General features: G+C 54.3%; 3 protein-coding genes across 5 annotated transcripts; 1 reads left to right on the forward strand and 2 right to left on the reverse strand.

The window, feature by feature from the left end:
• Positions 1-902: 902 nt before the first annotated feature.
• On the reverse strand, positions 903-9,195 carry SLC16A6 (solute carrier family 16 member 6). The gene is made up of 6 exons (XM_032706430.1): positions 9,061-9,195; positions 6,775-7,016; positions 6,041-6,184; positions 5,169-5,297; positions 3,377-4,198; positions 903-2,761 (listed from the first exon to the last, which is right to left on the reverse strand). Exons 2-6 carry the CDS (start codon positions 7,007-7,009, stop codon positions 2,505-2,507), a joined length of 1,587 nt encoding a protein of 528 aa, XP_032562321.1. The 5' UTR covers positions 7,010-7,016; positions 9,061-9,195; the 3' UTR covers positions 903-2,504.
• A 4,756-nt stretch (positions 9,196-13,951) lies between these two features.
• ARSG (arylsulfatase G) lies at positions 13,952-34,296 on the forward strand. 2 transcript variants are annotated; one of them, XM_032706428.1, is made up of 12 exons: positions 13,952-14,171; positions 16,282-17,029; positions 17,330-17,517; positions 18,363-18,410; positions 18,490-18,601; positions 18,906-19,046; positions 21,275-21,468; positions 22,073-22,153; positions 25,271-25,379; positions 29,661-29,781; positions 32,972-33,062; positions 33,319-34,296. In XM_032706428.1, exons 2-12 carry the CDS (start codon positions 16,833-16,835, stop codon positions 33,645-33,647), a joined length of 1,611 nt encoding a protein of 536 aa, XP_032562319.1. In that variant the 5' UTR covers positions 13,952-14,171; positions 16,282-16,832; the 3' UTR covers positions 33,648-34,296. The 2 variants fall into 2 exon arrangements, with proteins under 2 accessions (XP_032562319.1, XP_032562320.1); XM_032706429.1 differs by having other exon boundaries at positions 18,909-19,046; positions 33,319-34,295.
• Positions 34,297-34,695: 399 nt separating this feature from the next.
• Positions 34,696-54,792, reverse strand: WIPI1 (WD repeat domain, phosphoinositide interacting 1). Of its 2 annotated transcripts, XR_004360268.1 has the most exons (14): positions 54,670-54,792; positions 52,844-52,926; positions 51,438-51,607; positions 47,976-48,072; positions 44,706-44,803; positions 43,602-43,694; positions 43,261-43,331; positions 42,489-42,596; positions 41,949-42,113; positions 41,678-41,785; positions 40,197-40,318; positions 39,424-39,524; positions 37,303-37,688; positions 34,696-35,244 (listed from the first exon to the last, which is right to left on the reverse strand). XR_004360268.1 is itself a non-coding variant. In XM_032706432.1 (13 exons), the coding sequence occupies exons 1-13, from the start codon at positions 54,729-54,731 to the stop codon at positions 35,197-35,199; spliced, it is 1,326 nt and encodes a 441-aa protein (XP_032562323.1). In that variant the 5' UTR covers positions 54,732-54,792; the 3' UTR covers positions 34,696-35,196. The 2 variants fall into 2 exon arrangements, 1 of the variants encoding a protein (XP_032562323.1); XM_032706432.1 differs by lacking the exon at positions 37,303-37,688.
• Between the last annotated feature and the right edge of the window lie 7,886 nt (positions 54,793-62,678).

Below are 62,678 nucleotides of genomic sequence, written 5' to 3' on the forward strand. Positions count from 1 at the left end.
TTCGCCGTGTTTATTATTTAAAAAGAAAAAAAAAAAAAAGGAAAGGGGAAAAAAAAAACCCAGGAAAAAAAAAAAGAAAAAGTTTATTGCAAGTCTCAGTGTTTAGAGTATTTCCAGAGTCCACTGGGTACGTTACAAACAAATCAGTAAATCCTGCTTGTGGGTCTGCTGCGCCCGCACACACACATACTCATCACTCGCTCCCCTGCTCGTGCTGCTACACAGACAGGAACAGAAATGGACTGTGAGGTCAGTGACATACATATTATTTGATCTGTATTGGAAAATGTTGTAAAAAACAAAAAAACAAAACAACCAAACCTAAGTTACAGTAGAACCTCGCAAATCTGCAGAACAGGGAGCTTCCACACACACGCAAAACCTGGAGGCCTTATTTCCACTTCCAAGCAGTTGGAATAGCAAAGTGCTGTAGTGAGGTCTCGTGTCACAAAGACTTCAATAACCTTACAATTACAGGCTACAGAACGTTTACCAAAACGCTTGAAGTATCATAAATTAAAACAATAAATTAAAAAAAAAAAAAAAAAAGCACATCTTTTAACGCGACGTGGTTATTTGTTCGTTAATCACTGATTTTTCACACAACTCTTAGTTCTCTGTAAGGGGGGGGTCTTCCAGTCCTGGGTGCAACGCAGCGAGGTTCTGCTGGCCGTGATAAAGTGCTGAGGCAGAGGAAGGACGCGAGACCGCGGGTCTCGGGCAGTGAGGATGAATTGCTCCAGCCACTTGCAAGAGTGCCTGTTTCTCTTCATTTTTTTTTTTTTTCTTTTTCCTCTTTTTTTTTCCTTTTTTTTTTTTTTTTTCCCGGACATCTAAGACAGAAAAAAACCAAGCACCTTCCCAAAAAGAGGTTGTTCTCTTTTTTTTTTTTTTTTGTTTTGTTTTGTTTTTTACTTTTTTACACAGATTGTCCCACATTTCTTATGGCTGGTAAAACACAGACAGGTCAGCGTAGCAGTTAATGGATGATGCCACTTCCACTTGAAATACACAGAAATGGTGGTTTGGCTTTCCTTCCAAACCGAAACAGACTTGTTTGATTTGTCCCCCTGAGTTGCCTAGAGGCGAGAAGATGCATATAGGTGGGGTAAGCAAGCTCGTGTCACTGTGAGCAGGAATCTCTCCTGTTAAGACTAAATGAACAGCTCCTCCGTTGTCTTTTGTCGTTCCCTTCGTGCCATCGAGGTGTATAGGCTCCACTTCACTTCTCACTGATGTCAGCAGCAAAAAAAAAAAAAAGAAAAGCCTCTTGCTGCCTTTTGGGGGAGCAGGGAGAGCTGGGGAAGGGGGTGCAGCTCAGCCCGGCTGCCCCGTGACCCCACAGATGTGGGGAGTGAGGGGCTGGGTGATGTGGGGGGTCCCACATTCCATGGGGGATGAGGCAGAGGTTTCCTGGTGCACCTGTGAGCGAGGGTTTTGGGTACATTAAGACACACTGGGCCAAATCCTCCCTGCGGGGTGGGCTGGTTCTGCAGTGGTGCCACGTCCATCAGCACCTGCTGAGCCTTTTTCCGTGGAAAGAGATGCTGGATCTGTAGTTTATTTTTTTTTTTTTCCTTTTTAAATAACTGGGTTACTTAAGACTTACCTATTAAAAACAGCTACACTTTATGCTGTAAGAGTAATTTCCCCAACAATTTCACAAGCAATACAAGATAGGCATTGAAGAGAATGATGTAAAGACAGCTTTCCGTTATGCAGAAGATCATTTTTCCTCTCCAGTTATTTAAGCTAACCTCCTTTAACAATCTCAGAATAAATTAATAAATACTAGTTAAATTAGAAACAGTACATCAGATCTGACTATCAATAGAAAACAGTTCTAGGGATCCCAATCAGGAGAAGAAAAATGATCTCGGGAAAATACGTGCAGTAAAAACTGGCCATAAAGACACACGGAGCCTTTGATTTCCCAGCATTTGTGACATTCAAGTTAAGATCATTAGCAATGGTTTCTAAGTGTCAGCCATCTAGCCTAGCCTCCTCCTCAAAGCTAAAACATGAGTCTGTATCCCTCCAGAAGAAGATTCAGTTGGCTACTGGTGGTGTATGAAATGCTTGTCTCCAGTTCGTATCATCGGTTTCTTGTCTGTGTGGAATTTGTGGTAGGGGATGGGTGACAGTCAGAGGCTGCTTCTGCTGTTGCTGTTGTCAGTATTTATGGGATCAGTTGAACCTTTACCTATGCTTGTTATCAGGAAAGCAAGAGTGTGCATCGCATCTTCATGCTAGACAGGAGTTATTTTTACGTGGCTATCCGTATTTTCTATGGAGCTTTCCATTGTTGGTTAAAAAAGTTCTGTCTAATATTTAACAAAAAAAACCAAAAAAAAAGTTGTTGGTAGCAACTGTTCACATTTAAAATTTCACATTCCCTTTAGAATGTAGTTTTAAAACGTGGAGCAGAGCTGACATTTTCCCCAGCCTTACGCCGAGTACATTAGATGGAGAAAGGAACAGGGTTTGTTTGTTTTGTTTTTTTTTTATACCACGCTGTCAGAGCCTTTTCCTGAATTTTCTGCTTTTCCAATATCCATGTCTATAAAGTCATCTGGTAATTCTGGTGGGGGCCCTGGTGGGCTCTCCTCCACCTGCTGCTGCTGCTGGTGGTGGTGGCGGCGGCGGCACAGCCCAGTCTTGCACGGCCTCACCAGGGCCAGAAACACGGCCCCCAGGACCATGCCAGCAGCACAGGAGTAGAAGGCTGAGCTATAGTTCTTTGTCGTATCCACTAAGACACCTACAAAAAACAATCACAGCAGTTAGACCCAGCCAACTCCCCCTCTCCCCTGCCCAGCCGTCCTTCCTGCAGATTTTTAATCCCGGTGCCTCTGCATCGCTTTATCTGCAGGCAGAACTCGATGATAAACAGATGCCACTTTAAAAAAGTAAACCCACTGTGTTCAGGGGTACGTGGTGTCATCTTCAGGCAAGTCAGAAGCCTCTGGGCACCGCAGGGACTCTAAGCCCAAGATGCATCAAGCATCTGTTTGTTCTGATAGAGACTTCCCCTCTCTGCAGTGTGTGGCACAGACACAGGCACAGCGAGAGGGATTCGCCTCTGCTGGTCGCTAGAGCCTGAAGTGATGCCAGGTTTGGGTTTCTAACAGGATCAGGGCAGCACTGCAGTATTTCCCTTCCCTCTGAGGTTCCTCAGTGGAGACTGCCTCATCCGTGGGACTCTGCAGAGCTGCATTGCAGCAGTCTTCTGGCTCCCAGAGTCCCTAATAGTAGTTGCAGGGCTCCCAGGATAGTGCTGTGATTAGCGCTGCCAGAACCCTTTCTAGGCAGAGATCAGCACCAACAGCTGTCAAACATTTCAAAAAACAAATTAAGATGAAAGTTTGAGAGTTACCTGCAATGGGTGGTCCAGCCAACCCAGCTAAGCTTTGAATGAAGACGTAGACTCCAGCTGCAGAAGACATCTTTTCAATGCCAACCACATCGTCTTCTGCCAGGAGGGGAATATGTGTGCCCGCCACCGTGCCGAGCATGAACCCAAAATAAATGCTACATGTCATCAAGCCCCAGAACTCGGAGGCAAAAGGGAAGGCAAACAGTGCTACAGACAGCAGGATGACACAGATGAGTTCGATGTAGATCTTGCGGATGGGTTTCTTGTTGAGGACCCAGCCAGCAAAAATCCTCCCGAAGACCTCGGCGATGGCCATGGCCGACAGGATGTACGCCGAGTGGTCCTTGCCGATGCCCAGGCTGAGACTCAGGGGGATGATGTAGAGGGAGGGAGCGAAGAAGCCCAGGGTTGCAAACAGGCCAAAGAATGCATAACAGATAAAGCTATAGTCTCTCATCACAGAGAAGTCCAGTAGTTTGGTTTTTGGTTCTGGAGGGGTGCTGTTATTTTCAACGGGAATCTGTCCGTGTTGCTTTGGTTCTTCACTTTTCGGCTCTGCTTTGGTTTTTCCAGGCACATTGCTGGGTGAGGTAGTTATATCGACTCCTGAGTCTATGGACTCTATTGAGGTGCATGTTTGCTCATTTTCAAGCATGTACTTTGTCTCGGTGGACTCTTCTGGAGGTTGTGCTTTCACTTCTTCTTGCTCTTTGATGATGATGGGTCGCAGCAGCGATCCGCAGACGGTGATGCCAAGCTGCAGCACCCCGACAGAAAGCAGGCTGTATCTCCAGCCAATCTGCTCCTTCAGAGCTGTGATTGCTGAGGGAAGAGGGCAAGAGGAAGAAGACAGTGTAACTAGGAAAGCCTGCAGTTACACCAAGGAGTTGAATTTACAGCAGGGGAAAGTCACTCGAGTTTTACCACTGGAGGGTTCCAGGCACCTTGGCTCTGAAAAGGCTGAGTAGGGGGTCCCTCTTGCTCAGGGGTCTGGCACCCACCTTCCTCCCCTCAGCTGCGGCAGACAAAAGCTAGAAGCTGTGTTTACCACCTGGCTAGCAGAAGCCACCCTCTAGGCAGCCCCTTCTGAATTTGGGGGTGAAGGGGGTGTTATTTGGAGTGAAGGAGCGCAAACTCAACACTCGAGTTTCCTCTCTCAGCTGACCCCACCCTGAAACCAGCCACCAGAGGAAGTCCCTGAGCCCTACTCAGAGGTGCATGTCACTGCTGAATTACCAGCCTTCACGTGCAACCAAAGCAGCTTTGCACTGGGGATTAGCTGAAAGCACACATGCACAGCAGGACCACCTGAGCAGCCAAGGACAGGCGGGGACAGCGACGTGCTGCCTGGGGACAGGTCCCCAAGAGGCTGGAGCAGCTCGGCAGCCCGTGCTAAGCACAAGCCCACTAACCTTTAGGGGCAGTTATGTGTGCACTGTGTGTGTTTTAAATAGCTGAAGTTTCTCTGTCTTATTTTTAGCCTGCCAGATCTATATAGGGAGCCCATCGGGCTGTGTATCAGCCAGGCATGTCCTGCGCTGGCAGATCCCGCTGGGGACGGCTCGGGCAGTGTTAGAGGCAGTGTTAGACCCGGCTCCAGGATTATTTGTCACCCTGCCTGCAGGGCACGAGTGCCATGGGCACGTGAGCAACAACCCGTGGGCTTTAGCAGGTCCCCGGGCACCAACTCCCTCGGTCCCCTCTGGCTCCCATTCGCTTGGGAAAAGGAGAGGGGAGCAGTGCTGAGCTTTAGGTGTGCACATGTGAACTCCCAGCACGTGGGCAACTGTACCTGGTGCGAAGGAGAAGACGGCGAAACATTCCCCTGTAGATGCCACTGCTGTGACCAGCGAGCGCCTTTTGTCAAAATACTGTGATAAAATGGTGACAGTCGGGAGGAAGGAGAGGCAGTATCCAAGGCCTGTGAATAAATGCCAAAAATTGCCATAACAACAAGTAAAGGAGGGGGAAACACCGATGCAAGAACACCTTAAGTCGGCTTTCCCGGTGGGTGATTACACAGTATCATTTCGGCCAACTCAGCAAGTCACCCTGGAAGAAAATCATTGAGGAAACCAGAATGTTATTTTTTTCGTAAATTGGAGGGGGGAGGAAAGAAAAAGAAAAGAGGAGAGTAAAAGCCCAAGAGACCCAGCCTCCCAAACCTGCCAGATAACGCCTTCTGCTACAAAGCAGGCAAGGGGGTCCACTTTCAGGACCTCATCTGCCTAAAGAGTTTGAGGCTGTAGCAACTGCTCCCCTAAGCAAGGCAAGCTCCTGGACACAGATGGGAGCAGGACACCCAGACCAGGCTGGAGAGGGGAGAAAAGTATCAGGAAAAGAAAAAAAAAGAAACAGAGGCAGAGGTTAAGAGGATCTGACCCCATGAGCAGTTTGGTCTCCCCAGCGACCCCAGTCCATGAGAAGCGTTCAGTGCGGCTGCACGAGCACAGGACCACGTCCCAGGGTGGTCCCCAGGGTGAGAGGGTAGAAAGCCAAGCCCAGAGCCCAGCTTAACCTCCCTCCCAGGAGGGCGAGGTCAGCTCCGGAGGGGCAGCAGCGTTAAGCACTCCCCCTGTCACAGGGGGCAAAACCCCCGTGGTTTGCGGGAAGCTGCGGGAGAGCACGGGGAGCGCTGGGCAGGTAGAGCAGAGGATGACTCACCGGAGATGACGCCGATGGTGACATACATGTCCACGACAGAGCGGGCGAAGGCGGCGATGACCATCCCGGTGCTGATGAGCAGCCCCCCGGCCATCACCACCAAGCGGTGACCGAAGCGGTTGCTGAGCACCGTCGACAGAGGAGCTGGGGAGGGAGAGAGCCCTGGTCAACACCCAACACAGCAGCTTCACCAGCCACGTCTCCTCCAGAGGCTCTTCTCATACTCCTGCCCGGGTCCCCCTGTTGTACCACCTCCCTGCACAGCACCGTGTCACCCCGGGGCCATCCTTGGGGCACTGCACAGCTCTTGTGGCACTTAGGACGTGCTAAAAAAATCATCACAAGAGACTTAAAGACGAGTGCGTGGGAGCCTGGGACAAACCTGCAGCCACATCCCCAGACACCAGAGGATTTCAGCAAGGCTCCAGCTGCTTCTAATCCTTTTCACTGCAGAGTTTGGTTTCAAAACTCCGGTTTTTGCCCTTTGCTGGCGAGACCTGAACAGCCGGGCCAAGGCCAGTGACGTGGACCATGTCCCTGCACCATGTCCCTGCACCATGCAAGGACATGAATCAAGGCTCAAAGGGTGAGACAGACATTTCTTAGCATTTTGTGCAGCCTCTGAGCTTTATGGCTGTTATTTAATTTATAGTGGAGGCACAAAAATCACAGGTGCCAGGTCCTTGTTTGCTGAGTCAGCAGCACGGCTGCCCCTTGCACCTGACTCCTCTTACCTGTGAAGGTCTGCACAAACACACATATGGATATTATCCATGATATCCTGCTGTTGGTTTCGTCAAAGCTTTCCATCAGGTCATTGAAGAAGACTCCAAATGATTTTATGATGCCGTATGTCAGGGCTTCCACAACAAAGAATGCAAAAGCAACTGTCCAGCCCCATCCTCCGTCAGGCACTTTAGTATAAACGTTTGCAGAGGTGCACGGCATTTTTACAGCTTTGACCGTCATTTTGGACCTGGAAAAGAGGGGACAGGGAGCCAGGCATGAGTTTAAGCTGAATTTTGCTGAAAGAGGCACAGTCTAGGAGCTGCAGCATTCCTGAAGGCACCACGAGCCAGTCCCTGTGCTGCTGAGGGATTAAATAGAGGAGCTGGGCTGATATTTCTGCCTCTGTCACCCCACGGGCTCCTCCCTGATGGTGCCCTGCGAGCCCAGGACCACAAACTCTCAGCTCAGCACTCGGGCAGGCTGTTCCCAGCAGCCAAGCCCGGGAGCTGTCATCTGTCTGTCGGTGTGAGGGGGTGGGTGGGTGCAGTTCGTGAAAGATCCACTGCAGAACCCAGCGTGGGCTGGTGGAGCTGCAGGAACCCCCCGAGGCACCCGTCCTCCCCCCTGCACCCCCTGCCTGCCCGGTGACACCTCGGTGACACCCATTTGCCGCAGGATCAGTCAGTGACAGAACCCACTGTCACATGTTGTGGTGTCCAGAATCCCGCAGCCGCTGGCTCCGGGATGACAGGAACGCCTGGGGAGCTTGTCTGCCCCCAAAGTGGCAGCTCAGGGCTGCCCACACCTCAAAACAGGGGATGGGGACAATCCCCTGCTGCCACCAGCTCCCCTGCAGCCCTTGGGGCCACTTACACCCCCCAGGGCACTGGGGGCTGGAGGGGATCACCCCATATGACAGGGGGGTCTCTTCAGCCCTTCTCCGTGTCACCAGGGGCTGTGGGTGTGCAGGGGCAGCTTTTGTCCCGCACGGAGCTCCTTGTGGAACTCCAGCACTGCCACAACTCTGCACGGGGACAGTGCCAGGGTCAGTGCCATGCCTGCATGGGGGGGGGGGGGAACAGCGCCAGGGTCACAGTCCTGGGGTCACTGCTACACCTGCCCAGGGAGGGGGACAGTGCCACGGTCACCGTGCCGGGGTCGCTGCCACACCCGTGCGGGGAGTGCCAGTGTCACCGTGTCACCTGCGTGGGGGGGACACGGCAGTGCCGGGGTCACGCCCCAGCGCTGGCTCCGAGCAGCCACCCCAGGGCAGGGACCGAGGGGTGTCCGCGGGGGTCCCGCCCGGGGGCTGCCCCGGGCACCGCGCGGACCCGGCGGCTCTTTGCGCGTTCTCCCCCCGCGCCGCCGGCCCCGGCAGCCACCAGGCATTTCCCTCCTCCATTTTCTGCTCAGATCTCCTCGGCACCGCGTTCTCGGCGCACGGAGCCCGAGCGGCTCCGGCCACGCCGCCCCAGCACCCCCCGCCCGGGCAACTTCTCTCGGCGGACCAGGCGAGTGCGAGACACCGGCGCCCACCGGGAGCTCGGCGGGGGTGGGAGCCCACGCGAGGGGTCCCTGAGCGGGGCAGGGGGGTCCCCGCAGCCCGCAGACACCCCGTGCGGTGCTGCATGGCGGGTGCGCGGCTCCCGTGGGATCCTTTCTCCCAGGGATGCAGCGAGGCGTGGGCTCCTGCATCCCTGCGGTGCTGCTCTGCTGCAGCCCCGCGCCGGGGCGAGGGGCACGGGCGGGACCCCCGGCGGCGGCCCGAAGTTTTGTGGGAAGTGCCCGGAGACCCCCGAGAAGGGGGACGGGGCTGCCGTGAATTTCTGTGTCACCGCACGAGGAATTGGGGGAGAGTAGGTTTAGGAGGAAGCACGCTTAGGAACAGAAAGGAGGGGGGGGGGAAGGAAAGGAAAGGAAGAAAAAACAACCCCGAAACCGCAAACCTGGGGCGTGTGTTTTGTACGTTTAAAGATTAAAATAAATGGCGATGGAGGGGGAAAAATAGCTGAAAATTAAGAAGCCGGAGCGCGCAGGGGCCCGGCGTGGCCCCCCCTTCCCTGCATCACTTTCCCAACATTTCAGCCCTGATTCCTGCATCGCCGGGGCCGCGGGCTAAAAATACAGGGATGCGGGCGAGGGGAGAGGGGAATAATGTTTAAAAGAGGCCGAAAATGAGAAAGGGGGGGGGGGGATTAAAAAAAAAAAAAAAAAAAGAGAGAGAGAGAGAAACAAAGCCCTCCCCCCACCCCGCTCCCGCGGGAGGGAGGGAAGGAGGGAGCCCCACTCACCCGGTGCTGCGGCGGGGTCAGGGGCTGCCCATGGCCCGGGGAGGGCGAGCGGGCGGGCGACCCTCGGCGAGGAGGCGGCCCCCGCTGCCCCGCCGGCCGCTGCTGCTCCCGCTGCCCGCGGCGGCGGCTGCTGCTGCTGCTCGGTGCTCGCTCCCAGCCCTTATATACCGGCTGGAGCCGGTCTCCGCCGGCGGCTCCGCAGCGCCCATGTGCGCGGCGCCGGGCCCGGCTCGCCCCAGCGGCGGCACCGCGTGTGCGGGGAGGGGCGGTGCAGGCGGCGGGAGCGGCTCCCCCCGCTCCTCCAGGGACCCAGAGAGAGGGAGAGAGGCACAGAGAGACAGAGAGAGATCCCCCAGCCAGCCCCGCACCTGCCGCAGGGACCCGCGCCCCGCGGGCAGCAGGTGCCCGAGCGGGTGCCCGGGATGCGCCGCTGGAGCATCCTCGCGGATGGGGATGCGGGTGGGGGAGAGCACATGTGGAAGTACCCCCGCCCTGAGGGTACCAGAGTGTCCTTGTCCCCTTTGGGTGCAGCGCAGGATGCGTTTGTAGGGGAAACACGTCCTTCAGTTGTGTTTTTAGGGGAAACGTCTCCCTTCGTTGCGTTTTTAGAGGGAACATGTCCCTTAGCTGTGTTTTTAGGGAAAACGTTTCCCTTCGTTGCATTTTTAGGTGAAAACGTCTCCCTGGGTTGAATTTTTTAGGGGAAACCACCTCCCTTAGTTGTACTTTTAGGGGAAATCAACTCCCTTGGTTGAATTTTTAGGGGAAACCAGTCGCCTTCAGTTGTATTTTTAGGGAAAAATGTGTTCTTTAGTTGCATTTTTGAGGGAGAACATCTCCCTTGGTTGAATTTTTTAGGGGAAACCATCTCCCTGGGTTGAATTTTTTAGGGGAAACCATCTCCCTTAGCTATACTTTTAGGAGAAAACATCACCCTTGATTGAATTTTTAGGGAAAAAGGACTCCCTGGGTTGAATGTTTAGAGAAAGGCATCTCCCTTGGTTGAATTTTTAGGGGAAAAAGGACTCCCTGGGTTGAGTTTTTAGGGAAAAAGGTCTACCTTGGTTGGATTTTTAGGGAAAAAACATCTCCCTGTGTTGAATTTTTAGGGGGAAACCATCTCCGTTAGTTGCATTTTTTCAAGGAGAAAACATGTCCTTTAATTGCATTTTTTTTAGAGGAAACCATCTCCTTTAGTTGCATTTTTAGGGAAAAACATGTTCTTTAGTTGCATTTTTTAAAGGAAAACATCTCCCTTAGTTGTACTTTTAGGGAAAGACATTTCCCTGGGTTGAATTTTTAGGGGAAACCGTCTCAGTTAGTTGCACTTTTAGGAGAAAACATGTCCTTTAATTGCATCTTTTAGAGGAAACCATCTCCTTTAGTTGTATTTTTAGGGAAAAACATGTTCTTTAGTTGCATTTTTAAGGGAAAACACCTCCTTTTGTTGTGTTTTTAGGAGAAAACATCTTCCTTGGCTGTACTTTTAGGGGAAAGCATCTCCCTCGCTTGAATTTTTAGGGGAAAGCATCTTCCTTAGTTGCATTTTTTTAGGGAAAGATATCTCCTCTGATTGACTTTTTTAGGGGAAAGTGTCTTCCTTAGTTGCATTTTCGGGGAGAAACATTTCCCTCAGTTGCATTTTTAAGGGGAACCATCTCCTTTCGTTGTATTTTTAGGGGAGAACATCTCCCTTATGTAGGGAGCTTAAAAAGTAGGGATTTGTGAGTCAAACTGGAAGCAGGAGAGACCGAGTCACCACCTCCATGGATGGGAAAGGGAGCAGAGGTTCAGTCCCTAATCACAGACTATCCTGAGTTGCAAGGGACTCACAAAGATCATGGAATCCAACCCCTGGCCCTGCACAGGACACCCCAACAATCCCACCCTGTCCCTGAGAGCGTTGTCCAAACCCTCCTGGAGCTCTGGCAGCCTTGGGGTCATGCCCACTGCCCTGGGGAGCCTGGTCAGTGCCCAACCACCCTCTGGGGGAAGAACCTTTCCCTGACATCCAGCCTAACATCTGGCACGGAGAGCACAGGGCAGGGTTTCTCCCTGTGCCCAGCAGTGCTTGGCAAAGAGGGATGGAACTAAAGCAATGAGTGCTTAAGTCCTCTAAATTTCCTTGAAATCAGTAAAAAGGAGGAAAAAACCTGACAGCTCCGGGGCTTGCTGTGCCACAGCCACTGCTGCTGCTGCATCCCAGTGCAGCAGATGGATGCTGCCAAGGGGTTTTGGAGCCTTGTACCATTCCTTGTGGCTTGTGGGCCGGTGACTTTTGCCTGCAGGGAATAGCAGAGGGCTCAGATTGGGACAGTGAGCAGACCCCTCCTCACCTGCCCTCCTGGGGTCTGCCCACTGTGCTGACCCCCCCACAAATTGCTGTGGGTTAATGTGGAACCCGGGGATCCTGGTTCACACCCCTGGAAACAGTATCCAGGTTAAAATGTTCCTTCGGTGCAAGGGCTGCTGTGTTTGGTTTGGCCAGAGTCCCTTCTCCTGCTTTTCCCTTCTTTTGTCACAATGGGATGGCTAGTGAGGTGGCACAGCGAAGGGCAGTGGGGGCAAAATTCTGCAAATCTCCCAAAATGAGGCAAACTAGCTACTGCTTTCGTTTGGGAACTTTGGGAAAGCTTCTGCTGGTTTCTCATGGCAATGCTGGTTCAAGAGCCACTGCCTCCAGCAAGTGCTGGAGGGATGTTCCAGCAACTTCACTCCTCACAGTCCCTAAACAGTCCTAAACAGGCTGAAATCCATCTGAAATCCAAATGCTTGGCCATGGGACTGTGTCCTGTGTGTCCTTGGGAACCTTGTATCTCCCTGTCCCACAGGAAAACCCCTTATTCCAAGGAAACCCGAGGTTCCTCTGAGGTGGTTGCACTTTATCCATATCTTGCCTTTCAGGGGCACGGATAAAGGGTGACCACCCCCCTGGCCTTGCAGAGCTGATATCCCCGTTATACAGGCTTTTCCTTGAAAATGGGTCACCCTCCCCATGCTGAAATTCTTCCTGGCATCGACAGTGCAAGTTGGTTATGGGACAACAAAAGAGGTTTGTGCCTCCAGGGGAGAAATAAGAATGCAAATATCTTTGGCATGAAAAACCCAAAGCGATTTACTCCTTGGTATTTCTTGTCAGTCCTTTGCATCTGTCTCTGCCTCACCTTCTCATTCCTTTCCTCTTGGCCTTCCAAGAGCAACAAGGCTTCGGGGAGTGATGGGGACTGGAGGGGCCCTGTGGGGGGAAGGGGGGTGGTGGCTGCAGACTCTCCAGCCCAGGGCTTCCCAGCCCTGCTGTAAAATCCTTTTCCCCCCCGAGCTGCTTGCCCACTTTGGAGGGATTTCCCTGCTGCTTGGCGTGGCTTGGCTGTGTCTTGCCAGGGTTCTTTGCCCCGGCACATCCCTTGTGGGTCCGTGCCATCCCTGGCAGCGCTGGCACCGGGACGTGCTTCTCCATCATCCCGGGGACTTTTGCAGCCCGGGTGCGTGGCTGGTGTTGGAGAGCTCTGTGATCCCCAGGGAAGCAGAGCGAGCCTCCTGTCGGTGGGCATAAATCAGGAGGGAGCTGGAAAGCAGGGCGGGCTGTGGAGGGAAGGGGAGCGCGGGCCCCTGAGCTGCGCCGCCGGATGGCTCCGGGACTTCCAGTTCATTTATTCTGCCGGGGTTTGCCCGGCCCTGCTCGGCATGTGAAATGTTTTCTCTGAAAGACCCAGCAGCGAGATGGGTGAAAAACATTCTCCTGTCCCAGGAGCTGGCAGAAATCCTGGTAAATCTGCAGAAGTATGTTTTTGTCGGTGCTGCTTTATTCTGTTAGGGGAACTAGTATAAACTATTCCAGCAGAAAACCTCTTCCTGGAATAAAGTCCTGACTCTGTTCAGAGCATTGTCAGGACAGTTGTACCAGGAATGAAGCTTAGCTGGTAAACATGTTAGGACTGAGAAGGCCCAGTGGGGCAGGCACAGAGCTCCTGTACCCTCTGCCCCATGGATAAACCCCTCACGAGGCACCTGCTGCCCTTCTCTGTGCTTGAATCAAACATAAAATCTGTGCAAGTTTAATTTGCAAAGAAAACATGGTGGGATTTTTTTTGTTTGTTTATTTTCTCCCCTTTGAAAGCCCGTCTGTCTCAATATCCATCCCCTCCAGGCTGTGCTTGGGCATGGTCAGCGGGGTCAGGGTCAGTGCCGGGAGCCACACCATGGGGACGTGTCCCCATCCTGAATCTCTTTGCAGCCATGGGGTCAGTGCACAACCTAAGCCATCACTTCTGCTCTCCTGCCTCAGTTTCCCTGACCCTGGCTGGCACAAGGGGCGATGCTGGGAGCCCCTGGAGTGGTCCTGGATAACAGCGGGTGCCCGCTCCGGTTTGAATTTCTCATGCCCTGATGTGTCCTTATCTCCCTGCTCCTTGCAGCCAGGATGGGGATGCCTGCTGGGACTTCCAGCAGGAGAACAGGGCCATCAGTGTGGGTTTGGGCAGGAGATCAGAGCTGTGACACCCCGGGTGGGGTGCGAGCCCCGGGTGCCAGCGGGGGACGGCACAGCTGGACGTGCTTCAAAGGGCGTCAGGTTTTTCTGGGCTCCGGCCACTGCTTTGCTCTCCAGGCAGGCGTGAAAATGTGAAAGAATGTGAAAAATGTGAAAATGATCTTGCTGGCCCCAAGATTTGTAAACTTTCTGGTTAATGTGTAATAAATACACGACAGATACTGCCAGTGCTGGGTGGGTGACCGCGGCCCCTCCGCTGTGGCACCACCAGCGGTGACATCCCGGAGAAGCATCTCCCCTCCTCTGCCCCTGGGGCCAACCCCGGGGTGTCCTGGTTGGAGAGGGTTTGGGCCTTTTCTAAACTGGTTCGTCTGGTTTGGACTTATCCCGAGTTTCTGTGAACCGCCTTGCCTGGCTTGCAAAATGCTCTTTACTTATTTGTTTAATCCTACCCTGGGACAAGGTGCATGCTGTGACGCCCAGGTGTGCCCTGTGCACTCAGAGCGATGCCCGGCACGGTGCTTATGCCATTTATCCCGAGGCCTTGGATCCTTGGAGTGATTCCTCCCAGGTGGCTCATCCAGCTGTAACCACCTGTGCAGTATTTCCTGCTTAGCATGAGGTGAGGTGCTTCCACAGCTGCGTTCACGCCATAGTCAGCCCCGGGGGAATCTCTTCTGAGTCATTATTTTTTTTGCAAAAATAGCTAAAAAGTTGGTCCTTCAGCTCTGGGTGGGTCTGGCTGTAGCAAGGCTGGAGGGGGACAGAGATGCTGCAGGTCCTGGTGTGGCAGTGAACGGGCACCAGGGCTTGTCCCAGGGAAGTTCCTGCATCCACCTGGGCACTGCTGGGGGACTGCACAGCACGGGGGCAGAGCTGGCACAGCCCGGGCTCAGCTGGGAATTCCAACCAAAAAGGGTCAGAGAGGAGACCCTGCCAAAGGGCTTGGAGGAGAGGGCAATGGATTTGATGCCAGGGGGTGGCCTCCTGCCCTGCCAGGGTTGGGATGTGGTCTGAATGTGGACGGTTCCACCTCTCCTTCAAACGGCCTCTGAGCGTCAGGGATTCAAGATGTTTTGTCTGATGCTAATGCATAAATTTCAGCCCTGGATGACTTTCCCTGTAATTTAGGGAGAAGAGGCTGTCCTTTGAAAATTGTTAGTCCTGGCATCCCTCCCCAAAGTAAAGGGAAGGGATGGAGGTTTTTGGGTGGACATGGGTTTGGCTCCCTTGGGGTTTGCTCAGCTTTTCCAGGGGCTGCAGGTGCACATTGTGGGATGCAGGGCCACCCCTCATGAATGGGATGGGGTCCAGGATGGTGCTGCATGGAGGATGCTTTGAGGGGTTTGGTGCAGAGATGGGGCTGGGCTCACCCTGGCCATGCCCAGGTGTCCAGATACTTAATCTTGATTCTAGGAGCAGGAGAGACAAACTGTGGGGTTGCAGGAGGATGCAGAACAGGAGCTGGGCTCATGGGCTTTGTTGGGGCGGGGCTGGGCAGCCTCTCCCATGGCTCAGCCCCACAACCCACCACATCCCACCTACATTAGCTGATGCACCAAGAGCCTCCAGGCTTCATAAATTAACACTGTGAGCTATGAATTATGAATGGAGTCACATCCCTGATCACTTCAGTGCTACACTGACAGCCCTGGAGCTGCTGATCCGAGAGACAGCCCAAAGCTTTTAAAGATGTGAACAGCAAAACCTGGGAATGATTTGCTTTGCGAGCCACAAACCTCTCAACCTACAGATGGGGCTCACCCTATTCCCTCTCCTGCCCCCTCGTCGCCTTCTCTTTTGTTTCTCAGTATTTCCTTCTCTACTCACCCTCATGGTTTGTCTTAATGGATGTTGTCCTGCTTGGCTGTGTTGATCATCCCATGGGAGCTGCATCCTTCACGGCATGTTCCTTTCCCAAGGTTGTTGGTACCAACTGGGGACAGCTGCTGCAGTGCTGGCCCCAGCTGGGTCCTGGTTGTCCCCAGCCCAGGCACAGGTCCCCACACCATCCCCATGGGCTGGTGCAGAGCTCCTGTCACAGGACTCAATGGGGTTTTGGCAGATCTCTGCGACTTCATCTCCCTTTGGCCATAACTTTGTGCTCAAGGGGTCGTGTTGCACAACTCCAGCTCTGCCATCGGTCTTTGGGGGGTTTGTCCTTGAACATCTCCACCACTGGAGGACAAATCCTGCCCTAAGCAGCCAGATGCGCTTAATCCTGTAAGCCTGGGTATTCCTGGGGTTTGTTGCCTCTGAGTTTGTCTGGATTCCTGTATCCCTGCCTCCGGGAGCAGCTCCCTCTGGCAGCTGGGCTGCCCTGCCTGCTCTGGTGCACTGGCAGCAGTGGGGCAGCAGGAGCAGAACTAAATTTGGAAAATGAGCTTCAGACACTTGTCAGTTGTCACAAATGAAGGCAGTGCCCTGCACGTCCCCCCACTGTGGTGCTGTGCACCCTGCAGTGCTCAGGAGACAGCCCTTGGCAGGGCGGGAGGGAGCAGCGCTGCTCCCGGGGACGGCAGGCGCACGGGAAACCATCCCAGCCCCAACCATGGATGTGGGAAAGGGGCCCTCATTATTCCCAGCCCTTTCCAGCTGAGCCATCGTGAGCCAGGCAGCAAAAAATACGACTTCAAAGGCAAAGCCTCGGCGTGTGGAGAAGGCGTCCTGCCCCGGGCCGGGGTGCAGGAGCACTGGGCAGGTCCTGACTGCGGCTGGTTTCTCTTACACAGGGGATGCTGTAGCCTTGCGAGGAGAAAGATGGACTGACACAGCCCCAGCAGTTGTTTCTCCACCTGAAGGCCAGGCTGAGGGGCTCAGTCTTCAGGGAAGGAGCCGTTTGTTGGACACAAACACCTCCCTGGGCCGTGGTGAGGGGAGAGGAGCCGCCACCACAGATCAAGCCGCTCCTGGAGGGGAAAATACCGCTTTGGTTTGGTGTCTAATTAGATATTTACCAGGAAGGAAGGAAAGATATAAATAGGGTGACAGTGACTTCAAAGGGTGTTTTTGACTTCTAAGAATAACACCTTTGCTGGCGCCGATTTCGGGAATATCAGCTGTGCTTGGGTGTGAAAGACGGAGGAGGTGTCGCAGCTCGGTCGGCAGCCAAGGGAGCAAACCCAGACCCCCGGCCCCACGGGACCAGCTGAGGAGGGGACATTGGCATCGCTGCAAGGGCCTGTGGAGAGCTCAGCTGGATCCACAGGGACACAGGGGAGGGAGTCTGGGGAAGAGGAAGCCGCCAGTGCCGCAGTGTGGGTGGGAGGGGACGTGTGGCACCATGGAGACCCCGTCTCCACGGGCAGTGCTGGTCCTCGCCGTGGTGCTGGTGGGACTCTGGGCTCCCCATGGGGTGTATGGGCAGCCCAACTTCATTGTCATCCTGGCAGATGATGTGGGCTGGGGGGACCTCGGGGCCAACTGGGCAGAGACCAAGGAGACCCCGCACTTGGATCAATTGGCTGCTGAAGGGACAAGGTAATGTCTGTCCCCCTTCCCTGCCCTCTCCTAGCATCCCTGGTTACTCTGTCCTGCAACAAAGGGGAATTCACTCCCACGGGACTGGCAGGGATTTAATGGATGTGGGTTTGGGTGCACGGGGAGGGCTGCCAGAGACCAGTGCAGGTCCATCCATCCCTGCGAGACCTGCGAGCTTCATCCCCCACTCCCAACCCTCATCCCTGGGGCAGAAGGGGAAGCATGCAGGGGAGCAGGGAGGGATGGGGCAGCGTTAGAGCACGCAGGGCCTTGTGACCAAAGGGTCCTTTAACCTTCCAGGTTCGTGGATTTCCACTCAGCTGCATCCACTTGCTCCCCGTCCCGTGCCTCGCTGCTCACAGGGCGCCTCGGGGCGCGCAACGGGGTCACCCACAACTTCGCCATCACGTCGGTCGGAGGCCTCCCCCTGAACGAGACCACCCTGGCTGAGGTCCTGCGGGAGGCTGCGTACAGCACAGGGGCTATAGGTAATGCCCAAAATGCCAAAGGGGCAGCTGGGGGTGTGTGGTGTGTGACAAAGGGTGCCAAAGACCCCGTGTCCATCCCTTGCAGGGGGGTGGCTGCAGGTACTTCAGTGGAGCGCTGGCAGTGAGAGTCTAAAGGATCACATGAGAGGGATTTCACACATCTCCCTTGGATTACGTAATCCCAAGATTAAAATCTTCCTTTTCAAACACATGATGCTGCCTGAAAATCCAGACTTCTCCATTTAAGCTCTAATTGCTTCACCTCACAAGGAATGTGCTGGGTTTTCCTGAGCAAACACGGCTGTGCTCGGCAGCTCTGCCATCCTGCATCCCACGCCACGGTCGGTGCCGCTGGCCCTGTGACTTTGGGCACCTTTCTGTCACCGTGGGTCCCCCCAGCCAGCGCAAGCCCTTTGCACCTGCAGCTCCTGCTGGTGCACACGTTGTGCTGGCAGAAAATCCCTCCTTTTCACCATTGCCCCACAGTTTTTGGAGTTCTCCCTCTTGGATCGGTGCATTCGGTGGGAGCAAGCGTGTGCCGGAGGTCAGAGGGTGAAGCTGGCTGTTTGGGGGGGGTTAGAAAGCCGTCTGCTCAGAACACAAACACATGAAAGAGCCTTTTAAGGCTGGAAACACTCGCTTTGCACAGGCATGAGATACCTTATGCATTTTTTCTGGGTTTCTGCAAAAATAGACGGCATTCTGGAAACGCGGCCAGCACAAACAAGGAGCCTTTCTTGTAGCAAGATTAAAGCCCCCAGCGCTGCGGGCACCTCGTGGGTGATGGCTGGTGGTGGCTGTGGCTGTGTAACCTCTGAAATGATGTTCTGTGGCTTCCAACGCAGGCAAGTGGCACCTGGGACACCACGGCCGCCATCACCCCAACTCCCGCGGTAAGGGCTGTGCCAGCGGGGGCGAGCTGAGGGCCCTGCGGTCACCCTGACCCCGCTGACACCCTCACTCGCCTCTCAGGCTTCGACTACTACTTTGGGATCCCCTACAGCCACGACATGGGCTGCACGGACACCCCTGGGTACAACCTGCCGCCCTGCCCGCCCTGCCCGCGGCACAGCTCGGCTGCCAGGTACGGGGCCGTGAGGGATTCGGGTGCTGCCACAGGGAGGTGGGGATTTGCATCAGTGTCCCCAGCCCCGAGAACTGCCCTTTGCTGTGGTCACCTCCCCTCATACTCCATGTACCCAGTTTCACCCCTGTGCACCCCACAGCAGGGTGCAGGTTGGGAAGGTGGGTCAGTCCCACAGACATTGGTATCACCCCCTTCCTTCTCCCCTCCTTGGCTTTCTGAAGGCCAGGAAAACCTCCAGGCTCCGTGCCTGCTCCCACACCGGTCCCCGCTCCGTTTACAAGTGTTTGGTGACTCTTCCCAGCAGGGTGGCGAGGAAGGACTGTTACACCGAGGTCGCTCTTCCTCTCTTCGAGAACGTCACCATCGTCCAGCAGCCCGTGGCCCTCGGCAGCCTGGCCACGCGCTACGCGGAGGAGGCGGCGCGGTTCATCCGGCGGGCGAGGTGAGGGGACACGGTGCTTTTAAAACCACCATTTATGAGGAAGGTCAGAGCGTTTGAGCTGGGCTGTGCCTCCTTCCTGGGGGGAATGTGCAGCAGGGTCCTGGCTAGCGGGAATCAAAGGGAGGGAAATGTTGTCATCCCTCTCTCCTCCATCCATCTGTCCTCCTTCCATCCGTCCTCCATCCCTCCATCTCTGCAGTGGCAGCGGGGCAGGGGAGGTGCCTCCCTGGGTATGAAGTGCTGGCAGGGGTGTGGGAGAGGTGCTGAAATGGGTGCCCATGGTAGCGCTGGCAGTGAGCCCAGAACAGCACCCAGAGGGGTTTGAACCTGCCCAGTGTGAGGGGTTCAATCCATTTTGAGAATAAAGCACTCCAAGATCCCTGGGCTTCAAGCTCTGCCTCCCCCAGGCTCACAGGACATGAGGTGCCCGGGTGTGCTTGTCCCTCAGGAGCAAAGTGGCTCCTCCAAATGACAGCCCGAGCCCTGGGGATGGGTTGTGTAACTTTAATCCCCATTATTGGCGGATTACGAGCTGTGACTTTGCAAAATGCCTCCCTGCAGTGCGAGGAGAGGAAGCGCTGCCGGGCAGCCAAGTCCCAGCCCATCCCATGTCTGCATCCAGGGATAGCACAGACCCACAGAAGTGCCACAGTAGTGGGGTCCTGGGGGTTAGGTTTGTGTGATGGGGATGAACAAAAGGCTGGGCAGGGAGCAGCCTGTGGGAAATGGCTCCTTATAAATCCGGGTGTGGTTTTGTTGCACAATATCTATAGTGATCAGGATGCTGAGGGTACTCAGGCTCTGGGCTGTGGGACAGCAGCAATCCCCCCTCCTGTCCAAGCCCTCTGGGCTGCCAGGATGCTGTTTGGCTGTGAAACCAAGTGTGTGAGCTCTGGTTTAATAGGAAAAACCTTTAAAGTCCCAGAAGTGTTCTGGGGTTATCTGCGTTCACGGAGAACAGGATTAAGCAGGTGCCTGCCTTTTCTCTCCTTCCCTTTGATGGCTTATTCCAGTTTTCCCCTGCCTGACTCATTCATTACAGGGCAACAAAAGAACACCGGATTTGCCATCTCGGTGTTTTTTTAACCAGTCGTGTCAAGGTTGAGCAATTTGTGACGGTGAGACGTGGCACTGCTCGAGCACAGTGAGCGTGGGAGCAAAAGTCAGGGACTCCTGTCCTCAGCTATCTCCATCTGGGACAATTCTGAGGTGTCCTTGTGATAAGCAAGCGGGATGTTCAGCTGAACACCGCAGCCATGAGTTCATCTGGATGCTGGAGTGGTGGGATGCAAGCCGGGGGAAGCAGCTTTCCCTGCTCCAGGGTCTCTGGCATCCCGTGGGAAAAGGTCTCACATGGCTTTTGCAAGGGGCTGGGCACAGCCCTTTGCAGGGCTCCAGTGCCATGGGGGAGGACGGGGCAGCTCCAGGTGGGATGGGTTTTACTCATTTTCCATCCCAGGTGACGGGTAAAGGAAGGAAATGCCGAAACACACGTCAGAGGGGCCCCGAAAGCTTTCTGGAGGCAGCGATGGGGCGGCCGGAGCCGGGCGCGTGCGCGGGCTGGGACACGTCCCCGGGATCCGGCCCCTCCCCGTCACTGGCCATCCCACCCTTCCCTTCAGAGGTCCCTGAGGAAGAGCAGGACTCGTTGGAGGAGATAAATATAGCTGTAAACAAGCAAACAGGACATGTCCTCTGATGATTTAGGAGTGAGCAGGCAGTGGGGCAGTGCACGGCGGGCGAACGTGCCGCGCTCCCTGTCCGGGGCTGCTCAGCAGTGCCAAGGCCATGCCTGGGGTTGGTGTGGGTGTCCCGCTGTGGCTCATCCTCTACCCATCACTGTCAGATCTCCAGGCACTTGCTGGAGAGGGGCACAAAGGGCCAAAATGGGCCCCTGAAAGAGGGGAGGGGAGTGGATGGGTGCCTGGGATGCACCAGCGCAGGGTGTTTGGCCACTGGAGATGGAGGAAGGGGTGAATCTGTCCCAAACAGGAGAACTGTTGACAATGAGGGGGGCGATGGGGAGAGGTTTAAGAAGGAGCAGAGGCCAAGCATCCCCCCGTACAAGGGTTTGCAGCCAGCTGAATGCACATAGAGTATTTTTCTCCCAGGAGCTGTGGAAGGGCCACTGGTCTGTGTCCCCAGGCTTGGCAGTGCCACCACCCCAATGACCTCCTGCCACTGCCTTGCCCTGAAGGCTGAACACTCTCCCTCTCTCTCCTGTGCAGTGAGAGTGGACGCCCCTTCTTCCTCTACCTGGCTCTGGCCCACATGCACGTCCCTCTGTGGGACCCCCAGCTGGGCCCCCCCTTGGGCAGGGGCATCTACGGAGCCTCCCTGAGCGAGATGGATGCCCTGGTGGGACGGATAAAGGAGGTGGCCGACAGCCACGGGAAGGGCAACACGCTGCTGTGGTTCACAGGTACAGCAGGAAAAGCGGCTGCAGGGCTGGGGTGACACTGGTGACTGCCTCACACCAGCCCCGGCGTGGAGGTGGGTCGGGGGACAGGACCTGTGTTTGTGCCCTGCCCTCGATGCTCCCACTGCTCCGCGGACGCGGAGCAGTCCCCTCGCAGGGATGGGGGTCCCAGAGTGCCGCGGCCACTCCGCGGGGTGCCCGCCCTGCCACCCCCCTTCGGCCGCGGGGCTGAACCGGCGGGGCCGTGCCTAATTAAGCCACAAATCCTCGCTCATTAAGAAGCCCAAATCCGCTCTCTCTGAGCAGCCTCCCTAATGAGGATGTCTTGCTCCTGACGACAGGAACCGCTCCGCCGCTCATTAGCGCCCAAAGCTGGTGGCAGCCGCTCCCCCCCCCCCCCCCCCCCAGGACTCATCCCTTGGAAACAAACTGTTAGAAATCAAAATCAATCATCCTGCTGCTCTTGCCCGTGTGTGGGGAGGCATCACATGGATGGGAAGGAGGGATGGAAGGGTGACTTGTCCTTGCCCACCGCCCCACTGTGGAGGTGTCCCCTCCCACCCTCTGGTCCTGGTGTCACTCATGGAGACATTTCTTTCTCCTGCAGGTGACAATGGCCCCTGGGCACAGAAGTGTGAGCTGGCAGGACGCCTGGGGCCGTTCGTGGGGGCCTGGCAGAGGCAGCGAGGTAACCTGGCAGAGTTGGGAGGGGGAGGTCTGCCCAGGGGTGCAGGGGTCTGCTCCACAAATCCCTTCATTGCCCATCGAGGGGGACATGAGAAGCATTCCACCCCCAGCCTTTCCCTGGCTGCTGCCCTGGGCTTGAACACACCCCAGAACAGTCAAGCTTTCCCCTAACACCCCTGCTGGGAGGGTGGGGGGCTGGGGTCCCTGTTACCCCAGAACTTGAGGTGACTGGTGCTGGTTTGGGGACTGAATGTTTCCATCAGCTCCAGCAGGGTCTTGTAACCCCCATCCCCATCCTGCCCAGCACCCTCCCAGCGCCCCGGGGACTTTGCTTTTCTTTCTCTCCGCCGTTTTCTTGGGGTGTGTGTTTTTTATTTTTATTTTTTCTTTTTTCCATCTTTCCTCCTTTTCCGGCCAAGCCATCTGCTCGGTGGGTTTATTTCGGCCAGAAAACATTCATGAGTCAGGCGTTTCCCACTTCTGCTTGTGTTACGCAGCGTAACGTGCCAGGCTCGGTTCCCCCCATTGCCCCGGGGTCAGCGGGGCGGGAGCGCCTCATCCCTCCTCCGCTTCCTGACACCCAGCCCATGCGACCGTGGCCACTTCCCTGGGCAAGCGCTGCCGGCGGGCTGGCTCGCCTGTTCCCATTCCCATTCCCAGAGCCCTTCCTCCTCCGGCTGGCCGGCCGGGCTGGCCCCGGGAATGAAATCCGTAACCTTAATTTTCTAGTAAACAAACCCTGCTGACGGCCCGGGTTGCTCTTGAGCAACCGCCGGTCACAAGCCGGAGCAGATGGTACAGGCAGTGCGGGCGTTCGGGAACAGGGCGAGGAAAACACGGCCCCTTTTCCAGCCCCTCGCCGCCCTGGGAAAACACCCGGATCCTGGCCGTGGCCGAGGCTGGGGAGGAGGTCGGGCTGGCAGGGCACTCTGAGCTGGCTGTAAACACCGGCTGGAAGGATAACTTCGGAAATCCCTGGGCTGGCTGTTGCAGGGATGTTTGGAAAGCCAGCCTGGCGTTACGGGGCTGCCGCTGGCAGGGCTGGCACCAAAAACACCCGCCCCTGGGTGCTGCTGGGGTGGGATGCTCGGCCGTCCCATCCCGAGGGAATCATCCCCCGGCACAGAAAAGCCCCTGAGGAGTGGGGAGGGCAAGGGAGGACAGGCTGCTCCGAGCTTTCCGTGTTTCACGTAGCTTGGTGTTTCCTTTTAGGCTCCAACCCAAATTCCAGGGGTGTTTTCCATTGATATCAGGTGGTAACTGGAGTTGGTCCTCACTGAGGGAAAGCAGCATATCCACATGTGCTGCCCCTTTCTCTGGCTGGGGAGCTTCCCACAGCCCTCAGCCCACCCCAAAAACTTGTTTCCCACCTTGTGGCCAAGAGCCCAGCGAGGGGGGATACTGGGATAGAGATACACATTTTGGGGACGTGATGTTGGGCATGTTTCGAGACAGGTTTGGGAGCCTCTAGACCTGGTGTCCCTGTGCTGAGGACCTGCTGTGTGTGGTGGGACCAAGGTTTTCATCCCGCCACGGGAATGCACAGTTCAGCTTTCCTGGAAAGCCTGGAAAGTCCCCACAGCAGCAGGGCTGCATCATCCCCACCCTGGAGAAAATTCCCTGGTTGGGTTTGGGTGTTTCAGCCCCATTTACTGCCCAAAAGTGTTAACGTGAGCTCATTCATGGGCTGCTCCAATGTCCTGGCCAGCCAGAGGCACTGGGGTGGCTGGAGGGGGTTCCCCCACTCTGCTGTCCTGCCAGAGACCCCTGACCGGGCATGGAAAAGCTGTGGAAATGCATCCAGGAGGACGAGTTATTTAATATGTGTGCAGAGATGGGGATTGATATTAATTGCTGTAATTGCTGTGGTTTTCTGGAGTGTCTGAGGGCAGGGGAGGCACCTCACTTCAACCATACATGATGTGTGTTAGAAGCACTGTTATGTTTCCAGTAGCCACAAGAGATCCCAGTGCTGGCTGTGTCCCACTGTGGAGGCCCCAAGGAGATGTTCTCTGGGGGGGGAAACACCAAAAGTTTAGGTGGGGAATGGGAGAGATTGAGGATGTGCCAGCAGAACGGGCAGCAGGGTCAGAAACTAGGACTAGCCCTTGTGGCACCAGCACTGCAGCATCTGTGCCCTGTGTGTCCCTGTGGGTACATCAGCATTGCTTGGGAGCATGGATCAGCCTGTGGGATCAGGGAGTGACTCCTGGAGAGGCTGGGCTGGGCTGGGGACCGGCACAGGGGCTCAGAGGAGTGCGGGGTGGCCGTGCCTCTCTTGGCTGTGCCCGGAGGAAATGGCTTTGGGCGAGCGCCGTTGCCATGTGCACGCTGAAAGGCGCAGGACAAAGGCTGCTCCTGGGAAGTTTGCTCGGTGAATCGCGTTGGGATTTTCTGTTTGCCCCATTCCCAGCCCCTTCCCCCGCCTCAGCTGCCTGGGGCACTTTGGGCTGCAGCCAAGGCAGAGAGAGGCTCTCCAACACACTTCCACCCGTTTAGATGCTCAGTCCTTGCATTTTGGTGCTCAGCACCCCCATTCCTGTGTGCAGCACTCCAGGTGGAGGAAGGGACTGGGCAGCTTCCCCATGCCATGCAGAGCATCTCAACCCAAGGGCAGAGCAAGGGTGCTTTGGGTGCTGTCAGGGAAACGATGGATCAGGTTCATTAGCTGACAGGAGGGTTATTAGCAGGATGATATTTTTAATGAGGCAGGTTTCCAGCAGGCAGGGGGAGGGGGGGCTGTCAGTGCTGTACCTCGCTGAGGGCAGCAGTCCCTGGAACAAATTCCTACATTTCCTGCCTGCTCCATTTTCTCACCTGACATCAAAAGTGGATGGAAATGCGACGGCTCCGGCAGCAGCTGCATTTCTCATCACTCGCTGGAGAAACACAAAGCAGTGCCAAAATGAGCCCCCCTTTTTTTTTTCCCCTCCTTTCCCTATTTCTTTGAAAAACTCCTCTAACTCTTCTCCCTACCCTGACCCAGATCCTCTCCAGCAAAATCACCCTCCTTTTGGGGCAATTTACACCCCTGAACGGTTCCTTTGCCAGGGAAACTCCGGGGTCAGGAGGTTTCCCATCTCAGCAGGGTGCTGAGCGCTGCCCTGTTCTCTTGCAGGCGGGAGCTCAGCAAAGCAAACGACCTGGGAAGGAGGGCACCGTGTGCCAGCAGTGGTGTACTGGCCTGGCCACGTCCCTGCCAAGCGCACGAGCCGTGCTCTGCTCAGGTAAGAGCCCGTCGGGGAGCGGGGCAGCCCCTCCACCCCCTTTGGGACGACCCACCATTCCCAGGTCACCACCTGGGTTTTGGCAGCAGCAGCTGCCTGCACTAGTTATTCCGTGCCTCCTGCCAGACTGTACTTTTGTCCTCTCCCAAGACTTAATGCTTCAGCAAAGAGGGGTTTGAAAGGGCTTTTTGTGAGGCTGGTGGGTTGGCGTGAGCAGCCACCGGGCTCCGTGTGCCTCCTGGCCGCGGTGGCCGAGGGCCTCCCGATAATTAAAAGATGACGATGTTCTCTCTCCCCACCGAGGAGCAGGCTCAGGCTTTGTGGTTTGTGAATGGCTTTATGTGGAGGAGGGTGCGGTTGTGGGAAAGGCTGGCCGGGGAGATGGCGCTGGCAATCCCTGCAGGATGCGGCCGGGCCGGGATCCGGCGGGAGCAGAGGGGAAGGGCTGCTGCCCCCATGCCTCGGCTCCCCGGGGGGGGGGGTGGCATGGGGGGGTCCTTATTGCAGCAATACTGCACCTCTGCAGGCAGCAACTGCACCCCTCCATGTGGGACTTGCACCTCTCCTTGCATCCCTCCTTTTCCAGCAGTTGTGGTGGGATGCCCCATCTCCTTTCATCCCTGGAGCACAGCATGGTGAGGGCAGGGAGTGGCTGGGCATTGGGAAAGAACACCCCAGCTGCTGGAAGCAGGTCCTGGCTGGTGGGCCCTGGGGAGGTGTTGGGTGTTTCTAAGGTCCTTGAGATAAGCTGGAGCCACTCACTCCTTACATGGCCCGAGGGCAGCTCTGGGAGCTGGATCTTTGCAGGCACGGGAAGGTTTGAGCCATAAACTGACTCAGGGGTCTCTGGCAGAGGGGATGGGGTGCACGTAGCACCCCATGGATTCACCTCCAAACCCTTCCCCTCCACAGGGCCTGGGGCAGAGCTACCAACTCCTCCCTGCTCAGGCAGCCAGGGCAGCACCTGCAGGGTCAGTGCCTGTCCCCATCCCCCTGTCCCACCAGCCTCCCTTCCAGCCCTGCCTCCAAGCCCTGGAATTCTCAAGCCCAGGTTATCTCCTTGTAGACCTTATCTCCTGCATTGTAGACCTTATCTCCTGCATTTCCCAGCTCCGGTCTGGCAGGTGGGACAGCTGGAAATCCAGCAGAGGCAGGGGCTGTGCTGCACTGCTTGAAAAGTGACTCTGCAGCTCCCCAGGAGTGAGAGCACAGCCAGGGTCCCCCCAGCACAGCCTGGCATTGCCAAGGGGCCATGCCCAGCTGTGTGGGATGAGGCACTCCCTCTTTAGGAGGCAGCACAGAGCCAGCCTGGGGGACACAAGCAATGGATCAAGCTCAGGAAGGTTTCACCGCTGGTCCCAGCCATGGCCTGAGCTCAGGGACAGGGAGGGTGGAGGGATGTGGAGGGATGTGGAGGGCAGGAGTTTCTTGGTGCTCACAGTGTGTCAGGACAGGTGGCTTTTCTCTGCACTGAGTCACCCTTAGGGACATCCCCCAAAGATCAGCATGTGTGATAGGGAAGCTGAAATTCCCCCAGTTGATGGGGAAGACCAAAAAGCTGGGGAGGGAATGAAGCCTGTGTGCAGGCGTGGCTGGGAGCCCTCTGCACACCCAGGGGGACCTCTGCCTGGTGGGATCCCCGGGTGGGCAGGGGCAGGCGTTATCCATCCACATCAGCCTCCTCTGCCCCTGGGGTTACAGAAACACTGACAGCCTTTGCCACCTGGGCAAAGAGCCTGCCAGGACTGGGCAGGACCTCTTGGCTCCCCGGAGCAGGGAGGTGAGCGAGGTGAGTGTGCCCAGGGGCAGGGGAAGCTGGAGCCAGCAGGGCAGTGCTGATGCACCCCCACAGACCTGCACCTGCACGCTGGTTTCTGCAGAAAAACTGCTTTGTCGGCTTTTCTTAATTACGTTTAATTGTCAGAGCCACCCGCTGTGCCTCTGCCCTTCCCTGCCCCAGCCCAAAGTAGGGCACGGAAGAAGTAGGTCAGGAGGGTGGTGAAGAAGCAGATTGCACCATCCTGGCTGTGCCAGCGGCGTGGGGCTGGGCGAGCTGGCAGAGTGCAGGGAGAGCTGGTTCAGCTGCCTGCAGCTGCCTGCACCCCCTCATCTCCGGGCAGGGCAGCCTTCCCTGCCACACTGTGCCCAGGATGCCAGGATGCTCATCACCGTGGCAGGGCAGTGCTCCCAGCACGTCCTGCCCGGGATGTTGGGATGTCCATCACCCCGCACAGCTCTGCCCTGGGGGGCACAGGCAGGGAGCTGCTGATCCCTGGGCCCTTTTCCCTGGTGTTCAGGCAGCAGCAGGGTGCTGGGGTGACTTTATTTGTTAAACCTCTCTTGGCCAGGACAGGGGTTGGCAGTGTGGCTTTCACTTTCCCTTAAGCACGGCTTCCCCAGCTTGGCTTCTGGGATGTGCCTGCTAGTGGGGCCTTTGCTTTGATGCCAAGTTTGACCAAAATCCTACTTTTTCGTGCCTTTTTCTTTGGGTTACATTTACCTATGACTGGGGGGGATCTTCAACTGCTTCTGTCCTTAATCACATTGTCCTCCCACCCCATGGGTGACGATTTCCAGAGGTCCCATCTGCTGTGTTGGGGCTGCTTGGTCCAGCCTTGGAAGCATCCCCATGCGCCGTGCTGGGAGCCACATCCCGAGGGTGCTGAGTGCTGAGCACCCACGGGACCCGGGGCACACTGCCCAGGTGAGCTGCCATTCTGGGGGGACCTGGTGTGACCCCGGCGAGGTGCTGCAGGGGTGCAGAGGGGAGCCAGGATTTCTTTGGACACCTCCCGGCTCCGTGAGCACCGGCCGGGGCTGCCTCGCAGCAGTGTTTGTTCTTATTTGTTCTCTCCGTCTCTTAGCAGCTAAATTAAAACTTGTTGAATGGGAGAACCGGGGGCTGTTAAGCCCAGGGCTCTTTTCTCTCCACTTGGCTGCCATCAGCTCTGGGCAGGAGACACACAGGATTGTAGTTGGGGCAGGACTACCATGGCAGGACCGTGGCACTCTCCTGGTGCCCCCAGGTTGGGGACCTGGTGCTTTCTCCTCCTCCAGGAATTTCCTTGCCCAAACTGACCTCCCTGGAGCTACCAGCACAGGGGTTTTGTAGCCAGAGGGGTGTGAGTTGAGTCCTCGTCACCACTGAGCACTGCCAGCTCCTCAGCTCCTGTGTCACAGCCCTGTCCCCAGGAAGGGCAGGGCTGAGATGTGTCACTTGGCCACTCTGATGTCCTGCTGTCCCCTGGGGCCATGGGACACCCTGCTGCGGCTGGTTCCCTTTAGAGGTGTGGGATCACCCTGTGACCGTGTCTGTGGGAGGGAGGGGTGTGCTCCTGGTGAGGGGGGGGATGGACACTCGTGTCCTGTAGGATGAGGGGGGTGAGGGTTGGACGTGGGAGCTGTGAGCAGGATGTCCCCATCCCACTGGAGTCGAGTCTGGTCCCCACTGGGAGGAGGGGGACCGAGGAGGGGGAGTCTGTGCCCAGACTGTGAAGGGCTGGCAGCAGGGCCAGGTGATCCCTGTTCCACCCCAGCAACAATGGTGCTCGACCTCCACACGGCAGGGATGTGATGGAAGGTGGAGAATTGCCACGGCCAGGCTCTGCTTTGAGCCACAGGCAGCAGGTGGGGAGACAGCGACTGTCCCTCTGTGCATCCCCACGGAGCCAGGGGGACTGTGAGTCACCTTCCCCGTGTCCCCCCACCCCGAGGGATCCCCGAGTGGTTGTGTTTGAGGCCCCTGCAGGCGCGGGGGGCTGTCGGTGGGAGCGCCGTCGGGGTCGGGTGGGATTTGCGGAGCAGCCCCGCGCTCGTGTTTCCATCCTGGCGCTCCCGCTCGCGCTGCTCCGCGCAAAAGCCAAGACCGCGTTTTCCAGGGGCGACGGGATGTGCTGTCACTGGCGTGAAAACTCCCTGTGCTTGCACTTTCTCCGCAGGGTGACCCGCAGCCTTCCCCCGTGCCCGGGGGGCTCAGGAGGGGCTGCCCCGCCGTGCCCCTGCCCCTGCCCCGCGGGCTCGGGGGGAGGCACATCCTGGCTGAACCCGCAGCGCCTGGCGAGCAGCCGGCTGGGGGTGGGAGACACGTGAAGCTGGGGCTTGCCAGGGCCTGAGCTGCCGCTGGAAGCCGGGTTTAACCTTTTCAGTTGTTGGGGTGGGTACTGGGAAGCAGCTGTCCTCCCTCAAGGCACTTTCGAGGGGCAGCGGGGCACAGGTTGGGCTGGGAGGGACCCTGCAGGGATTCTTGTTCTTTCCACTGATGGCAGCCACCTCTTTCCCCAGCACCCTGGACATCTTCCCCACGCTGGTGGCCCTGGCTGGGGCGGCGCTGCCCCCGAACAGGCGCTTTGACGGCTTGGATGTGTCCCCAGTTCTCTTTGGGTGGTCGGATGAGGGGCACAAGGTAAGGCAGAGCCACCCCCCCAGTGACACCCCACCCCTCTCAGCAGGTCCCTGAGCTACACCAGGTAAGTGGGGTGGAAAAAGGCTCAGAGCTGGTGATGTGTGGACTCACAGGAGCGTCACCCCCTGACCTGGAGGAGGAGGGGGGCAGCTGGAGTTGGCTGGGTGCTGCACCAGGCTGGGCTTGGGATATCAGGGTAAAAGGGCTTTGGGTTAATGAAGACTGCTTTGTGTCTCACTCACAAATCTGGGATTATGGATAGAAACGCCTGTGCCTGCAGCTTGGCACCTTCCTGTGTGCCACGGGGCTGTGCCCCCAACCCAGGGACACCATCCTGGGGATGCTCAGGCCTGTGGCAGCCCGTGGTGCTCTGCATGGTGTGTCTGCTTCCCAATCACAAAAGGTACATCAGTGTGGGGAAGAGAAGATCCCAGGGGCTCAAACCTAGTTGTATCCCTTTATTTATCGTACCAGGTGAAGATGTAAGGAAGCCCTCCTTCCCCCAGCTCCGTGGCTGGGGAAGGTGCCCGTTGTTACCATGTTCCATCGGGGCAGCCCCCCCTGTATCCCACAGCTCTGTCCATACAACCAGCTGCTGCCAGCTCCTCTAAGCCCAAAAACCACAGTTTGCAGGACAAAGCAGGATGGCCACACGTTTGTCTCAGAGTTCCACGAGATTTTTGCAGAACCAAAAGATAAGGCAAGAAAAAAAAAAAGCGGCTTTAATAGCAGTCCCATGGATAAATCCTGATTTTGCTTTTAAAGTCCACCCTCCTGCGAGCACCATGAGCCAGCTCCCAGCGGGATCTTGGATTTGATTTCCGTGTCCATCAGGGGTTTGGTATTTGCTTTGTATTTATGGAACCCTCTGCTGAACTGGGAGATGAAGCAGGGAAGCGGATGGGATGTGGCCAACGTGCTCTGCTGTGTTCCTTGGGATTAACCCTCCTCTGCACGTGCAGTGCTGGGAGGAGGGAACCAGTGGTTTGCTGGGAGTGCTGGTTTACTGGGAATGGTGGTTTGCTGGGAGTGGTGGGTTTACTGGGAATGATGGTTTGCTGGCAGCAATGGTTTGCTGGAAGTGATGCTTTACTGGGAGCAATAGTTTGCTGGGAGCAATGGCATGCTGAGAGTGATGGTTTGTTGGGAATGATGGTTTGCTGGGAGCAGTGGTTTGCTGAGAGTGATGGTTTGTTGGGAATGATGGTTTGCTGGGAGCAACAGTTTGCTGGGAGCAGTGGTTTGCTGAGTGTCAGGGCTGAATGGGAGAGGGATGCACAACTGCACCGAGTTCAGGCAACGGGTTTTCTAGGGAGAAAAGGCTTCCCACTCCCCCTTTTCTAGTTTTTTATTTATTATAACAACAAAGTCACAGCTTAATGGAAGAGTTCCAGAGCTGGGAATGTTTCTTGAAAGGGCTCAATCGAAACAAGCTCCTTAATTATGCAGCAAATTATAACAGATTTCCTTAGTGAGGGGTTTTAAGAGGTTTAGGAATGTGGTTGTTGGTAGGAAGGGAGGTTTGAGCGCCCTTGCACGGGGCTGGCAGTATCCCAGCTGTGCTGCTAAAGGTGTAGGCAAAGCTTTAAAGCTGGAGGCAGATTAATTGGTTCAGTTCCCATTTTTGGCTTCATGGGGCCTTGAATATTTGCTGATTCCTGTTTTGGAGCTATTTTATCCTGACTGAGGAGTGTCAGCAGAAGGGGACTCTGCTGCAGAGGTTCCTCCTTGCAGCAGCTCACACTGCACCACCTCTTCCACTTTACACCCTTCTATTTTTTCCCCTAAAACATAAATATTGAACCAAATTCCAAAAGGTGATTTTTTTTTTTTAAAAATTTCCCTTGCAATGGAGAGCAATAAAGGAAACTGAGAGCATTTGGAAATCACCCCCTACCCTGAATCCTGGCATTTCTTGGATGAGGTACCAGCTGGGCCCTGAAGACAGTGGCCACATCCAGACTGGGCAGCACAGGATGGACATCTCTGGGTGCCCAGGGGGGCTGGAATGCTCCGTGCTGGGCACTGTGGGATGGACATCTGGGTTCTCTGTGCCGGGCACCTGCTAAGGCATTGCCACGCTCATCAGCTGTGAGTGCTGTTACTAAACTTGGCACCACAGCTGCCTACAACTCCAGCAGATGTTTCTAATTTTTTAGCACAGTGGAAATTTCTTGAATCACTTTTAAACTCGAATCCCAGGGAGGAAACCTCAAGTGACTCATCCCTCAGTGAAGCCGTTGGCTCCGCGGCAGATCTGATCTGAGCAGAGGAGCCGCTGGACCGTCCAGCTCACTTGTCTCCTCTCTCCCCTGTGCCAGAGCAGCTGTCCTGTGTGGATCAAGTGTGCTAAATACCAGGGGGGGGAGAGATTCGACCCACCCTTCCCTCCTTCCCTTCCTTCTCAGCCCGTTCCCTGTGCTGTTGTCAGGGAAGGGAGCCCTCGCACAGCGGGGTGAGTCAGCGGCGGAGACGGACACGGGATGATGTTCCAGCACCTCACCTTCCCGTGTGGCCTCTGCATGAGCTCACCCTCAGCTCGGGGCTGGCTCCTGGCTCCAGGCAGGGATTTGGCTCCCTTGGAGCACCCACAGAGTGGGTGACACACAGACAGCACCCAGCTCCCAAATATTACACAGGCATTCAGTGGTAGGACAAGGGGGAATGGTTTTACGTGAAAAGAGGGGAGATTTAGGTTAGATGTTAGGAAGGAATTCTCCCCTGGGAGGGTGGGGAGGCCCTGGCACAGGTTACCCAGAGAAACTGTGGCTGCTCCATCCCTGGAAATGTCCAAGGCCAGGTTGGATGGGGCTTGGGGCAATCCAAGCTAGTGGAAGGTGTCCCTGCCCAAGGCAGGAGGTTGGAACAAATGGTCTTTAAGGTCCCTTCCAACCCAAACTATGATCCTATGATATTCTGTCCTGCTCTGCTGAAAGCCTCTGCACCTTCGTGATCACTTTCTTGACAGAATTGGTCTGGGGAGGTAAATTCAGAGGATCCTGCAGAACCAGGAAGGCAAAGGGAGATGGTGGTGTTTCCTTGGGTCCTTCTGCCACCATCCCACACTTCAGCAATCAAAACTCTGTTGGTTGCTCAGTCCAGGGGCTGAATGGTGGCTGTAAATGGGTGCACAGGTGGAGTAGGTTTTCCCTGCCATGTTCTGACAGGCACTTTTTTGTCCTTCCTTCAGGTTCTGCTCCACCCCAACAGTGGGGCAGCTGGGAAGGTCGGCGAGATCGAGGCACTGAGGCTGGCTCAGTACAAGGCCTTTTACACCACAGGTACCATGTCCCTTCCAGAGATCCTAAAGTCTGGGGGGAAAAACTTCTGGAATTTTTGGATCCCTGCAGATACAGGTGGAAACCAACTCAGGTTAATTCAAGCAAGAGCCAACCCAGCTCTGCAGCCTGGAGTTGTTGGCCCCAGAAACACTCTTGGACTAAGAGCTGGGACAGGGTGGGCCTGGGCTGTGAGGAACACAGAGGTGATCCCTGGGCAGCCCATAACTCCGGGGTTTTTCCCTCATTTCCTCCCTAGGAGGGGCGATGGCCTGCGACGGGAGCACAGGGCCGGCTGAGCATCACCAACCACCCCTCATTTTCAACCTGGACCGCGACATCCAGGAGCAGGAGCCTTTGGATGTGGCATCCAGGGAGTACCAGGCAGTGCTGCCCGTGATCAGCAGGGCTTACGCCCAAGCTCTGGAGGACATTGCAGCCGACAACGTCTCGGTTGCAGATTATTCCAAGGATCCAGCCGTGATTCCCTGCTGCAACGCGCAGCACGTGGCCTGCCGGTGCCACGGGGCTCACGCAGCCACGCTGGACCTTCCCACGGAGAGAAGAACGACACGGCTTTGTCTCTGAAGCAAATAATTGCTCAGGCTGCTCCTTTCCCCAGTGTGGTGTCTGTGAATGGGATGTGCTGGCTCCAGGCTGGAGGTTGGCCACGGATGGAGGCTGGGTCACCTTTGCTCCGTGTAGGAAGCAGGGAGGTGAGTTGGTTGTGGCTCTGGGGCAGCACACAGAGGGTCCCCTTTGCTGCAGAGCAGGGCACTGCAGTACCTTGCTGGCTCTGGGCACGTGGGAAGGCTTTTTGTAGGGCTCTTTAGCTGGGAAAGAGCCAGGTCTTGGATTAAAACTACCTTCTGTGAGAGCTGGCTTTGGGAGAGAATTCCTCTGGGAAATATGCTTGGCTTTCCCTCTAAAATAGGAGTTACAGGAGCTCCCTGTGGGAGCACAGGGCACGGGAGGACGGGGCCTCTGAGCAAACATCCCTTCTGGTGCTGAGAACCTGGAAGTCTGTGGCTGCAGAGAGAAAATTCCCAGCTGGCATGAGGTGAGTGCTCTGGGAAATGGAGCAGCTGCCCCCCCCAGCTGCCTGGTGAGGTTTGTTAGTGGGGCCATGGAAAGACCCAACTGTCTGTGGAAGGAAAGGGGTCCTGGGCTGTCCCTGAGAGCTGCTCCTCGTGTGGGCAGGATGCTCAGCTTGTCCTACACAGCAGAGCTCAGGGACTGTGCTGTGACACACACCCGAGTCCCAGTGTTTGGGAAAGGCTTTTTCTGGGAAGGTGTGGGGGAAGAGGCAATGCCAGGGGCACAGGTGGGGTGAAACAGTTCTTATAGGGCCATTTCTGGGCAGGTGCAAAGGCAGAAACGAAGGTGCAACTGAAACTTAAGAAACCACTGGGATTTCTCAGCAGCTGAGTGAGGGTTTTCTGAAACAATTTTGGATTCTGATTTACACACCCAGATCCTTTTTTAGCTGAGGCTAAGTGAACTTGTGTGGACTTGGCCTGGTGGGTCAGGTCCTGTAGGAGCAGCTGTCCTCCCCCCAGCTCCCAAACCCACTCTCCCACTCCCAAAACTTAATGCAGACTGACATCTTTAGGGCCCCACAAAGAACAGCAGAAGCTGCCAGGGACAGACTGTGACTTTATTCTGTCTTTGAACATAGCAAATGGCATCTTCTCTAATATCACTGCAAAAATACTTTGCCTGGGTTAAAATAGTATGTATATACTGTACAAATACATAAGTTTAATATCTCTTCCTATAAGTACATTTATACACATAAAACAGCATAAATTAGAAAAGGGACAAATGGGTATATAAAATTCTGGTTACGTACAAATCTGATTAAATTAGCATTTACACTGTGGTTCTAACATAGAGTCTGTTAAATAGAGTGATGTGCATACAGTACATTGACACCCCACCCAGCACAAATTAAAACAGGGGCTATGACAGGGCCAGGTACTCACTCACACAGACCGTAGGAGAAAGTGTGGCCCACCTCAGATTTATATTTTTCTCTTTTGTTCTCATCTTGGGGACTCTCAGATGCGTTCTTGGAAATTCCTGGCTTTTCCAGAGCTCTCCCAGCAGCTGTCCCTCCGGGGATGTTTGCTCCTCATCACGACCTCTTCGCCTTGCCCGGCTGACCTCCACGGCACAAGATTATCTACCAAAATCAAAACAGAGCTGCCTTACTTTTCCCAGCAACAGGGTGTGTTTCCAGTTGGTTTTACGCACATGGGAGGAGAAGGGGGAGGGATGTCCCGCAGTGTTTTACTTTCCATTCAAAGGCAGATTTGTGAGAGGTTTATTTATTTACTCTTCCTCCCTCCCCCCCCCCAAATTTACAGTCCTGGGAACGGGAACCATCTGGTTTGGTGATAAGTGTGTCTTGCCTCTGGTTGGCATTGGGCTGAGCACAGCCACATCTGTGGGAGTGAAGCCCGTTTGCCTCGCTGAGTCCTCCCAAAAAGCTCGGCTCTGGCATGGCAGGAGGGGACAGGCATGTGCTGGGCATCACTGTGTCCCTCTGGATGGATCCCAGAGTTAAACACTCATGTGTTAGACAGGATTAGGAGAGGGAAAGCCCAGCCTAAGGACCAGCAAAGCCTCTGAGTGAAAGAGTGAAGCAGGAGCAGAGAAGAACATGCAGCAGCAAGGACCCTGAGCCAGTTCCCATCAGCTACTCGTGCCATGGAGACCCCGGGGTAAGATGTGCCCCTGCTCCTGGATGAGGCTTGGGCAGCGCTGTGGGGCTGCTGCAGCACCTCAGGCAGGTGCTTGTGGGCACCAACCATGAGCCCAGGCACAGATCTCCCCTTTCCCAGCTCCAGCCTTGCCAGGCATGACCTGTGAGGGATGTGAACCTGGAGCCCCAGCTGGGCTCTCCCAGCTCCACCTCCCAGGATCTGTCTCTCCTGGAGTTTCAGGACCATCACTTGCTTGGTTTTGAGGCACTGACACAGGACTGCATGATTCCCTAGGGACCTCAGATAACGTACTAATAAGATGGGCTTAATTCTGCAAGCCCCAGGTGCCCAAAATGCCAGTCTGAGCTACCAGGGCAGGAGCAAGAGGCCATTCCAGGCCCTGCCAAACTCACTCATCCCCCACGAAACATAATTACAAGTAGAGCTTCACTGGAAAAATCTATGGCCTTTCCTCTGCTAACAGCCAGCTGTTGGAAAAAAAATCACTTAAAGTAATTAGTGTCCATATCCCTGCAACAGGATGAATGAAACCCCATCCAGCAAACAAGAAGGAGGAATTTGAGCAACCACGGAGCCAAAGATGTATCTGCAACCTTGTTTCTCGTATTAAGCTCCGTGGTTTGGAGCAGCAGAGGGGTGGGTGGACCCCATGCTGGGGCACTGATTTGTCCCCCTTGCAGACTCCCCCCCGAATTTCTCCAGGCAGCAGCGTCCTTTGGCAGGACAGCAAACTGCCCACACCATTTTGGAGTAGCCAAAAATCAATGTGAAAGAGACGGTTTTTAAGAGTGACAGAGTATCAGTGAGGGGAAGCTGCCTTTGAAGAGGTGACTGCTGTATGTAATGTCACCTGACCTAATGAAATGGCTCTTTGATAAAACCCTCTCATCACCTCTGGCCCCTGCAGCCAAATGCAGGATGGATCATGTTGGCCTGGAAAAGCACCAAGCTGGAAGAAATCACCTTTCCTACTGAATCCCAGGATATTTAAGAAGATTCCCTGGCTGCACTCCTCAGCTGCACACAGGCCATGCTGCTTGCAGAATCCTGCAGGATCTCAGCTGCCAAAGCTCACAGCACTACCCCAAAACTGTTCTGACCATGCCTTGGTGGGAACAGCCACTACACTGGGTCCCAAAAACGGAGCTGGCCAAGTGATGCCCTGCCTGGCCCAACACACACCCCAACAGCTCCCAGCACCACTGGAAACCTCCCTCGTTGATACACCCACAGAACAGGGGCAGCTGACCAGAAAAACAGCTGTAAGTGCCACAACCATTTGCAGCCAGAGCTGGGTTTGACTCTTCCCACCCCGTGAAACCTTCTGGCCCTGCAGGGCGAGGGCTCCGCAGCCTCCTCCCCGCACATCCTGCGTGGCACCTGCTCCTCACCCCGGGCTCCAGCCCACTGTCCACCTCCATAACACCTCAGTCCTTCCAGCCTCACAGCAACAGTGACTTGGGAGTGCTTAATCCAACCCATCAATGCAGGAGATGGCATTGAACTGGTTTAACCTCTTGCCGCAGGATCCTTCCGCGGTCCTGGCACAATCGGCAGCAACATCCATGTTCCCTCTTGTGAGGCCACTTTTTATGAGTCCTCCTTGGGCTTCTTATCTCTCCTCTGATCTGTCCCTCCTTCCATTTAATGAAGAGGCAGTTTTTGACAGACTGCATGTCAGGCTGAAGCTGTTTTTCCTCACTCTTTAAGAGCTGAGCCTCTGAAGTCTCGCTTGAGGTCAAGGGAAGACAAGATGTTTCAAAATGGAGAGGAACTGTGGGGTTTGAGCACTGCTGTTTCTCCAGAACCATGTCTGAGTTCAAAGCCATACCGTGGGCTGCGGGTGAATATTCCATTTTGTCACAAGTTTTGAGGTTTTTAAATGTCTTTTTGTTGCACGCTGGAAAACAAACAAAACCCTTCCCATGTTTCCGCAAAGCAGAACGCTGTCAAAACATTTTTGTTGGATAAGGTCAGGTTTTCTGTCCCTCCTTCTCCACACAGGAGTGGTGACCGATGCCTGAAACCCCCCTTGGACGCGTCATCGAGACCGAATGTCTCAGTGCTGAGAAAACAGCCAAGTTCAGTGAAATTCAGAGCATCAAAACATCCTGCCCAGCTCTCCTCGTGCACTCACCCTGCGAGGGGCAAACCCAAAACCCGAGTGCAGGGCCTTTATCTGGAAGGTCCACTCGCTGAGCCACCGTATCAGGGAGTATTTCTGGAAAGCGCCTTCCCTCCCACGCCTCCTCCTCCTCCCCAGCGTTACACACGTTCACTTGCTCTGTCAGGTCAACGACAGGATTTTGAGGAGATCAAAGTTCATTTAATGAAGCACCTGCTGTGGTGCAGCAGGGGTTTGGGGCTGCTTTTGTACGGCCCAGCCCCAGCAGGGAGGCTCATTCAGGAGCAGCGTGATTCCTGCTCGCTGGCAATCGCTCGTCCCCGAACCACAGGTTCAAGAGCAGGTTCAGCAGAAGGAAACAAAGGATTTCTCTCTGGCCCTGCTGCTCCTTCCAGCTTCTCCGTGGCCACACAATTTGACCAGAGGGAGACATTTTAAATTTCCTTCTTGGCTAAAGGTGTGGGACAACTAGGAAACTCCTGCTCCCAGTTTGCAGCAGATTAAGTTAGAGGTAATGAAAGAGAAGGAGTCTGAAGGTTGTGTGACTAGAGCTGGCTTTAGGTGGTGTTGGTTCAAAGGGAGTTATGAGCCAGTCACCTTTTATCTAAATAACACTTTGCATCAGTTCACAGGAACGTGCCTCACAGAGGTCAGCTCAGCACATGGAACAAATCCTGGGATAAAATTTTTACTTCCTCCTTTTCAGGCAAAACTCCAACAGCAGGATATTTAAAAACCAAGTACAGGATTCCAGAGCCTGCCAAGGCTGCAACCTGAAATCCATTACAATATTCTGCTGTATTAATGCATTACTGTTATGAAGACACCACTGATTACAACCAGATCACAGCACAGGCCAACATCTGTCCAGTTAGGGGTTAGATACTTAACACAATAAATGAGTGTGGAATAGGAAAAAGAAGCCAGAAAGACACTGCCAGGCTTGAGTTAGATTTAAAAATCCAGTATCTCCTTCCAATGGTAACTGAGAAAGTGCCATATAAAAATCATAAAATGGTTTCAAACTCTGTTATTCCTTTCATCTTTGTACTTGGACAAGGAGTTTCCTTCTCAAGTTAGCTTGGAAATGAAGAGACTGGTGAGGTTCAGGTATGTTCCAGTTGCATTCCATAAACTAATACAACTGACTGTAAATGCAACAGGGAGTATTAAGTTTTTATTTCTAAATGATGGTATTGTTCCAGTTAAAACTAGTCCTGGGAATACTAGAAATCTGCTTAAGGCACAAAGGCTAGCTCTGGATCTGGACATAGCAAGTTTGTTCAGATCCATCTCTAATTAGTAGGTTTGATCATCTTTGCCCCATCCCCAGATGCCACTTAGTGGGGGTGTCACTTTCCTGGCACTGTCCCTACAACTAATTTAGTTATTTTAGGCTTCACAGCGAGCTGGGACAAGGAGGGGGCAATGGGATCTCTTCTGTAAGAGGTTACTACTTCCTTCTTAGCATGAGGGCTGAGCTGCAGTTCTAGGGGTCCCGAATGCTCACAGGAGGGAACTCATTCTCATCGTCCAGGCAGACCGGTCCCGTCGCAAACTCGTGCTCTGGGATCACCTCTCCTCGCAGGGCCCCGCCGTCCTCCGAGTAGCCTGGCCAAGGAAAACCACAGAATGCTGTGGATGAATGGATGGAAACAAACAGCAGACACCGTGTCATCACCTCTTTAGCACAGAGCTCTGGGGGACCAAGGGAGAGGAAGGTATCTCCGTCGACACTGTGGATGAGGGATGGACTAATGGCAGCTTTCCTCCTCCTGCCACGAATGTGAGCACCAATTTCAGAGTAAGATCTACCTCTGTTATGTGGACCTTAGACTAGGGAATGTAATAAGATAGTCACCCAGTGTTTCCCTGCAGCAGTTTAGTGCTGGCTTTGTGGGTAAGGTATAACAGGTTTGGAGAATCTGTAGCGACGTCGCCACAGAAATAGTGAGACCTGACTTCTACACCCAGGGGTTCAACTCCTGGAAACCACCTGGCAGCAGCTGCTGTCTCACAAACTGGAGCTCAGGTGTGGTTCCTGCTCTGCCTTGGGCCCATCTGTGGCACAGCTCTGCACCAGGAGAAGCAGTGCTGGCACAGGCTCCCAGGAAGCAGAGCAGAAAACGCCCGGCCCGTTTTTGTCACAGGGGATGAACCAGGTGAGCTCCAAAGTCCTGCTGCCCAAAAGGTGATTCTGGTTGAACCCTGGAATCTTCCACACTTTCCACTTTGCCCCAGGTGGCCTTGTGGCTTCTGCCCAAGGCAGGCAGATGTGCTTACCTGGCATGGTCGAAGTTGAAGGCACTGTACTTGGCCTGGCTACAGTTGCTGCATAAGATTGAGGTACTGGAGGCTGAAGGTCGTTTTCTTTGTTCTCTTCCATCTTTCCTGAGCCAAGCAGACTAATTGTACAGGAGCAAGAGAGGGAAGAAGAGTTAGTTCTGATCCCAGCTGTTCCTCCCCAGCTCCAGATAAGACAAGCCCATGCATCCACATCTCCTTGAAGAGCATCACCCATCCACACCACCACATCCATGCCCTGCCTGCAGCCCCAGCAGTGCTGCAGACAGGGGAGCATTGTGCTCCACAAGGAAAGCAGAGGGGAAGCAGGAGATAGGGAAAGCACCACTTCGGCTGGAGGACAATGCTGGCACGGGAACAGAAGGGAACAGATTGACCACAAGAGCTTTAGGTTACAAAGGCAAACAGTGTTTCTAATCACGGGGGGGGCTCCAAAGGGCTTCCAACAGGAGAGGACTAGATGGGAAAAGCAGCCCTGGCTAGTTTAGGACGGAGTTTGAGCAGAGATATCGTATGATGTAATGTAACTCATGACCCAAGGGCCCTTTTCAGTCCTCTGATGCTCAGAGGAGCCCACATGACAAAGCTGGGGGCAGGCGGGCGGCCGGCGCGCGCTGGACAGCGCAGCTTTGAAGTGCTTTTGTTTTGTGGCTTTTCAAAAAGCTGCTGGCATTTCCCTGGCTGGCAGCCACCTCCCGGCTCAGAGCACATGTTGCATCGCACCCCACCCCACGGGCTTCACATCTGGAGCCAAGGAGCCCACATGTGTGTGTGTGGGGGGGTGGTTACGTGCTCCATGGAATTTGCATACGAACTGAACAGGCTCTGCTTTCACAGAATCACCGAATCACTGGGGTTGGAAAAGACCTCCAAGTTCACTGAGTCCTGATCTCCACCTTGTCAATTAAACAGAGCACTGAGACGTTCCTTGAACACCTCCAGGGATGGAGACTCCACCACCTCCCTGGGCAGCCCTTTCCAATGCCTGACCACCCTTTCCATGAAGGAATTCCTTCTGCTTTGGCACTGGAGAAGTTCCCAGTGTCACTCCAGATCATCCTACCTCCAAAATCAGCCTTCCAGCTCCCACTCACACCTGGAGAAGATACTCTGCTCTCCTGCCACCATGATGGTCAGTGCTCTCTGCCAGAGGTATCTCCTAAGGCACAGCCTGCCCACTTCTGCTGTCTAGGCTGAGATATCCCACAGCTGCCATGGGATTTGACACGTCCCACAGCTGCCATGGAATCTGAGATGTCTCTGGTTTCTTCTCCAAGAAACCCCTTGTCCTTGCCTGCTGATGTGGTTCCCACCCACATCTGTCATGTCAAGCACTCAAATCACAAAGTCAGTTCTAACGTTCTTGCTCCTACAGCTCCATTTTGTGCTGTCAGGTGAGATTTCCCCTCAGTTTGTAAAAGATGAGCCTCTACATGAGGTGTGACCGGAGGAACAGTTACCTGTGGTTCTTAATTAAGACACACTCCCCTCCATCCTGCGGGTCCAGGTTGTAGATATAGAGATGTCCATCTGACGTAGTCACCAACAGCCGAGGCAGCTTCTGAATCCTGGTGAGAAAAGCATCATGAGCCCCCAAAAAACCTTCACACAGAGACACAGCAGCACCCACATCATGTGCCCTGCATGCACAGGGGCAAGATAAGGGGCCAGGGTGGTGGTGTTTGGCAGAGATGGCTGTGCCTGGCACGGGGGTGCAGTGTCAGTACGTACGTGGAGAGGGCACAGATGTTCCTCTGCCCGGAGATGTTCAGGCGGACAGTGGCAAAGGCTCTGTCCTGGCTCATCATGCCCGACACCTGAGCAGGGAGGTAGTTGGTGGCAGCCTGGAACATCTTCCCCATGTAACCACTCCAGGTTGGAGGCTCCTCTGGCCGGCTGAGGGGGTCACAGAGCAGCATCAGTGGGGTCACCACAGTCAGCGTGACAAAGCATCAGGAACAGAGCACATGATCCTGATCTCACACTGGTGAAGGGTTTATCTGGGGAACCTGCACGTTGTACACCAGACTGGCTGGATACACAGGAAGGAGGGACAGTGGAAGCTGATAAAGCCAGAGCAGGCCTGGAGAGGCTAACAACAGGGATGCAGATTGTGGCTTTTCAAGGACTGAGTCCCTCAGGACACAAAGCCAAAGAGCTTGCAGCTGGTATTGCTCATGGAGAGGACGTGGTGAGGACGTGGAGGCCAGCTGTGGAGAAGCAGACCTTTGAAGCAGAGCCAGGCAGGTTAAGCCAGGCTAATCCCCTCACCTGTCCGTGAGATGCTCCAGTTTAAAGATGTGCACGGTCTCCGTGTTGCTGGAAGCACAGAGGAACTGGGAATCCATGCTGAACACCAGGGAGCTGATGTTCACATACCTGCAGCCAAGCAAGGACAGGACTGGTCACTCTGTGGCACATTGCTCAAGGTAACTGTTGGGTTTGGCTCACGGGGAAGAGGATGGGGAGGAAGGAGACCCATCCACCCTGCCCAGCTGCTGCAGAGCCTGTGAGCTCAGTGACCAGCAGTTCCCTAATCCCTTTGCTCAGCAGAGCTGGGGGTTGCCTCGAGCGAGTGACAAACAGCCAGAGAGGTGGAAATGTCCTTGCTCACAGAGCTGCCTGTGGAGGGAACATCTGTGCTGGCCTCATTAAACCTTCTGGTCCTGCAAAGGCCAGGGAGGACATCCAAAGTGCTGGACAGTGGGATACATACAGCATCCCCTGCACAGGTTGAGCAGGGACGGGGGGTCTGATAATTTTTGGGATTTCATTATTTCAAGTGAGAAACAAAAAGGCCAGAGTAAATGGAGTGACTCCACCTCTGCTCCCTGCCATGCCCTGCTCTGTGACACACAGGGAATCACTGAGCTGGCCTGAGGCTGCCTGGCACAGTGACATTTCGAGCTGATACGTTTGCTCTTGTTTTCCTTCTGCAAAAGATGCCAAAGGCACCAGGATCTGACGTTGCCCTGCCCCTCTGTTTACGTTTGGGCTCCGGGAGCCCTCTGTGTGCTCGTCACCCACAGAAGAATGAACTGACCTTTTCATCCCCCGCCGGAATTCATAGAGCTTTTGCCCCCCAGGAATGGAAAATACACGAATGACTGTGCCCTGCAAAAAATGCAAAGGGAAATATCACGCAGGAGCAGGCCAAGGAGCGAGAGCCCATTCCCTGACACACCCAGGAAACTCAGGACTTGCAAAGGCTCCTCCTGTTTGCCAGCTGGGCTCAATCTGATCCCCACACGCTGGCAGTGTACCCCTCAGTGCCCCTTCTCTCTTGGCTGTGTTTAAGCTCAGAGGTCCTGATACACCAGAACTGGCTGGGACTCCCTGCCAGCCCTGGGCAGAGGGAGGGTGCTTGCAGCCACACTCACTCACTTTTTCAGAAGCACTTGCCAACTTGGAGCCGGTGGAGTTGAAGGCAAGAGCAGCCAGAGGCCCGTCATGGGCAGGGATGGTGCAGGCTGTTTTCTGTAGGGCAGAAGGTAATGTGAGTGCAAAGGGACACGTTGCTCCTTGGACTGTGTGTGAGGGCAGGGCGTTCCCTGCCTCGCACCCTATCCAGGCCTGCTGATACGGATTCATGGGATAGTATTGTGCTGATGGTATCTCTTCCACATCCTCAGCAGTTTATCTCTGCCCTGCCTTGAGCTCACTCCCCACCTACTGTGGCCACTGTGATTACAGACAGCTCACCTCAGGGGCAGAGAACCTCAGCTCCCCGCCTCTCCAGGTTTTGGGATCACAGCTGTGCCCTCCTGGAAGCCTGGCATGTGTTTGTGAGGATCAGAGCTGGCCTCCCTACATCTCGCTGTGCTGCACAGCGAATCCTGCTGCAGTGACACCTCCCTGGTGCCTGCAGGGAGCCCCGGCCCTCCCTGCACCTCTCACAGCAGCAGAGACAGTGTTTTCCCCCTGTGCTCTGCTCCTCCCCTGCTGCAGATCCTCGGCTCCCGTTGCACCTACGGAGCCACAGCCTTATGTAACCCAAAGCCCTGGCATAAACAGCAGATAATCATGACCCTGCATTCAGCCAGGGACAGATTTCCTGAGGGGACTTTGGACACTTTGCCCTCTCTGTGACTTTGGGTCCAGCATCCCTTCCAGCCCATGGCAGAGCTGCTACTCCAGGTTCTGTGCTGTGCCTGGAGCAGCTCCAACACTTCCTGAACCACACTGGTAACATCACTCCCATGGGATACGCTGCTGACGCTCCTGCAAGAACCCCAGTGCCAGCCTGGCAGCGGCCCTGGGGCTGCAGGGCAGTGGGTCATGTTTTCCTGAATATCTGTACTGGGAGATGCCCTGATCTCAGATGCTGTCAGCTCCGAGCACGGGGGACGGGGAATGTGCCTCCCAGGCAATTCCCTTGCAGCCTAGCTCGGTGGAGCGTATTTATTCATCCTTCCCAAGGGCCCCGTTGGCTTTGCTGTGGCTCTGTTTGTTTTCAGTCGGTATCCAAAGGCCGGGCTTCGCACTTACCAAAGTATTTCCGTCGTAAAGCGCGATCTCTCCGCTGGTCGCGCTGCCGGGATAAGCCAAGTAGGAGTTGGCGTGGTTGATCGAGAGAGCACACAGACCTGGCAGGGAGAGAGGGACAGGGCTCAGGCTGCGTGCTGGGGGAGGAGGAACGCCCATCCACGGCCACGGGCACGGCGGGGGGCTCAGGCTCTGTCTCGTTTTGGGACCGTCCGGGCACCGGGTGTGGAGCGCTGGAAATGCCTCGGCCGTGGGGACACCTGGTGGCACGGGACAGAACGGCTGCCTGGGCCCTGCCACCCTCCTGCCCAGGTCCTGTCCGTCAGCATCTCCTTGGAGAAGGCAGGAAGATGTGCACAGGGTGTGGGTGCCGGGTTGGAAACTCAGAGGAGCAGCACGGCGCGGATGCAGCCCCGACACGCAGCCTGGCATGTGAAGGCTGGCAGGGCAAGGCAGTGCCGCTTCCTTCTGCTCTGAATGGAAAAGGGAAGCAGAGAAAAGACAAAGGAAGTGCTCCAGCTGTGCAGGGAGTTTCCGGCTGACAAGGAACTCGAATGTAGCTAAATTTCAAGCACGGGGAGACTTCTTGCCCATAAGAGCCGTCTGGTTTTGTGCCAACACGAGCATAAAGGTTCCCAAACGCCCCTTTGAAAGGGCGCAGGAACTACAGGATGAGACAGGGATGGATGGATACGTGTGTGGGTACATCCACCCGCTTGTCCCCCAGGTGACCTCGGAAAAGAGCATCCCTTCCTGCCTCTCATTTCTGCTGCTGGCCCAGGATCCATCCCGGTGAATCCTGTCACATACTGAACGTGTCTCACTCGCTTCCTGCGCCACATCCGCGCGCTCACCGTCCTCCCGAACCCGACTCGAGGCTTCGGCACGACCTGAGCTTCCTGACCCGCGCCGGGGGTCCCACCTCGTCCCACGTGCGGAGGAAGCCGCGGGGTTAAAGGCACCGGGGGTGCTGCCATGGCCCCAAACAGGACACCCACACGCTGCACGTACACGGACTGTCCTGCCGTGCAACCCCCCGGGTCAGGACACGGCCCTGGCCCCGGCCCAGCCTCGGGGAAGGATCTCTCGCTTTAGGTCATTGTTTATAACTAAACAAAGAGACCGCGGCGCAGCCAGGAGCTGCAGGATCAGCCAGGGGCCCCAGGGATCCACTCGCCCTCAATCCAGAGGCGTGTGCACCGTGCCAGGGATGGCGCACCGGGGAGAGGCACGAAGAGCGTGGTGGAGGCAAAGTGCAGGCAATTAAAAGGCAATTAAAGAGGGAGGGATGGGAGGAAGGCAAAGACAGCCCGGAGACTTTGCTCGTGAGGAGCATCCTGTCTTTTCCGGATGGTGTTCCCCCGGCTCAGGCAGCATGGGGGGGGATCAGCGCAGCCCTTTCTCTCAGAGGAGGGTTTAGGGAAGGCTGGAGTGGAACAAAGTGAGCTCTGAGCGGCTGGTGTGAGTCACCCGTTCCCTCTGCTCCTGCCTGGCCGGGAGAGGCGGGCGGGAAACCAGGCCAGGGGAAAACACAGATGTGAGTGTACTGGGCTGACCTCAGGGACACACAAAGAACAAGGATCACCAGGGCCACGGGCAGCCTTTGAAGGTGCTCCTCTCCTCTCCTCTCCTCTGGCAGCCCCACAGCCATGATGAAGGTTGGTGCCTGCAGCACCAGGAGGGAGGAGGCAGGCAGGCACTGCTCAGGATGGCACCTCTGGGAGTGCCACATCACAGGTGCCTTCCTTAGGCAGCATGGAAAAACGATACTGTGTCTGGGAAGCCTGGCCTTGCCCCCAGGCCAGCAGGTCCAGGCACATCTGGGGCTTGGGGGGAGCCACGAGGCGGTTTCCAAATCTGCAGTCATTCCCGAGATGGCACATGTGTCACCACGAGCCCTGTGACCTCCTCAGTGCAAATCCTGCCCCTGAGATGAACCACATGAAAAAAACCAGACTTGGCCACCGTGGGCGTTTTCCTCTGCTGCATGGAGAAGGCTGGACTGGGAGCCAGGTGCTGGCCAGGAACAGCCAGAGATCTCACAGGGACTGCCTGGTGTGCTGCAGCAAACCCTGGTCCTCCCTGTGCTGCTCTTACTGTGCTCACTTTAGGAGTGGTGGCTTTTTTGTGCTCCTCTGGCACCGACCCCCACTCCAAGAAGGGTTGTACAAAGAGCAGTGGACTGCCCTGACCTCCTGGACACACCATCCCTGGGGTCAGAGTTGGGACGGAAGCAGATGGCCCTGGGACAACAGGAGCAGGCGTGGCACCACACTGGTCACTCAGCTCATTTCAGTGACAGCTGCTGCAGTAAAAGGGCTTTAAAGCACTAAGCCCATATGAAGCCTGTGATCCTCAGCAGCCCAGTCCTGCCCCAGCTGATTGCTGCTGCTCTAAAACCATGACCTAGTCCTCCAGCCCCACTGCAGAGCAGCTCCAGGCCTGGGTATCCCTGCCCACCCTGCTGCTGCTGGGCCTTCTCGGGAAGGTTTTAAACTTTAATTATATTCGTAGCGTTTAGTATGTTTAATCCTCATGGAGAGGCCATCTGTTGAGACCTGAAGTAGGTCAGGGGAGCTGCTGGGAGAGCATCCCTTGAAAGCCCAGAAGCCAAGCGTGAGCACATCAGCAACTTCCCGACCAACAGCCCATGAAATGATGCTGCAGCTGCGACGGGCCGGGATGTCACAGCCACGCACGGCAGCGCTGCCGTGGGCACCCGGCCAAGACTCCCTCTGCACAGCTAAAAATAGCTCCTCTCCCAGCAGCAGGAAAGCCGGATTCACCCTGGGCCACACAGAGAGGATCTGTCCTGAGGCCACCTGCCCTGTCCCTCGGGTTTGCTGCATCCCTGGAATAATATCAGGTGGCAGCCCAGGGCTGCCGGGAACTCCCCGGCAGGGAATTAGTGCTGTGGGTTCTGCCCTGAGTGATCTTCCCAGCACTGATGGCTCTGGGAGCTGACCCCAAGGGGAAGTCAAACCCTGCTACCCACCCTGCTCCTCTTTGATGCTTCTGCTCAGGACAGAGCTGGGTTTTGCTCCAAACAGAGCCAGGTTTTGCTCAGGACAGAGCCAGGTTTTGCTCAGGACAGAGCTGGGTTTTGCTCAGGACAGAGCCAGGTTTCTGCTCTCCCAAGCCCATGGATTGCCTCCTTCCATTTCTGGCTCCCCAGGACTGAATTAGGATACACAAGCCACAGCTTGGTTTAAATTCTAACCTGAGTGTTGTGGCTCTACAAAGCTCCCTTTCACACAGTTCTTCCACACTTACCTGTTGTGTTTGGAGGTGTATCCAGAATAGTCTTCAAAAGCTTCATGTCCTTAATGTTATGGATGTAAATTGACTCTTCCAGGCAAACAACCAGCCTCTGCAAGGACACAAGGGACATGCACAGAACCTCACCAGCACGGTCATGGTGCCTCTACCTGCTGCTCCCACAGTGCACCAACCCAAATCTTTGGTGTCAGAAAAACTCAACAGGAATTTCTCACACACCAAAATGTAACAAAAACGGGGTCTCACTGGACAACATTGTATGATTGTTTTTGAGAGTTTTTGCACCTGATCTTGCTTCAGAAAGTGGGTAAAACATCATGATGACTCCTCTAAGAGCTGATCTTCCACATCCCCAGGAAAAGGAAGAGACATCAGGGTTACACCCCACCACTGCCATCTATCCCTACCCCAAATTTTCTTAGCAGTTCTTTTCAGAGCAAATCACATTTTGATCATAAAGACCTGGCAGCAGAGAGGCTGCAGTCCTGCTTGTCAGTGTGCCCCCAGATGGGAGCACAGGCCTTCTGCCCTGACTTTTTCTTGATTTGGGAGCAAACATGTAGGTGCTGGGCCTCCCACTGCTGCTAAACCTGATGTATCTGTTCAGTGCACTGATGCTCCTTTCCCATCTGGAATCAGCCAAGGGGAGGAGAGGCAGAAAGGAGGAGGGAAGCCTGATGCAGTGACCTCAGCACTGGGCCACCATCTCCACGGCCACTCAGCTTTGTGTCTCGGTCTCAGATCTTGGTCCAGATCTCTCCGTTTTACCACGGAGAGGTTTTGCACAGAGGCTTTTTTTGGGACCAAGGCTTTGGGTCTGGCTGAAGGGTTGTGCCTCCCAAGTCCAGCAAGTGCACAGCTTCACCTCTGTTAGTGCCAAGTGTCCAGAAACACTGAAAACCTCCCAATAAACACCAAGGGCCAGACTCCATCCAGGCTCCTCAAGCTGGAGCACCCAAATCCATGTACAGGAAGCCTCCACCTCTTTAGAAATGAGGCCACTTATTTAGTATCTAAATGTGGAGCTTAGTCACTAACTTGAAACACCCACATTAGAAAATCTTTGCCTTGCTCCACCATTACTCTCAGATCAAACTCTTTCCCACTTCTATTCCTGCTAACCACAGCATCTGGGGCTGTGTCAGAGCCATTTTGCATTTCCAGGAAGACTTTGCCTTTTCTCCAGTAACAGCCATCAACTTGCAAGAAGTGTAATATTTATACAGCTGACTTCAGCAAAGCCACCATGTGCTTTCCCAGAATGGGCTGCTATTGATGTCCAGGTGAAGGGAGGTTTCCAGATGATGGCAAAGCAGCAGCCAGAGATGTTGGCACCCACAGGGACAAAATCCAGGAAAGTGATGGGTTTGGGAGGTGAAGAGGCAAAGGAGGTCTGGACAAGCTCACCAGGAGCTGGAGAGGGCTGCTGCTCTCCTGCCCTCCATGCTAAGGTCAGTGGGATGGGATTTATCCTCTCTGTGGACACAGATGGAGCCTCAGAGGAGGTGCGGGTGCTGTGATTGCTCCCCAGGGTTGAGGCACTGCTAATTGTACAGAAATCTCATCAGATTTTTCTTAGTTTGACACAGATCAGGTTGGATAACTGAGCTGTGTTTTCAGGGCTGAAATGGGTCTGGACACAGACAGAAAAACACTTCAAACCTCTCCAAAGAGCTCAGCAGGGTTTCAGCACTGAATGAAACCTCAGGGAGGTTCCAGCAGCTTCTCACTGGTTGCACAGCACAGATTGCTCCCCACCTTGAGACAAATCAGACCTTAACACACTTCAGTTATCGTGGAGCTTGGAACAAAGAATTCCCATAGATCAACAACAACAGAGGGACTTGCTTGTTTGCACAACAAGGACTTTTTCACAGAGAGAGATCAAATTGAAATATGCACTGTTTGTTTGAGACCTGTTCCTGGTTTATTTGTTTATTTTCCTGTGTTAATGCTTTGTATGGGATCTCTGTGGACTTCCAATGGAGTACAGGTTTCCTACAGAAGCCCAGGCAAGGGCTCAGGTGTCAGAGCACATGGTGAACCTGAGAGCCACCAGTTTAAACCCTGAATGTAGACTGAAACAGTGACTTCTCTTCAAGCTACCCAAATTGCACCAGGGAACGTTTAGATCGGATTTGGGGAAAAATTTCTTCATGGAAAGGGTTACTAAGCATTGGAACAGGCTGCCCAGGGCAGTGGTGGAGTCCCCATCCCTGCAGGGATTTAAGAGACATGTGGATGTGGCGCTTGGGGACGTGGGGGAGTGGTTGGACTCCATGCTTTTACTGGTCTTTTCCAACCTAAATGACTCTCTTATTCTATGTTTCTAAGCATCTGTAGCATCTTCAGATCTCTCCAGGTGTGCCTGTGCTACAGCCAGAGGATGAGCTCAGCCCAGTTTTTGAACCCAAGCTCATCATGCAGCCAAAGAACAGGAATGCAAGGCTGGGACTGTGCATCACCTTCAGGCAAACTCCAGAGCAGCACATGGGGAACAGCCTGAACTTATTTTATTCACACTAATCTCCTAGAGCTGCTAAGCAGAACCTCCCAGTTTATTTTTATACACATACAGCTATCTGCAATTCAAAGGAAGTCTTTCTTTTGCCAGTTCCATTGTAAGTTTAAGTGAAAAAAATCAATTTAGGACAGATTTAATTGTAGTACAGTAACTCTTGGTCAAAGGCAGCTTTACTGGAAGCTCAACCCAGAGAGTCTTACTGCAGGTCTCACTGTTGCTAACTGAGGAGAGCTGATTATATACAATTACCCAGACTGCTTATTTCTTCATTGTAAAATGTCCTCTGCCTCTTAGGGCATATACTTGGAAAATAATTATGGACAAAAAGAAAAGATGACTTAAAAACCTCCAAAAGGGCTCAGGGCTGCATGAGGCTGTGTCAATTCACAGAATAACACCCTAAAAGCCTTCTTCTAACTGGCCTGCATGGTTTTTATACCCTTAAAAACAAAACAAGGCTGCTTGCAGTACTTGAGAAGCAGCCTTTTGCCTCATCCACGGAGTTCAAGCTACTCCTGGGTTTTGTCACCAACTTTGAAGGTCTTATTTGCAGCCAAGATGGCAGAGGTGGGCCTGGAGTCAGGATGTGGAATCCATGGGAGGGAGGGGAGATGAAAAGGTGTTTTTTTGGCAGGGCTGCGTCCTGAATAGGCAAGAAGGCAGATGACAAAAAGCCTTTGTGTCACTGCTACGAAAACAAGGACTTGGCTTCACTTGACTGAAGGAAAGAGTTGTGGCAGATGACATGCACAGCTCCTGCTCCTGTCACTGAGTCTGGAGCGGAGCTGGAGGGAGAGGACAGGCACCCAGCCCTCCAGTGCCACTTACAGTGTCCCTGCAAACCTCCCCAGGCTGGTCCCAGCTGGAAAGGCAGCGCCAGCAAAGAGCCAGAGCGGGATAACTCTGGATAACCCCCTTCCCCGGCCTCTCACCTGACGGTTCAGCCGGATGGACAGGATGTTACTGGAATAGCTGTAGTTGCAGATCTCTGTCCCTTTCTTGAAGTGGTAGACATTCATTTGCTGTGGCTTGGCATGACTGACCACAACCACAAGGCTGCTGGAGAACAGACGCTCCACGATGTAAACATCTGGGATTTCATCTGGGCACACAAGGAAAGCACAGCAGGGCCTTTAGCTTGGCTGGTGGTTGGTTTGAGGGCAGCGACAAGAGGGAGTGGGGTTGGAAGGCTCAGTGCTAAGGTGTTCAACACCTGCCTTTGTGATAAGTGTCTCATACCTGGCACAAAGCAATTAGGTCAGAGCAGGAGGGGGTTAAAATTAAAACAGTGCTGTTGTGCCTCTCCAGCTGAAGGTACCTTGGGCCCTCCAGCTGCAGTTAATCCTTGGGAATGGAATATAAAAAGAGGAGCTCGCTCAGTCTGGCCAGGGGTTTTCCTGGAGGGAGTGTACAGACCATGGCTGCTGAGGTAAGGAATGAGCTGTGTGGCTCCCTGTTTATTCTGGGTGGTGTCTGGTTTCTCCCAGCCTCCTTAGGGGAGCAAACAGTGGCTTGGTGAGTCTTGCAGAGGTTGTTTGGGATAACTCCTGTTGTGTTGAGAAAGCACCATTGCAGTGGTCCTGGAGGACCTGCACCCACATCCTCAGGGACTGTGATGTCCAGTGCAGGGGGCCCTGAATGATGCTCAGTTTGGGCTGTGTTGAGGTCCAAAGGCTGCCCCACAGCTGTGATGTGGGACTGCTTGTGCCTCAGCCCATCACCCTGAGTGTGACACCAGCAGGGATGTTTCTCTTTGGCCTGACTGGGGACAATCCAAACTCCTAAACTCCTGTGAGGCAGAGAGGAGAGGAGCCTGGACTCTGCTGAGATGATGCGGCTCTGTCTGGTTGCTGAGGCTCCTTCTATAGCCACTGGAGAGAGATGAGCCTATCCCAGCTGGGGAATGTTATCTTTAGAGCATCTCAGCTGAAACACTTCTGGCCTGAACCAGACTGGAGTCCATGCTCCACGAGGCCAGACTCGTTTGGGGCTGTTAAGTGCACTGCATGCTGCTCTGAGCACAGCTAATAACTGCAGGCCTGCTGTGAGTGACCTTCTTACACGGGAAACCTGTTAAAAACATCTTGCTTGTAAATACCACACTGGATTAAAAGCCTGTGAGTTGTCCAGCAGCTGTGCTGGGAGCCTGTGGTCTCCTGTCCGTGTATCTCAAACAGGCAAGTGAGAAGCTACCTCTGCATGCTGGTTTTCAGGACAAAGTGCTGCTGCCAGACTGACAGCAGTGGAAAAGAAGCTGGATTCTAACAATGGTGGAGGACTCCCACAAGTTTAAAGTGCTGCTGGTCAATACTCCTCCACAGTGAAACAGGACACTTACTGCTTTCATGGACCTGGTCCAGTTGTTCCACAGAGCTTAAGGAGAAAAGTCTGTATCCAGTTGTGGTTCCAATTGCCAGGGAGCTGCAAAGACAAAGCAAAAACCTGCTAGTTCGGTTCTTAAGGTGACAGGAGGAGTCCCTGCAGGGATGATGTGCTGGTTTTGACTGGAATACAGTCTTTTTTTTCCATATTAGTTTGTGTGGGGCTGTGTTTTTGGTTTGTGCTGAGTACAGTGTTGATAACAGGGGGATGTTTTCATTGTTGCTGAGCTGTGCTTGCACAGAGTCAAGGCCTTTTCTGCTCCTCACCCCACCAGTGAGGAGGCTGAGGGGGCACAAGGAGCTGGGAGGGGACACAGCCAGGACAGCTGACCCCAACTGACCCCAGGGGTATCCCAGATCAGATGGAGTCATGCTCAGTGTACAAAGGTGGGGGGAAAAGGGAGGAAAGGAGGAAGTTTGGAGTGATGGCATTTGTCTTCCCTGTTATCCATGATAGAGCCCTGCTGACCTGGGGATGGCTGAGAACCTGCCTGCCAGGGGAAGTGGGAATGAACTCCTTGGTTTGCTTGCTTTGCTTGTGTGTGGGTTTTGCTTTAAACTATCTTTATCTCAGCCCATAAGTTTTCTCACTTTTACCCTTTTGTGTCTCTCTCTCCACCTCACTGGGAGCGAGGAGCTGGCTGGGGTTAGACCCTGACACAGGGGAAGTGGGTCATTCCTGGCACAGTGGTTGGTCCATGAAGGCACAACTTCAGTTCCCCCTCTCAATTTAAATCACACAAATTAACAAGCCCAAGAACCCAGTTTTCCATCTGAGGCTGTTGTAGCCTACAGAAGGCCGGTATCCCTGTGGGACAGCAAACTCCTCCATTGCCATGGTCCTGTGGCTGCTGGAGGAACAAACAGTTTCATATCTACCTGGGAGGCTGCAGACAGGACCACTGGGACACAAAAGGGGCTAATCCACCTATACTGACACAGCGACTTGCCAGGGCTGTGGAAGCTTTGCTCTCACTGTTAAGGGTGTTAGAGGTGCTGTCTCTGCTCAGTTCCAGATGCAGAAAGCAGCAACATCCAGGTCTCAAAATAGCCAGCCCATAATACTAATGCACTGATGGCAGTGACCAACAGCTTCACGTCAGCAGCACCTCGACATCCCTCAGAGCACCCTTTGTTTGCACACACCAATGCAAAGCAGGGCTGCGAAGGAAACAATATTTCCAGGTGCCAGGTCGGTTATCTCTGATCCTTATCTCGCTGCCCAGGACTTGGGCTGATCCCGGCTCTGGGCTGGGACTGCCAGGGCCGTGTGTGGCTTCGCTGTCCCTGTGGGAAAGGGTTCTTAGACTTGGAGCAGGTGAAGCCCAGGTTACCGAGGGAGGCTCCCGGGAAACCCTCCGCGCCGGGGCCGCGCCCTGGCACGGGATGCTCGCCAAGAGCCGGCTTTTGGTGGCCCTGGGCAACCGAAGTGGCCACGCACCGGTGCGCGGACACAGCCCCGGGACAACGTCACTGCCCTGCCCATCCCAAAACGCTTCCGAAACTGCGGGGGGAGAGGGACGGGAGGGTAAAACCCAGCGATCCCTCTGGGTTTGCGCCTCCCGTGGGACCCGAGCCGGGGGCGCCGGGGGGTGTTCACCGAGAGCCGGGTGGGGCCGGGGGGGGATGAAGCGCCTCGCCCAGCGGGGCTGGGGGTCGATCCTGCCGGGAATGCCATTCCAGGGGGGTGCTGGCACCCGCCGCGCTCCGGGGCCGCGGGGGCCGCCCCGGCCGTGCCCGGCTGCCATCTCCCGCCCAGCCCCGCGGCTCCCGCCCCGCTTACGTGCAGTCCTGGTTGTAGGAGAAGCAGCTGAGCGCCGGCGGGGCCTCGGCCGCGGCCTCCATGGAGCGGGCGCGGCGCCTCGGCCGCTGCGGCCCCCGCGGCCGCCGCGCCTGCCCCGCCCCGCGCCGCGCCGCCCATTGGCCCGCGCCGCGCCGATGGACGCGCCGAGCGACCAATGGGAGAGGCGTGGGCGGGGAGGTCCCGCCCCCGGCACTGACGGATCGGGCCGCGATTGGCTGGCGCGGGGGAGCGGCCGCGCGGGGCCACGTGGTGATGTTGTGGTTGCATCAGACGCGCGCGGGCAGGTTTTGGGGAGGGCGGGGGAACATCTGGGCGGCACATCTGGGGCGAGGGAGGGACAAGGGGGGGTCCTGCCCTGGTGAGAGGGGGGGCCGGGACTGCCGTTAGGGGAGTGGTGGGCGAGGAAAACTCGTGGTGACGCCCCGGTGACGCCGCTGCCCGGAAAACAAACAGTCTCCGCTTCCTTGGATAAACAGCGCTTTGGAGAGTTTAGGTTTTTTCCCCCCTTTCTACGGTGTTGACATCGTAACCCTAGTGGCATTGGTGCATCCTCCCTGTGCTTAACGCCGCTGCTGCCTTGTGGGGTCGAATCTTCCAGGGGAAACACCAAGGAAAACAAATCCCGGGGCCGGTCGCTGAATGACAAATGTTCCACAAGCCAGGGCGATGACTTTAACAGCGCACGGAAACGCAGGGGCAGAGCCTGCAAACCCCCTCATTAGATGAGTAACGCTCATGTGAGCGCTGAAGTCATTGGCCCCACATCACTTGATGTGCACCGCAGGACTCTTGGAAAAAGAGCCACAGGCAATACCATCTCCATGAGGCAGATTCCGTGTGGACACATCTATCTGCCTGGATTAATCCCCCTTTGCAGCATGTGGGCCTTCAAGTGTGCGTAATATTCCCCTGTTATAGAGTTAGAAACCTGCAACTGAGAATATGATTGATTTTTGGGGAGGAAGTATGAAAACACACAGCTTCAAAACACCACTTTGGAGGGAGGTGGATGGTGGATCATCCCTAGGGCACAAAGCACAGGAGTGACACTGCAGGGGCATAGTTTTAAATACATCATGTTTGGGAGGGAAAACATGTTCTATTCAAAGGGGCCTAGTGGGAAGTTCTAATAAAACCCAAATATGAAACAGAAAAGCTGTTTTTGAACGTGCTGAAACTGCCCCTGTGGAACATCATAGTTTGATTTTTGAAACAGGGATGTCAGACAGAAAAGGGGGTTGAGGAGCAGGAAGAAGTTTAAAAACAAACTGAAGCCCCCTCCAACAAACAAAAGCAGGGAGACAGTGCCTTGTGTTTCAAAAAGCAGTTTCTGAGCAATGGCTACAGTTGGATTTTGCTGCTTGGGCAATCACCATGGTTTTAAAATGAAACCTTGATAAGGCATCTGAGACTTGGGCAACACAGTTTTTGTAGCTTTACTGATGCAACTGTGTTGGTCAATCTTCCTTGGAGCCACTGCAGTGGCTGTTTAACCAGCAGAGGTGGGAGAAACAGAGAGTTCTTTGTCCTCTGCTACAGCATGAAAACCTTTGGTGGCCTTTGGAGCAGGAGCTGATGTTGGGTGGAGCTGTGTCACCTCCATGGATGGGGCTGTAAGAGCAGGGCCACCATCAGGACAAGCTGCTGTTTTGGCTGGAATAGCTTCTGTGTGCTGGTGGAGCCTCACAGAGCCCTTGGAAATCTCAGGGTCTGTGCTTTGGAAGTTTGGAGCACCTGGGTGTTGGGTGTGAAATAGAAGCTGAGGTTCTCTGTGTGGAAACTGTGAGTGTCTCTGGTTAAGAAATGAGGTGTCTCTGCCTCAATCACAAAGAAACAGCTAAAGTGTTTCTTCAGGAATCCAGCTGTGGAGGGAGGTGGTAATTAGGGTAGCAGCTAAACCCCAGGATCCTTCTTGGGATCTGGGTGTATGTCACACCTTGGGAAAATAGTCTGGCAAAGGCAGCAGAGAGCCATGCCAGACACCAGAGGGACAGTCCTTGCTCTGGTGCATGTGTTTGCTGGGAAGAACATACCAGGAGCTGGCCTCCCTTTCCTGACAATCCTGTGACTGCAGCAACTATTGACAGTAACAACCTCAACTCAGTCATTAACTCTAAACCCAGTTTGGAGTGTGACCTGGCTGTGAATATTTCTCAGTGCTGACAACACGGTGTGACAGACTCTGGTTTGTGATCCCCACCCTGGGTGATTGCATTGAAGCCTTAAAGAGGAAACAGAGGTGAAGGAGCTGGGAAACCAGTGCTGTGCCCAGAAGGGCCTCTCCCAGCCACGGCATCCTGAGTGCTGCCATTCCATGTGGGAAGGCTTTGGTACCTTTTCGTGGCTTTTAGGCTTTTCCCTGGCTCACTGTTTAAATTCCAGCTAAGTTCTTCCCTCTCGGGTAGAAAAGTCTGCTCCTACTGATGTGTTTGGTATTTTAAATCTGCTATAAAATAATAATAATAAAAAAAAGGTCTTGACAGAGCTGAATCTGTTAAATATTCGCTGATACTCCTGATAACTGGGAGCCCATTGAGGAACTTGAGACTTCCAGGGGAAAAATAGGCAGGAGGGAACAGGCAAAAGGTGAATGTCTGGTAAGGAGAGCAAGTGTTTCTCAGAGCAAGGAAACCACATGTTGCCTGTGGAAGGAGTGGGAAGAGGTGGCACAAAGGCGTTTTCTTTGCTCTTTTCTGTCCCCCTTCCTGAGTGAATTGTGACGGGGGAGGTGGAGGAGGAAGAAGGGGCTGCAGCCCGACCTTTAGGGGCTTTGATAGCACGAACTGTGGAGCACTGAGCTGCAAGTCCCGGCTGTTTTAGGATGTCCAGACTGTCAATAAATGCTGCCATCTGGTGCCCCGAGCCCGGCTGCACAAGGGGTTCGTTCCAGGCCGGCATCGGGGCACGGTGATGCTTCCACACGGGGCTGGTTACATCCTGCTCTTGGGATTATCCCATGGATTACCTGCACCTCCACTGGCAGGAAAAAACACTGACATCAGAGAGAATCAAGCAGTCCTACTAATAGAATTCTATAGAAAGGAAAGTGGAATTTATGCCTTGCACTCCCCTCTTGCTTTAAAGAGTTACTTCTTGTTTATGTCAGGACAGATTAGGTTTGTGGTTTTTTTTCCTCTTATACAATGGAAATGTGAGAAGGAAACAGAGAGATGGATTGATATGTCAGAGGCCAATCTGAGTTTGGCAGAACAAGATCTAGACACTGGAGAAGTCATCACTTCAAAGACATTTTTGGGGGGTTATCATGATTCCTGTATCAAGTATAAAAATGTGGGAAAGAAAATAGCAATGGACAGAACATATTTGTGACAGTCACCAGCAGACTGGCTTGTCTTGCTAAATTGTCTGGGCAGAAGGCTGCTTGGTGTGGGGAGGGGAAGGGGTGCACAGGGGAGGTGTGTGTGCCATGTGCACACAAGAAGTCTGGTCACACTCTGCTTAAGGTGCAGAAACTGGGAAAGATTCATGGAGACCTTGAAAGCCACGTGCTGACACTGACACCAGCGGGGTCGGGGAAGGACAGGAGCAGTCAGTCTGCATGTCACCAAGGTTCTGAGAGCTTTGCTTCTGGTAGTTTTTTCCTTTTGGATTTAGATTCCAGCCCTGTCCCAGATCCTGCCATGGAGGGAGCTGTGTTTGAGCAGCCCTTTCAGACGTGCTTGACAAGGTCAGGGCAGAGCTTGCAACCTAATGCTGCAGTTTCCTTGTGAGTTGGATTAATACTCCTTATCTTGTCCTGGCTCTGGCAAATGCTCCATTTCCCTAAGTAGCATTAGGACATCACACTTGCCCTGGTCATGGATTATCTCAGGGGCTTGACACACTGCTCATAGGAGGGGAACACACTGAGGGGGGCTTGTCTTCCTGTCTCTTGAGGCTGCAAACTGGGCTCTTCAAAGCCTTGGAGCGTTTTCGGCTGAGAATCATAAGACCTGTACCACAGGGAGCAAAGGGGTTAAAACTGGAAAGGGGAGAGAGAAATTTTTGCCTTCCTTTTTAACTCTTGGATATAGTACTAAGTGTAATTCCTCTGTAATTATCTAAAGATCAAAAAATGTTCTGACGTGAGAGCTCAGAACAAGTAACATTGCAGGGGGGAGACTGGGAGCACCAGGAGGTCCTGACAGACAGAGGAACATTGGATTCCTGCACAGCCTGGTGTGACCAGACCAAGGAGCAGCTGTGGAGGGATAACTCACTGCCCAAGCTCCTCACACTAAAGATTCATGACCTGAGGGGACTTTCTCCTCCCTAGAGGATGCAAGGAGGGGTTTGGAGGAGAAATGTCACAAAGCATTACGTGAATTCATAGCAGGAACAACTGGGTTCTTGTTCAGAGAATGCAGGGAGTCATCTACGAGTCCATGGGACTGTGGTGTCCACAGAGCCAAGGTATCCATAGCCAGGGCCAGCCATATCCTCCCAGTTCATGTGGATGCAGCTTCCTGACTTCTTTTGCAAACCACACTGGAATCAGTTCTCCTGTGAACGGCTCAAAGCCTGTTCAAGTAATTCAATTACTGATCCCCATTACTGGAGCAGGCAAACCTCTCATGAGCTTGGATTCGTCCTCAGCCCAGAGGGTGTTTTTATCCTCGTTCTGCTGGAGATGGAGCAAGGCTAAGTGACTTCCACAGGAGAGGCTGGAAATCAGTAGCAGAGCAGGAAACTAGAGCTACATCTCTCAATTTTCTTGCTGCTTCAGACGTAAGTGTTACAGCTGGAGAATGAAGAAAGGCTCTATCGTATTCCTGTGGGCACACAGCGCAGGCCAAGCAAGCCTGAGCTGACATTTCAAAGACCTTTTGTTTTTCAAGTGGGTTCCTTCCATCTGGGAAAATGTTCTATTATCTTGGGGGGAGGGAAGCAGCAACTTGCATCAGAAATGGCTTGATTCTGTAGCCAGTTTGTCAGATGTCGGTCCAGACATTGTTTGGATGTCAGTCCGGACCAAGGAGAGTGGATCTGACCCGTGTGTTTACTTTGCCACCTGCTTTCAGGGAAAAGCACATAAGCAAATGACTGTTTTGAATGCTTTTATGTGCCTTTATCTTGCGAGAGAACTGTGTCACAGATGATGCTCAGAGAGGGAGCTCTCCCCGGACTGTGTTAAAAGCACGGGAACTGAGGGTTCTTTTCAGTGGGGGTATTTACATTCTGTTACAAAAGAAACACTGGTAGGATTTCACATGCATTCCCGGAAAAGAAGTCAACAGTAGCTGCACACTATCTCATTGCTCTTTAACTTGGTTTGCGTCAGAGAGATCCCGAAGTCAAGAATCACATTTGCAGATGCTTGGGCAGTTCATGAACTGCTGAAGCTGCCCAGAGGTTGTGTAAAATAAACGATGCAGAACAAAGATTGTTCACATCCAAACTGCAGGAGGCACAGACCTGATCTTCCCTCTCTCTGGAGACATGAGACTCACAGGGACTTTTTCTACCCCGCTTCAGATGCTGTTTTCTATCTCCCAGTTCTTGTGGAGCTGGAACTGCCTCCCACTGTGCTAATCCCTGTCCTCACTTGGAGTTGAGGAGAGGGAGAGCCCTTGAAGTCCTTCAGCTTGTGCACAGACACCTAAGCAAGCAGTTCCCAGTGAATATTGTCAGGAGGGTGCTCAGAAACTTCCTGCCCCTCTGTTGAGGTGCAGGTTAATCACTGGCTTAGACACAGCTCCTGAGGTGAGAAGAGAGAACGTTGAGTTCGAGTTCAGCACGGCTGGGTGGCAGGAAGGGCACCATTATCAGTGTCAGGATTTAATCAGTGGCTTTTTCCAAATGTCACTGAGCCCATTGTTAAGCAAACACAGGAGAACTGTGTGACATATTGCAGATAATGATGACACCCCTCCCTCACAATGAGCTCTTCAGCGCTGACTCAGGAGGTAAAATGTTCCCAACGTTGCCCCCTGGGTGTTGGGATCCTTCCAGCTGGGAAGCACGCTGGGTGTCTGCCGGGCTGTGTTGCAGCAGGCACGTCTGGCACATGGAAATGGATTCCCCAGACTGGTCTATCTTTAAGATCTGGGCACTTCAGGGCATTTTTTTCCCTTGGCTCTTGGTTCCTCTGTTTTGAGTCTTACCAGTCATTTTCTTCTTCAAAGTAACATATGGAAATGATTTTGGATCTGCTCACAGCAAATGTTCTGCACTGTGGGGACCATTTCACACAACTGGCTGCCCAGCTGATGCCACCAAAGCTTCCCCACACCATCTTTTGGGGCCCAGAGAGGTTTTCAGTCCACAGGTCACGATGGGGTTAGGGCAGGAAGCTCAAGTACTGTATGTTTTTGGATCATATCAGTTCCTTGCTCTGTTGCTCTGTCACCTTTCATGTGGCAAAATTACAGATATTGATAGCAGATTATTTACACTGTAACTCATCCAGAGGCTTGTGCTCCCTGACAAAACACTGTGCATTGCTGGGTATGGGGTGGCAAGTGCCCTTCTTCTGTGCTTGCATGCAGGTACACTGAGCTGTCAAGTTCCTACAGTGTCCAGAGTTTGGCCTGGAATCCAGAAGCCTTTGAACAGTCTATTGTTAAACAGGAATGCCTTTTTTTGTCTGTTGGCTCCTAATCTATGGGTCTTCCTAAGAATCAGACTGTCATGTTGCAGTGAGACAAGGGGTGCAGCAGCAGTGGATGGTTATTTTCTATGCTAGTTAAAGCTTAAACAAAATACATGGAGACATGCCCAAAGGACACAGCGTGAACTCTGCTTCTGACATGTCACAGTCCACAGACAGCCCGCAGGTTTTAATTCCACAGATTTTCTGATGTGGATTTTAGGGCTGCTGGGGCTAAATGCAGCTTCTGTTGGCAGAAGAAACCTTTCTGTGCCACTAAAACTTCTTCATTCCCCATTCACCCCCCTCCCAAGGCAGTGCACATGAAACAGTCACCCCGGCCAGGAATGTTCCACGTTGTGCTGTGCCTCTTTGGAGCCACAGCTGTAGATCAAGAGTGTTAGATGTGCATGGTTTAATGTGTAAAACTCTGTGTGACACAAACACTGGCTGCTTCAAACTTGTTCAATTCATCTCCTTTCAACCCCAGTGGTCTGAGACGATGATTCCTCACTGAACATGGTACTAAGTTGAGCTGGTACCTTCAGCAGAAGCCCCTGGTACTCCAACTCCTATCTAGCATTCCAGTTCCCCACAAACACTGTTAATTTTGCTGCCACTAACATACCTTTCAAGCAGTTTTTTCTGTTCCATGCACACAGTGGGGGTAGGTGACGTCTGTCATCCTATTTCCCATCTTGACTCACACAACTCTTTCCCCCTGAGCTCCCCAGTCACTGCCCTGCTGTTATTCCTGGCAGTACTGTTGCTCATGGAGGTGTTTTTTCTGGCCCGGTGATCTATGATTTTTATATTTTTTTTAACTCATTTTCCTTTCAGATTCACTTCCTCTGTGGGTGCTGCCATGTTTATGCTTGCGGGGTAACACCGAGTCAGGATCTCTGTGGGGTTTTACATCACTGCATGGTGGGTAGCAGAATGTGAATCCTTTACTTTAGGGAGGTGATTCTCCCCCTCTGCTCTGCTCTTGTGACATCCCACCTGGAACACTGTGTCCAGGTCTGGTGCCCCCAACATAAGGACATGGAACTGTTGGAGCAAGTCCAGAGGAGGCCATGAAGTTGATAATGGGACCAGAGCCCCTCCCCTGTGGGGACAGGCTGGGAGAGCTGGGGCTGCTCAGCCTGGAGAAGAGAAGGTTGTGTGGAGACCCCACAGCACCTTCCAGTGCCTGAAGGGACTAAAGGAAGCTGGAGAGGGACTGTTCCTCAGGAGCTGGAGTGACAGGACAAGGGGGATTGAGTTCAAACTGGAAGAAGGGAAATTTAGGTTAGATACTGGGAAGGAATCCTTCCTTGTGAGGGTGGGGAGGCCCTGGCACAGTTGCCCAGAGAAGCTGTGGCTGCCCCTGGATCCCTGGAAGTGTCCAAGGCCAGGT

Source organism: Chiroxiphia lanceolata, chromosome 19, assembly GCF_009829145.1.
Source record: "Chiroxiphia lanceolata isolate bChiLan1 chromosome 19, bChiLan1.pri, whole genome shotgun sequence".
Lineage (NCBI taxonomy): Eukaryota > Metazoa > Chordata > Aves > Passeriformes > Pipridae > Chiroxiphia > Chiroxiphia lanceolata.

What these genes read in the sequence shown, in the direction of transcription:
- SLC16A6 (XM_032706430.1), bottom strand. Translation starts at nt 7,009, where the DNA reads ATGACGGTCAAAGCTGTAAAAATGCCGTGCACCTCTGCAAACGTTTAT. An exon ending in CACCATCGGCGTCATCTCCG is followed by an intron (nt 5,298 to 6,040) that starts GTGAGTCATCCT and finishes ATTTATTCACAG; the next exon opens with GCCTTGGATACTGCCTCTCC. An exon ending in GGCTGGACCACCCATTGCAG is followed by an intron (nt 2,762 to 3,376) that starts GTAACTCTCAAA and finishes TGTTTTTTGTAG; the next exon opens with GTGTCTTAGTGGATACGACA.
- ARSG (XM_032706428.1), top strand. Translation starts at nt 16,833, where the DNA reads ATGGAGACCCCGTCTCCACGGGCAGTGCTGGTCCTCGCCGTGGTGCTG. An exon ending in GGTCGGATGAGGGGCACAAG is followed by an intron (nt 29,782 to 32,971) that starts GTAAGGCAGAGC and finishes TCCTTCCTTCAG; the next exon opens with GTTCTGCTCCACCCCAACAG. An exon ending in CAAGGCCTTTTACACCACAG is followed by an intron (nt 33,063 to 33,318) that starts GTACCATGTCCC and finishes TTTCCTCCCTAG; the next exon opens with GAGGGGCGATGGCCTGCGAC.
- WIPI1 (XM_032706432.1), bottom strand. Translation starts at nt 54,731, where the DNA reads ATGGAGGCCGCGGCCGAGGCCCCGCCGGCGCTCAGCTGCTTCTCCTAC. An exon ending in TGGCAAGTGCTTCTGAAAAA is followed by an intron (nt 43,332 to 43,601) that starts GTGAGTGAGTGT and finishes CATTTTTTGCAG; the next exon opens with GGCACAGTCATTCGTGTATT. An exon ending in GTCTTAATTAAGAACCACAG is followed by an intron (nt 40,319 to 41,677) that starts GTAACTGTTCCT and finishes CTGTACAATTAG; the next exon opens with TCTGCTTGGCTCAGGAAAGA.